The sequence below is a fragment of the Triticum urartu genome, chromosome 2A, assembly GCF_056163025.1.
Source record: "Triticum urartu cultivar PI428250 chromosome 2A, HENAU_Tu73, whole genome shotgun sequence".
In the NCBI taxonomy this organism is placed as follows: domain Eukaryota; kingdom Viridiplantae; phylum Streptophyta; class Magnoliopsida; order Poales; family Poaceae; genus Triticum; species Triticum urartu.
This window is the reverse complement of record NC_141874.1, coordinates 183945637-184017725: the sequence shown is the minus strand read 5'-3', so window position 1 is coordinate 184017725 and position 72089 is coordinate 183945637. Positions and strand designations below refer to the sequence as shown.

Sequence of the window (72089 nt, the reverse complement as noted above, 5' to 3'; positions counted from 1 at the left end):
TCACCCTCACTGATGACTTGAGTAGATATGGGTATGTCTACTTAATGAAACACAAGTCTGAGACCTTTGAAAAGTTCAAGGAATTTCAGAGTGAGGTTGAGAATCAACGTGACAGGAAAATCAAGTTCCTGCGATCAGATCGTGGAGGAGAATACTTGAGTCATAAGTTTGGCACACACTTAAGAAAATGTGGAATAGTTTCACAACTCACGCCACCTGGAACACCTCAGCGTAATGGTGTGTCCGAACATCGTAATCGCACTCTATTAGATATGGTGCGATCTATGATGTCTCTTACTGATTTACCGCTATCTTTTTGGGGCTATGCTTTAGAGACTGCCGCATTCACTTTAAATAGGGCTCCGTCAAAATCCATTGAGACGACACCGTATGAATTATGGTTTGGGAAGAAACCTAAGCTGTCGTTTCTAAAAGTTTGGGGATGCGATGCTTATGTCAAGAAACTTCAACCTGAAAAGCTCGAACCCAAGTCGGAAAAATGCGTCTTCATAGGATACCCTAAAGAAACTATTGGGTATACCTTCTACCTCAGATCCGAAGGCAAGATCTTTGTTGCCAAGAACGGATCCTTTCTAGAGAAGGAGTTTCTCTCGAAAGAAGTAAGTGGGAGGAAAGTAGAACTTGATGAAGTATTACCTCTTGAACCAGAAAATGGCACAACTCAAGAAAATGTTCCTGAGGTGCCTGCACCAACTAGAGAGGAAGTTAATGATGATGATCAAGATACTTCTGATCAAGCTCCTACTGAAATTCGAAGGTCCACAAGGACACGTTCCGCACCAGAGTGGTACGGCAACCCTGTCTTGTAAATCATGTTGTTAGACAACGGTGAACCTTCGAACTATGAAGAAGCGATGGCGGGCCCGGATTCCGACAAATGGCTGGAAGCCATGAAATCCGAGATAGGATCCATGTATGAAAACGAAGTATGGACTTTGACTGACTTGCCCGTAGAGCGGCGAGCCATAGAAAATAAATGGATCTTTAAGAAGAAGATAGACGCGGATGGTAATGTGACCATCTATAAAGCTCGGCTTGTCGCTAAGGGTTATCGACAAGTTCAAGGGGTTGACTACGATGAGACTTTCTCACCGGTAGCGAAGTTAAAGTCCGTCCGAATCATGTTAGCAATTGTCGCATTCTACGATTATGAGATATGGCAAATGGACGTCAAAACGGCATTCCTTAATGGTTTCCTTAAGGAAGAATTGTATATGATGCAGCCGGAAGGTTTTGTCGATCCTAAGAATGCTGACAAGGTGTGCAAGCTCCAACGCTCGATTTATGGGCTGGTGCAAGCATCTCGGGGTTGGAACATTCGCTTTGATGAGATGATCAAAGCGTTTGGGTTTACGCAGACTTATGGAGAAGCCTGTGTTTACAAGAAAGTGAGTGGGAGCTCTGTAGCATTTCTCATATTATATGTAGCTGACATACTTTTGATGGGAAATGATATAGAGCTTTTGGACAGCATTAAGGCCTACTTGAATAAGAGTTTTTCAATGAAGGACCTTGGAGAAGCTGCTTATATATTAGGCATCAAGATCTATAGAGACAGATCAAGACGCCTCATAGGTCTTTCACAAAGCACATACCTTGATAAGATATTGAAGAAGTTCAATATGGATCAGTCTAAGAAGGGGTTCTTGCCTGTGTTGCAAGGTGTGAAATTGAGCTCAGCTCAATGTCCGACCACGGCAGAAGATATAGAAGAGATGAGTGTCATCCCCTATGCCTCAGCCATAGGTTCTATTATGTATGCCATGCTGTGTACCAGACCTGATGTAAACCTTGCCGTAAGTGGGGGAAGGAGGGCCTCTCACAACACGCCTTTGGTGCCTCCCTCTCCCTCTCCAACACCTCCTCCTCCTCCATAGTGCTTGGCGAAGCCCTGCCGGAGTACTACAGCTCCATCACCACCACGCCGTCGTGCCGCTGCTGGAGCCATCTTCCTCAACCTCTCCTTCCCCCTTGCTGGATCAAGAAGGAGGAGACGTCACGCTGACCGTATGTGTGTTGAACACGGAGGTGCCGTCCGTTCGGCGCTAGGATCTCCGGTGATTTGGATCACGTCGAGTACGACTTCCTCATCTCCGTTCTTTGAACGCTTCCGCGCGTGATCTACAAAGGTATGTAGATGCAATCCAATCACTCGTTGCTAGATGAACTCCTAGATGGATCTTGGTGAAACCGTAGGAAAATTTTTGTTTTCTGCAACGTTCCCCAACAATATTTTGATCTAAAATGGAAATGACATTGATAAAAAGTGAAGCTTCAGAAATAAAAGATGTGCTTTATAGTGATGTAATTAGGAGATTTGTTGTCTTGTTCCTTAAATGGAGACGTAATTTGTAAGCCAAATATTTCATGCTCTTTAGTACAGTTAATATTTAGATCTAAAAAGGAAGTGGCATCTACAAAAAAGTAAAGCTTCAAAGAAAAAAATGTGCTTTATAGTGATGAAATTAGGAGATTGTCTTGTTTCCTGAATGTAGACGTAATTTGTAAGCCAATTACTTTAATGTTGATATTATGTAAAATTATACAGTCATCATCTTTTAATTCTTATCCTTTTAAAGCTTTTCCTATATCTTGGAATATGTTTTCTAACCAGCCCAGCCTAATTCTATATAAAGTAGGATATGTACTCAAACTCGTAATTATGATTCTCCAGCATTTCTATTATTACATTGTGCTAGAATTAATAGTTACTAGTAATAATGTACGTGCAATGCACGTTTATATTAGGTAGGATATTAGTAGCTTGTTATATTAGGTAAGGTATATCTGTTGTATGTTGGTATTTGGTAAGATATCAATTATTTTTTTCGCGGGAATGGTAGTATATTATTACATGGCAGATTTCATGGGATAGCGTTGAGTCAAAACGTGTTTATAATCAATGGCAGTGGTGGGTAATTAGAGCGTTAAACTTGTTTGGTGCTCAACATTGCAACGATTTGAACCGCTAAATAACATGATTTGACGGTCGAGATGGTTTGGATCTACCTCTTTGGGTCTTTTTATATTGGTATAGATATAGATGAGCGGACGTGCTTTGCTTTATGCTATAATTAGAATGTAAATCATACCATAAAGAAAGTGGTGGCATACCAAGAGCAAGGCATGCAGTAATTCCAAGCGTTCAAGTTTCCTTAAATGTTTATACAGTTTAAATATGTCTACCTTTTGTTTTTGAGATGGAGTTGAGAAGGATGGGTACTTTATGGATATATCATCCACTGAACCCAAACTGAAAGATGGCAAAGCTCTTTTACAGATTGCAATGAGCAGCAAAGACTAATCAAATTGCAACTCGAGTGTAAACTTATAGCAGCACATCTACACGGTCCAGGTGAGAAAATGAGCAGATCAAATCAGCCAGTCTAAAAAATATATAAAAATGGACGAATAATGAAGCATTTCGCCAGTACATCAAACTGAACAGATCATATCAAACAGCTACACATCAATGAAGCATTTCGCCAGGATACAGGATCAGAGTAGTTTCATCGAACGCATAATGGTATTACAGCCTACTGAACACAAACCCACGCCAAAGAAGTAAATCCAATCTACCATGGCACATATCACATCGACTGCCAACCGGCACAGCGCAGCACAACATCAAAGCATCTTTAGATCCTGATCCTTGTGTTGAGTGACAAAATAACTGCAGAAAAACTGTAGGAGCACTAACAACGGCCACGTACTCAGAATAACTGCGGGGGAAAAAAATCTGGATTCATTACCCACTGAACCCAAACTAAAACATGGCAAAGATCTCCCACAGTTTGTATTGAGTGAAAAAATACTTATAAAATTGCAATTCGTGTGTAAAATTCTGGCAGCACAGCTATACAATTTAAGTGATTCGCACTGATTGAAACGGATCAGATCAGCCAGTCTTAGAATAACGGTAACACGATTCAGCACTGAAGCATTTCGTCAGGATGGGGATCAGAGCAGTTTTATTGAACGCACACTGAACACAAACGCACGCCAGAGAAGTAAATCCCGTCGACCACGGCACATATCACACAAAAGAAACACGACCCCCACCAGCACAGCACAGCAGGAATCTAGACTCCGAAGCCGTAGAGGGTTCGGCCGTGGCGCTTGAGCGCGAAGACGACGTCCATGGCGGTGACGGTCTTGCGGCGGGCGTGCTGGGTGTAGGCGACGACGTCGCGGATGACTTCCTCGAGGAAGATATGGAGGACACCGCGGGTCTCCCCGTAGACGAGGCCGGCGATGCGCTTCACGCCGCCCCTCCTTGCCAGCCTCCGGATCGCCGGCTTGGTGATGCCCTCGATGTTGTCGCGGAGGATCTTCCGGTGGCGCTTGGCGCCGCCCTTGCCCAGCCCCTTAGCGCCCTTGCCGCGCCCAGACATCGCCGCTCCGGTCCGCTACGAGAGGGTGATTAGGAAGAAGAGGAACTGCTTTGGAGGGTGACGCTTGTGATGGGGTTGGGAGTTCAGGGTGAGGGTTAGTTTATATGGGAATGGGGAAGGATTTGGGAGGGAAGTCTCCAAACTGCTAGTCGGTTTGTTGTCAAAAAAAAAATGCTCGTTGGTTTTCAGCGAATCAGGCAACCAACGAGCCACCGATTTGGTGCGGCCCATCTAGCGGTAGCAACCCATCTGATCGTTTAAGGATAGCAGCCCATCTGATCAATTGGAGCCAGCCGAATCTGGCATTTTTTTTTGAGAGAGAGAGAGAATTCCTTATTTGGTCCTTTCTTAAAATTTATTCCTTTATTTGGCACAAAAAATATAGTTTCTTCCTTATTTGATACTGGATGTAAAATTTATTCCTTATGTGACACTTTCATCTATTTTGACCACTAACGGTGTTAAATGTGATTCCGCAAAATATAACGGTGTTAAATGTGATATGAAAAGATCATTTTGCCCCTGGTAATGTATTTAGTGATTTTTGCTAATTAAAGTAATACTCGGCTGATATATAATCTTTCCCTATAGTGTTACTATTCATCAACCAGGGTGCAGAATAAGTTATTCTTCACCCAAGTAATCTTACGATCATTTCATAATTAAATTACATTTCGAATTCAAATAGTTACATTCCTATTGATTCACTACGTAAAATTTGACATAAAAAAATAAAAATATAGGTCATAAGACAAAAAAATTTGCAGTTTATGTGTATTTTATACTATGTTTTTATGTTTGTAATTTTACATAACATAAACTATTTTTTACGGCGATTATATATTTTCTTACGGTCCCTTTTTGCGTCGGAAATAAGACAAAACTTATGGAACATAAATTTATGATGCATTGATGGTAAAATAGAGGGGGTGAAGAATAACTGTGTCTCACCCAGGGTGACGAATAGCATGACCATACACACACACACACACACTAGCAAAAAGGCTCGTGCGTTGCAACGGGAGAAAAAGAGACTTAACACCATAAGTAAGCATAACTCAAGGCCCCTTAGCAGACTTGCGCGTACTAAATATGCAATACTTGGCAGGAAGGTAATGTTGACAATTCCCTACTAACGCTGATAGTAAACTATAATATATGAATCCTAGAGGTCAAGGAAATGAGCAGTTATTTTCCCCCTGTTTATGTGCTCTGACCGTGGTACTGCCGTTGTTGAAGGCATACATGTGGGCCCCGCTGTCGACAACCGCTACGGTATAAGCTCTGGCCATGATGCAGACCCTGCCACTGTCGAAGCTCTCCACCGCTGACGGATCAATCTGCATGGCGCATCATTCATGTCCAATTCTGACACAAAGTGCGTGAAGTGAACAACACGAGAAATGAAATAGCTTCCCAAACTCACCAGAGTTCTCAGAGATATCTTCTTTTCCTTTTCAAGATCAAATTCAAAGAAGCCTTCATAGGCTGGTGTGTATAGTCCTGGTCTCAATGAAGAACTGTGCAAAGAAAAGAAAATAATTCTCTTTACTCTTCAGACATTTTTAGATATAAATAAAGCATTAAGGAAAAAACCATAAGCATTAACCTTCTTAGATCAGAGCACATGAGTATCATGTAGTTCTGCTCTGACTTGTAACCCAGAAGTGAACAGCAGTGTGCTCCTCCATGTTGTCAGAGGTTAGGACAATAAGTCCTAATGGCCGTATGCCGCCATGAACTGATGCACCCGCTTCCCGGCAGTGCTTCTCCACGTCCAAAAGTCAAGAAGGATCGAAAGGAACGGCGATGTCGATTGATGTCAGTTCAAAATCTATCTCGACATCAACCTGTTTCAAGAGAACGACGTGTCGGATTATTAGCATGCTCTGAAAAATATACAAAACACCTAAGCATGCCAGTCCTTTTGTTACCAAATATGTAAAATTTTATATAATTACTAACTTCAGAAGACCCTACATCTTTTGCTGGCCTGAAACTTTTTGAGGTAAATTTTTTGTTTGAGTGACCAAGGCAAGCCTGTTTATGTAAAGGAAAGTACCTGAAAACTGTCAGCTCCCTTAATCTCAAATAGACCTCCCTTCTTCACCTTACAAGAGCAGACAACTAAATAACCCATTTACATAATCTAAAAAACTTTAAGCTAGCAGTCCTGTGATCACAAGTCTATTATACGCACATAGATGTGGACCAAATTTCATCGGCTAGAAGCAATATATCATGTAAATGCAGAATAAAGTGATCGAAGGTCAGAGAACCATGATATCCATCTGCCGGGAGATTGAGAGCATACAGGCTGATGAACACATCAACATTTGGCGAATTAGCCTCACTCCTTTTCAGTTTTGACGACAAAATAAGAGGAAGAAAGGTCCCAGTCTGAATATATGAAACTTACAGTCTCCACGTCGGTATCATCCAGCATCATTGGTGCAAGGTCCGAGAGCCGAACCTCCTTGGCCTCCACCTGAGTTGGATTGGACGCCTTTGCCACCTGCACGCGCATACACAGAAGAGACATGAAAACCAGACCAAATCACTTTTTTATTTATTGCATGGATGGCAGGGCAATTCTGAATATGAAGTGACTCCAGACACTTAATTCTATTGAACCATGAAAAGAGATGCCACACTTTAGTTTCTACAAAAGGCCCCTAGTCAACATATTAACATCATGGGCAATGTTTCTGAATGGCTGAAACGTTACAGTTTGGCAAAGAATTCTGAATTATAGCTGCCTGAAACCGACATGTTTCGGTGAACATCTCAAACTTGCTGGACTTGATGCCTAAGATCGTTTATAAATTCAGGTTCAAAACTATCGCATCTTAAAAGCGTTTTCTGTAGGTTTTCACTGTGCAATTATTTAGTATATTGTCAACTGAAAATAGGTGCATGAAACAGACATGTTTCTGTTTTCAACACGAATTGGTTCATTCAGACGCCCTGCCCAATATCAGTGAATAACTAAAAAGAAAAAAAAATAAGCTCCTACATTAAGCAATATAAAGCTAGCATAGTTATGGCCTGCAGCCCATTAATGTTAGCCTGGCTAAATTACAGATTTATTTGAGTAATAAAAAGAAGAGCACAAAAAGGAATAACAAATTCACTTAAATTTGTTAGTCAAGTCAAAACCTGCGGGAACCTGAATTTTTTTTCAGTTACAAATATATTTAGGTGCATAAGAGATACTAAAATTGTGAATTGTATAGGGTAATCTGTCTTACGAATCACCCGGGAAAAAAGTCTTAAGATTACTTGCCAACACAAGAAATAACCCTTGTGGCTATGTCCTAGTACATCATAATTCAGATCACAAGAAAAGATGGACCAGGCCGTTCCCCTTAGAAACTCTAAACTGACTTGCATATAGCAATCACAGAGACTACTAAATCAGTCTACAAACTTGAGCTTACAAAAATTTGTTGGTGTACTAACCATCCTCCATCAGTTTTCTCATGCTTTATAAATTAAGTAGTTCCTTTATTTCAGTCTGGCTACAGAACAGAATCGGAGACAAGAGACAGGGGACAAACAGGGGATTTCATCCAGTGAATATGAAGGCGATACATTACCTCTGGTGTAGCCGAGGCATGCGAAATTGGACGGTTGGACAGATGGTCTTGTTCCTCCGGCGAACTCGGCACTTCCTCCTCCGGCGAACTCGACGGCGACATTGCACGTTGCGTCAAAAAAGGCAATTTGGACGGGCTTTGATGGAGCTTATGGTCCAAGGACGCAATCTGATGGAGATTTTGGCCGAGGACCGCTCCTTCTTATAGCAAACAACTCAAATCCGGGTTAGGCACTCCATTGCCTGGTGTTCGAGAAGGACACGACCTCCTATTGTCCATCCAAATCACGACACGGGAATAGCTCGTCCGAGATTGATAAGGATTCGGAGGAGGCCGGAGAGGATTGGCGGCGGCGGACAGGTCACACCGAAGCGCGCCCGCGGCCGGCGTACCCACCGAAAAATGTTTCTCGTTCTGTCCTCCATCAAGCACAGCAAGGATGGCCGTTCGGCGACAAGGGCACCGGCGATGAACCTCTCCTGCTCCACCACCCATGAACCTCTCCTGCTCCGCTGGAACCTCCCCTGAACCTCTCCTGCTCCGCCCGCCGCGCGGTGCCTGAACCTCTGCTGCTCCGCCTGTCGCACCGCGCCTGAACCTCTGCTGCTCCGCCCGCCGCGCCGCGCCTGAACATCTTCTCCGTTTCAAACCAGCTTGCTCTTCTCGTCCTCGCGCACCTGCTTGAATCCTGACGAGGAATGAGACGGACGGTGAGCGGCAAGCAGGCCACGAGAGAGGGGGCGGCGAGGAAGAGGGGTGTACTGAAGCTGGTGGCGGCTGCCGGCAGGAGGTGGCCGTGGCGGCGACGGAGGCTGGAGGACGCGAGCCTCGTCGCGGCCGCTCGCAGGGCCATGCCCTTCCTTCGTTGGCAGAGCGAGACGGGGGGAGAATGGGAGCATAGGAGCGTCCCCCTCCCTGGCGCTCCTTCTTCTCCTCCGCGGCTCACCGCCGCTGTGGGGCCTCCTGCCGGCGCCCCGACACGGGAGCGACTCTGCCACGCAGAGCGCTCACCTCCTTTATCTTGTGCGCCGAGGCCGTGCTCCTGTGCTTCTCTTTTTTCAGTCAACTGCTCGCCCGTGCGTCGAAGGATTGCTTGCTCGTCTATTTTCCTTTTTACCCAGGCCCAAGCGACCAAGCCCGTAAGCGAAAGAACCTTCTAATAAGGAATTTTGACAAAAATCTTTAATGCGTACCCCAAATTAGTACCACCTTGTTTATATTACGATTTTGTAAAAGTGTATTATGACATGAAAAGAAAACGTATTGTGACGGTGAACCCACGAAGTCAATCCGTGCTTTATTATTAACTAGGAAAATTGCCCGTGCGTTGCAACGGGTGATACCATGTTAAAATGTTGTCGGTTCTCAAAAAATAATGTTGTCAAAGTAGTGAAAAGGAAAAAGACAGGAACTATATGTGTTCTACTTCCTCAGTGTGTTCGGTTTCATGTCCTACATCGTGTACATCCACATGCAATGTGGGCTCGTTGCCTAATATCGAATCTGCCTCAACTCCACCAGGAAGTCCGGTTGTCCACCGTCACAATGAAGGCCCAACACGGTGGCAAGGTGCAGCAGCCTCGGTGAGGACGTGGCCTACAGGATGCCAAATAGGTCTCAAGGCACCGACCAGGCGCCGATGTCGCCCTCAGCCTCATACTCCTCGGTTGGAAATATGCCCTAGAGGCAATAATAAAAGGATTATTATTATATTTCCTTGTTCATGATAATTGTCTTTTATTCATGCTATAATTGTGTTATCCAGAAATCGTAATACATGTGTGAATACTTAGACACCAACATGTCCCTAGTAAGGCTCTAGTTGACTAGCTCGTTGATCAACAGATAGTCATGGTTTCCTGACTATGGACATTGGATGTCATTGATAACGAGATCACATCATTAGGAGAATGATGTGATGGACAAGACCCAATCCTAAACATAGCACAAGATCGTATAGTTCGTTTGCTAGAGTTTTCCAATGTCAAGTATCCTTTCCTTAGACCATGAGATCGTGTAACTCCCGGATACCGTAGGAGTGCTTTAGGTGTACCAAACGTCACAACGTAACTGGGTGACTATAAAGATATACTATGGGTATCTCCGAAAGTGTCTGTTGGGTTGACACGGATCAAGACTGGGATTTGTCACTCCGTATGACGGAGAGGTATCACTGGGCCCACTCGGTAATGCATCATCATAATGAGCTCAAAGTGACCAAGTGTCTGGTCACGGGATCATGCATTACGGTACGAGTAAAGTGACTTGCCGGTAACGAGATTGAACGAGGTATTGGGATACCGACGATCGAATCTCGGGCAAGTAACATACCGATTGACGAAGGGAATTGTATACGGGGTTGCTTGAATCCTCGACATCGTGGTTCATCCGATGAGATCATCGAGGAGCATGTGGGAGCCAACATGGGTATCCAGATCCCGCTGTTGGTTATTGACCGGAGAGCGATCTCGGTCATGTCTACATGTCTCCCGAACCCGTAGGGTCCACACACTTAAGGTTCGGTGACGCTAGGGTTGTAGGGATATGTATATGCAGTAACCCGAATGTTGTTCGAAGTCCCGGATGAGATCCTGGATGTCACGAGGAGTTCCGGAATGGTCCGGAGGTAAAGAATTATATATGGGAAGTCTTGTTTTGGTCGCTGGAAAAGTTTCGCGCATTATCGGTATTGTACCGGGAGTGCCGAAAGGGGTCCGGGGGTCCACCAAGGGGGTCCACCTGCCCCGGGGGGGCACATGGGCTGTAGGGGTGTGTGCCTTGGCCTATATGGGCCAAGGGCACCATCCCCAAGAGGCCCATGCGCCAAGAGATAAGGGAAAGGAAGAGTCCTAAAGGGGGAAGGCACCTCCTAGGTGCCTTGGGGAGGATGGACTCCTCCCTGGCCGCACCCTTCCTTGGAGGAAGGGCCAAGGCTGCGCCCCCCCCCTCTCCCTTGGCCCTATATATAGTGGGGGGAAGGAAGGGCAGCCAGACCTAAGCCCTGGCGCCTCCCTCTCCCTCTCCAACACCTCCTCCTCCTCCATAGAGCTTGGCGAAGACCTGCCGGAGTACTGCAGCTCCACCACCACCACGTCGTCGTGCTGCTGTTGGAGCCATCTTCCTCAACCTCTCCTTCCCCCTTGCTGGATCAAGAAGGAGGAGACGTTACGCTGACCGTACGTGTGTTGAACGCGGAGGTGCCGTCCGTTCGGCGCTAGGATCTCCGGTGATTTGGATCACGTCGAGTACGCCTTCCTCATCCCCGTTCTTTGGACGCTTCCGCGCGTGATCTACAAAGGTATGTAGATGCAATCCGATCACTCGTTGCTAGATGAACTCCTAGATGGATCTTGGTGAAACCGTAGGAAAATTTTTGTTTTCTGCAACGTTCCCCAACAGTGGCAATATGAGCTAGGTCTATCCGTAGTTCTCTTGCACGAGTAGAACACAATTTGTTGTGGGCGTTGATGTTGTCAACTTTCTTGCCGCTACTAGTCTTATCTTGCTTCAACGGTATTGTGGGATGAAGCGGCCCGGACCAACCTTACACGTACGCTTACATGAGACCGGTTCCACCGACTAACATGCACAAGTTGCATAAGGTGGCTGGCGGGTGTCTGTCTCTCCCACTTTAGTTGGAGCGGATTCGATGAAAAGGGTCCTTATGAAGGGTAAATAGAAGTTGACAAATCACGTTGTGGCTTTCACGTAGGTAAGAAAACGTTCTTGCTAGAACCCTTTTTTCAGCCACGTAAAACTTGCAACAACAATTAGAGGACGTCTAACTTGTTTTTGCAGCAAGTGCTTTGTGATATGATATGGCCAAAGTTGTGATGAATGATGAATGATATATATGTGATGTATGAGATGTTCATGCTATTGTAATAGGAATCGTGACTTGCATGTCGATGAGTATGACAACCGGCAGGAGCCATAGGAGTTGTCTTTATTTTTTTTGTATGACCTGCGTGTCATTGAGAAACGCCATGTAAATTACTTTACTTTATTGCTAAACGTGTTAGCCATAGTAGTAGAAGTAATAGTTGGCGAGCAACTTCATGGAGACACGATGATGGAGATCATGATGATGGAGATCATGGTGTCATGCCGGTGACAAGATGATCATGGAGCCCCAAGATGGAGATCAAAGGAGCTATGTGATATTGGCCATATCATGTCACTTTTATTATTTGATTGCATGTGATGTTTATCATGTTTTTGCATCTTGTTGACTTAGAACGACGGTAGTAAATAAGATGATCCCTCATAATAATTTCAAGAAAGTGTTCCCCCTAACTGTGCATCGTTGCGACAGTTCGTTGTTTCGAAGCACCACGTGATGATCGGGTGTGATAGATTCCAACGTTCACATACAACGGGTGCAAGACAGATTTACACATGCAAACACTTAGATTGACTTGACGAGCCTAGCATGTACAGACATGGCCTCGGAACACAGAAGACCGAAAGGTCGAGCATGAGTCGTATAGAAGATACGATCAACATGAAGGTGTTCACCGATGTTGACTAGTCCGTCTCACGTGATGATCGGACACGGCCTAGTTAACTCGGATCATGTTATACTTAGATTACAGGAGGGATGTCTATCTAAGTGGGAGTTCATTGAATAATTTGATTAGATGAACTTAATTATCATGAACTTAGTCTAAAAATTTTACAATATGTCTTGTAGATCAAATGGCCAACGTAGTCCTCAACTTCAATGCGTTCCTAGAGAAAACCAAGCTGAAAGACGATGGCAGCAACTACACGGACTGGGTCCGAAACCTGAGGATCATCCTCATAGCTGCCAAGAAAGATTATGTCCTACAAGCACCGCTGAGTGACGCACCTGTTCTCCCTGCAGAACAAGACGTTATGAACGCTTGGCAGGCACGTACCGATGACTACTCCCTCGTTCAGTGCGGCATGCTTTACAGCTTAGAGCCGGGGCGCCAACAGCGTTTTGAGAGACACGGAGCATATGAGATGTTCGAAGAGCTGAAAATGGTTTTCCAAGCTCATGCCCGGGTCGAGAGATATCAAGTCTCCGACAAGTTCTTCAGTTGTAAGATGGAGGAAAACAGTTCTGTCAGTGAGCACATACTCACTATGTCTGGGTTGCATAACCGCTTGACTCAGCTGGGAGTTAATCTCCCGGATGACGCGGTCATTGACATAATCCTTCAGTCGCTTCCACCGAGCTACAAGAGCTTTGTGATGAACTTCAATATGCAGGGGATGGAAAAGACCATTCCTGAAGTATTTGCAATGCTGAAATCAGCAGAGGTAGAAGTCAAAAAGGAACATCAAGTGTTGATGGTGAATAAAACCACTAAGTTCAAGAAAGGCAAGGGTAAGAAAACCTTCAAGAAGGACGGCATGGGAGTTGCCGCGCCCGGAAAGCAAGCTACCGGGAAGAAGCCAAAGAATGGACCCAAGCCCGAGACTGAGTGCTTTTATTGCAAGGAAAGTGGTCACTGGAAGCGGAACTGCCCCAAATACTTAGCGGACAAGAAGGCCGGCAAAACGAAAGGTATATGTGATATACATGTAATTGATGTGTACCTTACCAGTACTCATAGTAGCTCCTGGGTATTTGATACCGGTGCAGTTGCTCACATTTGTAACTCAAAGCAGGAGCTGCGGAATAAGCGGAGACTGGCGAAGGACGAGGTGACGATGCGCGTCGGGAATGGTACCAAGGTCGATGTGATCGCCGTCGGCACGCTACCTCTACATTTGTTGGAAATATGCCCTAGAGGCAATAATAAATTAGTTATTATTATATTTCCTTGTTCATGATAATCGTTTATTATCCATGGTAGAATTGTATTGATAGGAAACTCAGATACATGTGTGGATACATAGACAACACCATGTCCCTAGTAAGCCTCTAGTTGACTAGCTCGTTGATCAATAGATGGTTACGGTTTCCTGACCATGGACATTGGATGTCATTGATAACGGGATCACATCATTAGGAGAATAATGTGATGGACAAGACCCAATCCTAAGCCTAGCACAAGATCATGTAGTTCGTATGCTAAAGCTTCTCTAATGTCAAGTATCATTTCCTTAGACCATGAGATTGTGCAACTCCCGGATACCGTAGGAGTGCTTTGGGTGTGCCAAACGTCACAACGTAACTGGTGGCTATAAAGGTACATTACAGGTATCTCCGAAAGTGTCTGTTGGGTTGGCACGAATCGAGAGTGGGATTTGTCACTCCGTGTAAACGGAGAGGTATCTCTGGGCCCACTCGGTAGGACATCATCATAATGTGCACAATGTGATCAAGGAGTTGATCACGGGATGATGTGTTACGGAACGAGTAAAGAGACTTGCCGGTAACGAGATTGAACAAGGTATCGGGATACCGACGATCGAATCTCGGGCAAGTATCGTACCGATAGACAAAGGGAATTGTATACGGGATTGATTAAGTCCTCGACATCGTGGTTCATCCGATGAGATCATCGTGGAACATGTGGGAACCAACATGGGTATCCAGATCCCGCTGTTGGTTATTGACCGGAGAACGTCTCGGTCATGTCTGCATGGTTCCCGAACCCGTAGGGTCTACACACTTAAGGTTCGATGACGCTAGGGTTATAAAGGAAGTTTGTATGTGGTTACCGAATGTTGTTCGGAGTCCCGGATGAGATCCCAGACGTCACGAGGAGTTTCGGAATGGTCCGAAGGTAAAGATTTATATATGGGAAGTCCTGTTTTGGTCACCGGAAAAGTTTCGGGGTTTATCGGTAACGTACCGGGACCACCGGGAGGGTCCCGGGGGTCCACCAAGTGGGGCCACCAGCCCCGGAGGGCTGCATGGGCCAAGTGTGGGAGGGGACCAGCCCCAGGTGGGCTAGTGCGCCCCCCCACCAAGGCCCAAGGCACAAGGAAGAGGGGAAGGGGGCAAACCCTAGGGCAGATGGGCCCTAAGGCCCACCCTGGTGCGCCTCCCCCTCTCCCCTCCCCTTGGCCGCCCCTAGATGGGATCTAGGGGGCTGCCGCCACCCCTAGGTGGGGGCGCAGCCCCTCCCCTTCCCCTATATATAGTTGAGGTTTGGGCTGCCCAATACACACGGGTTTCTCTCCTTCTTGGCGCAGCCCTACCCCTCTCCCTCCTCGTCTCTTGCGGTGCTTGGCGAAGCCCTGCTGGAGTACCACGCTCCTCCACCACCACCACGCCGTCGTGCTGCTGCTGGATGGAGTCTTCCTCAACCTCTCCCTCTCTCCTTGCTGGATCAAGGCATGGGAGACGTCACCGGGTTGTACGTGTGTTGAACACGGAGGTGCCGTCCGTTCGGCACTAGGATCATCGGTGATTTGAATCACGACAAGTACGACTCCATCAACCCCGTTCACTTGAACGCTTCCGCGTAGCGATCTACAAGGGTATGTAGATGCACTCTCCTTCCCCTCGTTGCTGGTTTCTTCATAGATAGATCTTGGTGACACGTAGGAAAATTTTGAATTTCTGCTACGTTCCCCAACAACATTTACCTACGGGATTAGTTTTGAACCTCAATAATTGTTATTTAGTGCCAAGTTTGAGCATGAACATTGTATCAGGATCTCGTTTAATACGAGATGGCTACTCATTTAAATCCGAGAATAATGGTTGTTCTATTTATATGAGAGATATGTTTTATGGTCATGCTCCGATGGTGAATGGTTTATTCTTAATGAATCTCGAGCGTATTGCTACACATGTTCATAGTGTGAGTACCAAAAGATGTAAGGTTGATAATGATAGTCCCACATACTTGTGGCACTGCCGCCTTGGTCACATAGGTGTCAAACGCATGAAGAAGCTCCATGCTGATGGACTTTTAGAGTCTCTTGATTACGAATCATTTGACACATGCGAACCATGCCTCATGGGTAAAATGACCAAGACTCCGTTCTCAGGAACAATGGAGCGAGCAACCAACTTATTGGAAATCATACATACTGATGTGTGCGGTCCAATGAGTGTTGAGGCTCGCGGTGGCTATCGTTATGTTCTCACCCTCACTGATGACTTGAGTAGATATGGGTATGTCTACTTAATGAAACACAAGTCTGAGACCTTTGAAAAGTTCAAGGAATTTCAGAGTGAGGTTGAGAATCAACGTGACAGGAAAATCAAGTTCCTGCGATCAGATCGTGGAGGAGAATACTTGAGTCATAAGTTTGGCACACACTTAAGAAAATGTGGAATAGTTTCACAACTCACGCCGCCTGGAACACCTCAGCGTAATGGTGTGTCCGAACGTCGTAATCGCACTCTATTAGATATGGTGCGATCTATGATGTCTCTTATCGATTTACCGCTATCTTTTTGGGGCTATGCTTTAGAGACTGCCGCATTCACTTTAAATAGGGCTCCATCGAAATTCGTTGAGACGACACCGTATGAATTATGGTTCGGGAAGAAACCTAAGCTGTCGTTTCTAAAAGTTTGGGGATGCGATGCTTATGTCAAGAAACTTCAACCTGAAAAGCTCGAACCCAAGTCGGAAAAATGCGTCTTCATAGGATACCCTAAAGAAACTATTGGGTATACCTTCTACCTCAGATCCGAAGGCAAGATCTTTGTTGCCAAGAACGGATCCTTTCTAGAGAAGGAGTTTCTCTCGAAAGAAGTAAGTGGGAGGAAAGTAAAACTTGATGAAGTATTACCTCTTGAACCGGAAAATGGCACAACTCAAGAAAATGTTCCTGAGGTGCCTGCACCAACTAGAGAGGAAGTTAATGATGATGATCAAGATACTTCTGATCAAGCTCCTACTGAAATTCGAAGGTCCACAAGGACACGTTCCGCACCAGAGTGGTACGGCAACCCTGTCTTGTAAATCATGTTGTTAGACAACGGTGAACCTTCGAACTATGAAGAAGCGATGGCGGGCCCGGATTCCGACAAATGGCTGGAAGCCATGAAATCCGAGATAGGATCCATGTATGAAAACGAAGTATGGACTTTGACTGACTTGCCCATAGAGCGGCGAGCCATAGAAAATAAATGGATCTTTAAGAAGAAGATAGACGCGGATGGTAATGTGACCATCTATAAAGCTTGGCTTGTCGCTAAGGGTTATCGACAAGTTCAAGGGGTTGACTACGATGAGACTTTCTCACCGGTAGCGAAGCTAAAGTCCATCCGAATCATGTTAGCAATTGTCGCATTCTATGATTATGAAATATGGCAAATGGACATCAAAACGGCATTCCTTAATGGTTTCCTTAAGGAAGAATTGTATATGATGCAGCCGGAAGGTTTTGTCGATCCTAAGAATGCTGACAAGGTGTGCAAGCTCCAACGCTCGATTTATGGGCTGGTGCAAGCATCTCGGAGGTGGAACATTCGCTTTGATGAGATGATCAAAGCGTTTGGGTTTACGCAGACTTATGGAGAAGCCTGTGTTTACAAGAAAGTGAGTGGGAGCTCTGTAGCATTTCTCATATTATATATAGATGACATACTTTTGATGGGAAATGATATAGAACTCTTGGACAGCATTAAGGCCTACTTGAATAAGAGTTTTTCAATGAAGGACCTTGGAGAAGCTGCTTATATATTAGGCATCAAGATCTATAGAGATAGATCAAGACGCCTCATAGGTCTTTCACAAAGCACATACCTTGATAAGATATTGAAGAAATTCAATATGGATCAGTCTAAGAAGGGGTTCTTGCCTGTGTTACAAGGTGTGAAATTGAGCTCTGCTCAATGTCCGACCACGGCAGAAGATATAGAAGAGATGAGTGTCATCCCCTATGCCTCAGCCATAGGTTCTATTATGTATGCCATGCTGTGTACCAGACCTGATGTAAACCTTGCCGTAAGTTTGGTAGGAAGGTACCAAAGTAATCCCGGCAAGGAACACTGGACAGCGGTCAAGAATATCCTGAAGTACCTGAAAAGGACTAAGGAAATGTTTCTCGTTTATGGAGGTGACGAAGAGCTCGTCGTAAAAGGTTACGTCGACGCTAGCTTCGACACAGATCTGGATGACTCTAAGTCACAAACCGGATACGTGTATATTTTGAATGGTGGGGCAGTAAGCTGGTGCAGTTGCAAGCAGAGCGTCGTGGCGGGATCTACATGTGAAGCGGAGTACATGGCAGCCTCGGAGGCAGTGCATGAAGCAATTTGGGTGAAGGAGTTCATCACCGACCTAGGAGTCATACCCAATGCGTCGGGGCCGATCAAGCTCTTCTGTGACAACACTGGAGCTATTGCTCTTGCCAAGGAGCCCAGGTTTCACAAGAAGACAAGGCACATAAAGCGTCGCTTCAACTCCATTCGTGAAAATGTTCAAGATGGAGACATAGATATTTGTAAAGTACATACGGACCTGAATGTAGCAGATCCGTTGACTAAACCTCTCCCTAGAGCAAAACATGATCAACACCAGAATTCCATGGGTGTTCGATTCATCACAATGTAACTAGATTATTGACTCTAGTGCAAGTGGGAGACTGTTGGAAATATGCCCTAGAGGCAATAATAAAAGGATTATTATTATATTTCCTTGTTCATGATAATTGTCTTTTATTCATGCTATAATTGTGTTATCCGGAAATCGTAATACATGTGTGAATACTTAGACACCAACATGTCCCTAGTAAGGCTCTAGTTGACTAGCTCGTTGATCAACAGATAGTCATGGTTTCCTGACTATGGACATTGGATGTCATTGATAACGAGATCACATCATTAGGAGAATGATGTGATGGACAAGACCCAATCCTAAACATAGCACAAGATCGTATAGTTCGTTTGCTAGAGTTTTCCAATGTCAAGTATCCTTTCCTTAGACCATGAGATCGTGTAACTCCCGGATACCGTAGGAGTGCTTTGGGTGTACCAAACGTCACGACGTAACTGGGTGACTATAAAGGTATACTACGGGTATCTCCGAAAGTGTCTGTTGGGTTGACACGGATCAAGACTGGGATTTGTCACTCCATATGACGGAGAGGTATCACTGGGCCCACTCGGTAATGCATCATCATAATGAGCTCAAAGTGACCAAGTGTCTGGTCACGGGATCATGCATTACGGTACGAGTAAAGTGACTTGCCGGTAACGAGATTGAATGAGGTATTGGGATACCGACGATCGAATCTCGGGCAAGTAACATACCGATTGACGAAGGGAATTGTATACGGGGTTGCTTGAATCCTCGACATCGTGGTTCATCCGATGAGATCATCGAGGAGCATGTGGGAGCCAACATGGGTATCCAGATCCCGATGTTGGTTATTGACCGGAGAGCGATCTCGGTCATGTCTACATGTCTCCCGAACCCGTAGGGTCCACACACTTAAGGTTCGGTGACGCTAGGGTTGTAGGGATATGTATATGCAGTAACCGGAATGTTGTTCGGAGGCCCGGATGAGATCCCGGACGTCACGAGGAGTTCCGGAATGGTCCGGAGGTAAATAATTATATATGGGAAGTCTTGTTTTGGTCGCCGAAAATGTTTCGCGCATTATCGGTATTGTACCGGGAGTGCCGAAAGGGGTCCGGGGGTCCACCAAGGGGGTCCACCTGCCCCGGGGGGCCACATGGGCTGTAGGGGTGTGTGCCTTGGCCTATATGGGCCAAGGGCACCAGCCCCAAGAGACCCATGCGCCAAGAGATAAGGGAAAGGAAGAGTCCTAAAGGGGGAAGGCACCTCCTAGGTGCCTTGGGGAGGATGGACTCCTCCCTGGCCGCACCCTTCCTTGGAGGAAGGGCCAAGGCTGCGCCCCCCCTCTCCCTTGGCCCTATATATAGTGGGGGGAAGGGAGGGCAGCCAGACCTTAGCCCTGGCGCCTCCCTCTCCCTCTCCAACACCTCCTCCTCCTCCATAGAGCTTGGCGAAGCCCTGCCGGAGTACTGCAGCTCCACCACCACCACGCCGTCGTGCTACTGTTGGAGCCATCTTCCTCAACCTCTCCTTCCCCCTTGCTGGATCAAGAAGGAGGAGACGTTACGCTGACTGTACGTGTGTTGAACGCGGAGGTGCCGTCCGTTCGGCGCTAGGATCTCCGGTGATTTGGATCACATCGAGTACGCCTTCCTCATCCCCATTCTTTGAACGCTTCCGCGCGTGATCTACAAAGGTATGTAGATGCAATCCGATCACTCGTTGCTAGATGAATTCCTAGATGGATCTTGGTGAAACCGTAGGAAAATTTTTGTTTTCTGCAACGTTCCCCAACATCCTCCTCCACCCAACGATTGGCCTAGGGACCAGTCGAGCACGCATCGGAGTGAAGCGGGCATCCCAATTCTGCCTAGGAGGGTACATTTGCACACATTAGTGTGAGGCGGGCATCCTTAGCAAGGTGGTGTGTCTTGCTTCTCTACGTTAGGACCGGCGAGTCAACAGAGGTGGGCTTCTTCCCGATGGCATAGTCATTGGCAAACATACTGGTGCTTCGCCCACCCATGATTTCGTGCTTCGCTTGTAAAGACATAGATATATAGCTAGAGATTCTCTTTTTCTCAGAATCTGAAGGTACAATGCATAACTGACTGGTGTATGTAAGCTATTTACCACTTAATGTTTTTAATGTGTACGTGAGCTAGTGTAAGAGCTAAGATTTCATATCCTTAACAAATGAACACTACTTCAATGCGAGTTACTGAACTATGACATCAACTTGAATTGCACATCAGAAGAAAACGGATTAGTCCCAACTATCACAGAAAATTGTATTCCCCATCATTGATTTGAAGTTTGCCGACAAATGGAGCTGAGCATCATCAAAATACATGTTACAATTATGTTCAGAGGTCATGAATCTAAATAAAGTGCACATTAAAAATTGTACAAGTTCACTATTGCTATCATTGACATATATCATCGGCATACTATACGTGGAAGGCATATGAGTTCAGAGATAATATTATGATAGACTTCTAGCATTTACGTTTGACTCGTGTGTTAGCTGATCAAACTGAAATTTTCACAAGAGAGAGCCAATGATCATTGCTTTATTAGACCAGTAGCTAAGATGATATTTTGACCAGTGTCCACGCGGGTTGGGGCCGGGCTGGCGCTTTGAGGATATTACCTCCATGGCTGCAAGGCACGGGAGCCCGGGCAATGATGGGACACGCGGGTCAGGGCTGGTGTGTGCTCAAAGGACTGGGTCTCCATGTATTGGAGCACGATCAGAGATGTAGACGGCGATGCAGGGAGACAATAGCAATGGCAAAGCATGGGAGCAGGCCTGCGGCTAACATTTATCCTCCATCCAGATGCTCATCGGTCATCCAAACCCTTCCACCCATAAAACACATGAAACAGAAGATAAAGTGTACTACTAATTATGAATGGATCAATCATGAGACAAATTGAGAATCATAAAAATATAATGGTGCTGAGACAAACGGTGAATTAACAGCTGAGCGGTCGCTTGCCTTCAGGTCAATGCGGACGATGCCCAGCTGCCATCGCACTCATGTCACCTAGACATCACCGCCGTCTGACTGCTATCCCAGGTCACTCCTCTCTCGACCTTGATCTACCGAGCCGAGCCCCAAGACTTGAAAGCCTGCGGACAGTTTGGGTCAAAGCCAAATCTGAAAGCATCCATCGTTGGATCCTCTTCTCCAGTTCATAGACAAATAATTTGCTCTGATCCAAGTTGTAGATGAATCAGTCTTTTTCTTAAGAAAACAAAACAGGTACGCTGATTCAAGGGGATAGACGTGTGCGGAAGAGGCAGCAGGGGCCGGGAACTATTGCGAGACGTGGTGCAGCAGTGCAAGATTGGCTTGATGGCGAACGAACCTCCTCTTCTTCTGCTTCATGGCATGATTCAAATCCACCATAGTGCCGCTACGAACATAAGAAAACCAAAAGAAGATTATCAGATCCTATAACGTCGAGACGGGCGGCTAGCATGCTCGTACCCTGCGATGTTCATCCTATCCGCCGGCGGCTTCCTCACCCTCCTCCTTGGATCCGCAAATCACGTTGTGTGCTGGACGGCTCTGCTCCAGTTGGAGATGTAGACAGACAACTGAATTCGAATTAAATCAGTGGGGAAAACATGTATGTGTATACCTGCGCATGATTATCATGATCGGTTTAGATGAAGGGTGTCCTCACCGACCTTGCAGAGGAAGGCTTGGGTGGAGGAGCCGACTTCTGTGGACAGCACACACTTGGTCGATGGGGCAGTGCCTAGCCGGACCATCTCGAGAAGATGCAGGAAGATGGGAGCAGCAGCGGCGGGGCTGTTTTGCTGGATTTAGCGCTCTATGTGGGGCGTCGAGGAGAAGAGGGCCCCGGATCTTGAGCCGGTGGAGGGCCTGGGCAGGGGAGCCGGCACCCAGCCGGGCCATCTCAGGAGGAAGCAGGGAGGCGGGGCTGGTTTCCTGATCAGCTGCTCGGTGAGGGCGTCGTGGAGCAAATCCTCTTCACGGAGAGATGAATCGGTCGCATATTCAGTTGAGATGCCAGGATGCACATCCGTCCTTATTATCGCCGGCGTCGTCTAGAGGTCGGGTGCCCCGCCCAGGGATTTGGTAGCGGGAGGAGAGAACACATCCCCGTCGGCCTGTTCGCTATACTTCGTCCATCCCCTCCTGATTCCTAGATCTGTCCCACGCCTGGGGTGAGGTGGCCGGTGCTGGCGGCAGTGGCGGCGACGACGGACATACGAGGGAGGAAGGATTTGTGCGGGCCTGTTTCAAGAGGAGGGTAGGATTCGTTGGCATAAAAGACAATGGGGGGAAGGAGGAGTTGTGTTTGGACTTGAGACAGGCGTCGTATGAACGGCATGAGAAAACGTTTCTTTGTTAGTCCTGGACAGAAACATATTTTCTTAGGCAAAGCCAACTCGAAAAAAAAATAGATGATGGAGTCAACCTGACGGAGTCAATCAGAGGCCCAATCAGGTTTGTGAGACGGAGAGAAAAAAGGATGAACCGTTTTTTCACTACGTACGAAAATCCTGTAAGGACGTGTGGATCCCAAATTAGTACCACCTCGTTTATATTACGATTTTGTCTATACAAATCATAAAAGCGTATTATGTCATGAGAAGAAAGCGTATTGTGACGGTGAACCCACGGAGTCAATCCGTACTTTATTATTAGGGAAAGAAAATATAATGTATTATTGACTCCGTGGGTTCACCGTCACAATACGCTTTTTTCTGTGATTTTACGCTTTTAACTTGAATTTAAAACATATATGCGAGGTGGTACTAAAACCGTTTCGTTCACTGGTGACAATTGTTTCCGAGCGTAGTCGATGTTGGGCTGGAGCGAGGCGAGTCTGCTAGGTTAGATGGACCAACTCTGGCCCATCTCATCTATACGTTTTAGTTTTTTTTTCCTTTAGAAAGAAAAACAATCGCTGGTTGTTTGTATTTCGAGGTCGGTGGTTTTGTCTTCCGGCTCAAGTCTACGATTCCTATAGGGAGTTGGAAACCAGCGGCACTAGACATGTAGGCACACAATAACCCCTGGGAAAACCATATTAAAGGAAAACTTCTAGGCAATAGATACCTTATTTATAGAAACGGAAAAACCAACGGGCCACCCACACCGTTCCGATCCCGCCTTTTGTGATTTGCTCGAGATCGATTGCGATCTCGGGTTTAGGTCCGCTGCAACCAAGGCGAGTGCGCCCGTAATCGTCGGCAAGACTAGCCAAGTCATGGCCGTACGTGGAGATGGAATCGTCACGACCTGCCATGGCACGGCCGTACGTGGAGAGATGCACATGAAGCAGGATGAGGGCCATCGGATCGAGGCATCGGGGAGCAAGGCTGAACCTGCCGCCGTCATTGATGTCGATGATGGTAATGCAAAGGACGTAGATGCATGTGAGACTGGACGTGGAGAACATGCTCTGTGCTAGGATTAGCATCCAGCATGACGATGATGATGACATGTCGCTGGGCGTGAGTGTGGACAAGCAGAAGGCCATCAACAACGAACACACATAATTAGCACTTGTTATGAGCGGATCATCGTCATCTCAAGGCCAACTCACCAATCCTCTCTAACTACGCGCAGATGCATTCTGCGACGAGCAGCGCCAACTGTGCTTGATCATCAAGGATCTGTACTTGTTATGTCGAACTTGACGGGCTCATCATGGTGGACACGGTCCGGTCAGGGCACGACACGGCACAGGTTTGCACCGGCCGCGACCGGTTCGGTTCGAAGTGCCCAGTGGGCCTGTTTCCCTGAACCGGACCGGCAAGGCGAAAGCTCAGTCAGGACCGAGGGACCAAGCAATGGCTGGGGTGCACGAGCTGCGTGTGTCCCTTGCGCCTTCGAGCGTGCCCTGCGTCTGTGCCTAGCGTGCTTGCGTGTTTGTGTCGTGCCATGTCTTAAAGAGCAAAACCTCCGTTTGTTTGCTTTAGACAAAGAGGCAGTTCATCTATGGTAGCGTCTCATTCCGGTTCGCGGGGAACTCCGCCACCAGCCGGCACTGTCACAACATACTACGTACGTACATCGTCGCTTTCAATTTCATCAGATTACTAATCAACTTGTACTGCAATACTAACTGTATGTGCATCAATTGATTGCAAATTCATACATAGTATGTGGGAACGACCATGATGAGATCAACTTTGAGTTCCTGGGGAACAAGACGGAGAACACCAACGTGTGCATGTTCACTGAGGTGTTTGTCACCAACCAAGGTGCACTTGGAACGAACACATGCGGATGAAAGATTGCTCGAGGAAGAAGAAAGATAGTTGTTTTGCACCGCACAAACTAAATCTCTACTATTAAAGGAAGATTGAACGTCGTGATGGTTCGACCTCCTTTGATCCTCTCCTCCCTTCGAACGAAAAGCATCGCACGAGGGCCACACGCCCGCAGCAGCCCAAAAATCGCCAGCTCAGCCCACGTACGAGATACACATCGGCCCTTTCCTCCCCTCGTACGATAGCATGCACTAAAAAAAATCTGCCGAAAACCTCGCGCACCACACCGACGCAAAAACAGGGTAGAACCCACGTCCTCCACCTTCTCCCGACCAAATCTCCATCTCCAGAACCAGACCTCTCTCCCAATCCCGAACTACCTGTTGGCACCCCTCCCTGGCTCCCTCCCATGAGTCCGCGACCACCCAACGGCGGCCCATCTCTCCCGCAGCAACCACCGCACCGGCCACCCACCCATCTCCTCCTCCTCTCACTCACGCCGGCAAAGGGGGGCCAGCCGCCGCCACCCCAGAACGTTGTGTATGAGCAGGCACAGCACCGCCGCCTCCCTAGGTCGCGACATGTAGCGGTTCGGCTACCCCGACACAGCCGCCGGCTGGCCCAGCGAGGAGGACGCTTTGAATCTGGGACCTGCAGTATTGGATAGAGGAAAGTTACATCTACAGTTGGTCCGCGAGCATGGCGAGGTATGTGCATCTCATCCTCTTCTCTGCACACTCACGCTTTTCACATTTGAGTGCCTGATTGTATGTTAGCCTCTTGTGACAGCCGGCAGCGACGATGAAATAATGCATTGGCCCATTGCCTGATGAAGAAGATGAGACAAGTGAAGATTATGTACGATGAAATATTACAGATCAGGTACATGTAACCCTGTTCATTTTGATGGTATTTTAGTTCTTGTGATTTGGCGATTTTAACTCATACTAGACCAATGATGACAATTTCTTTTTGTTCATATAGAACATGGGAAACACTTCCCTTAAATATAGTTTATCCATATATCGCCTTACTTTTCAATAGTTATAAGATATGTCACATTGGTTGTTTCCTTCGTTTTGAGCAAACGTTAGTTCAAAATGATTAATCTAGACACTGGTTAACATGATTTAGGCTTGGCACCTTAGCATATATCCAAGGTCCAAACTCGGATGGTACACAAGGATTTCTGTATGCGGAGGTTAGCTTCAGCAGAACAATTATATTGATGACGACGATGATGAGCTGGAGAAGGTGAGTGGTGGTGGCCACCTCCTCCCTCCTAAGCACTATCGCTCATTGATGTCTATGTACATGGCGACCTTGTTGCTACATCATCGCTGGCCACACCCACCTCGATCTGTGTCTTCACTGGCCTCTCTACCTACAACGTTTCTTCTCATCACACTAAGTACTGTTTTCGGCTCGGATTGTGAGAATATGATTATGTCGTAATTGAACTATAGTGCCTCTGTATATGTTATTTGAAATTCCAGTTTAATCGATTCTGATTATGTCGTAATTGAACTATAGTGCCTCTGTATATGTTATTTGAAATTCCAGTTTAATCGATTCTGGTAGTTCATTGTTGCAATTTACACATTTAATCTTCATTACTGCAGTTTCTTTCTATAAACTGGTTCATATCTTATAGTCTAAAAAACTGGTTCATATCATTATCGGTACTGACTCAGCGAAAACTTTTCATGATCTGATATGGATCTCAATTCTGATTATTTGTGAAAAGTATTCTAGCTCTGATATGGATCCATGTTCTGATTTTGTGTGAAAAGTTTTCTTTCGTAACTTTTCTCTTTACTACTGAAATGGATATTTTGCTCTGTTTTGATGACCCCTAGAGATGTACAGCTCCATTTTGATGACTCCATCACCAGGGAGCTCTTGGTTGCACTGCAATCAGGGAGGCCTTGTCAACTCGCTGATGCCACTTAACCTCTATGGTCTCTCATTGCTCAAGATGGATAGTTTTGTGCAGGTTTGGCCTCAACCACTTCTTCCTGTCCTACTGCTACATTTGGACCATGACACTCAGTTCTAGCAAAACTATTGTAAAGTTGCAGGCCAGACCTGTGAAATCCGAGGCTTGTCACAGGATGGTGTTCATGGTCTATAAGCTTTTGAGATGTTGTCTTGGCTCCTCCTTTACAAACAACATTTATGATGATATGCCTCTAAGGGTTGTAGTTAAGAGTTGATGAGTGTTGTTTTCCATGCTATTCTTTGTCCCTTGTGCTGGTAGTTGAGAAGAGGGAGAAGGAGAGAGAGATGGAGGGACATCAAAGAGGAGTGTGGTAACCACATAGGAAGACACGGTTATGTTGCAGCCAGTACAGACGTGGTTTTGTGTGCAAGTCGACGCAAACCTGCCGTTGTGATGGTTGGGGAGCCGAGGTAGCAGCAAGCAGTGCCTTTACGCTGGATCATGCAGTCTGGTTGTGGATGGTCAGAGCTCATGGACCTGTCTTCCCCTTGGGTGTGGGCGAGTCACACACAACACCGGGTGTTTACTTTCCTTCAGTGAATTGAAAGCAAAAACAGAAAAACATGAGGAATGTTTGTTTGTCCATGTTGCGCGATCCTGATCATGTTAGTTTGTGAAGAAAAACAAAACACCATGTCACTGTAATGCTTTAAATGTTTTATATCTTTTAGTTGTTTATTTTAGAACAAACCTTAATTCAGCAGGGTGTTTCAAGGTGAGACACCCTTGATGATCGTTGTTTTCTTTAGATCATTATCACCCTATTTTAAGTGAATACATCAGAGTTGTGTTTAACTATGCTTTATTTTTTCTTTATGTGACCTATATTTTGTTCTGCTTGAATTTCTATCAAGGGACGGAGTTTGGTTTCATGCATCTTGAAACAAAGCTTCCAGTCGGGCGGCGTCCCACTTCACATTTTGCTAAGGTGCTTCCATGGTTTCTCCAGTCTCTCAAGCGCAGCATAGCCTGCTTGCATGACTTTTTCCTTGCTGCTCGCGCTGCCCCTATGTACAACAACACTGTTCTGATGATCTCTCCTGCTGACACTGATCTCCCATCTCCTCATCTTATGCGCCATCTCTGTGCTGGTTGATCAGTGGCACTAGACGTTGATGCTCACGCCGTTGTCAGAAACGCACTGAGCTACTCAACCTGTGAGTATTACTTTGCTCCTCCACTGATGGTATTAGAGTTTTCAATTAAACTGGTCGAATTAGATGCCTTGCAAATTTGTTGCTTCCATGAGATCTAGGTACATAGGTGGAAATTGTAGTGTTACTTATCTTTTGTCGATCATGAAAACCCATAGTAGTCAATGTTTCTGTGTTTTGTATGCATCTATTTGGTAATTTTCTACAGATTGGTACCATCTTTCTATGGACTGGCACGTATAAGAGAAGGTCTTGGTTTCTTGAAGCATTATATTTGTTGCTTCAGAAGATAATTATTCGATCTCGAGTGATCCGTGTACGAATGCGCTCTTGTTGATAGCAATCGAACCAAAACCATGGTTTCATCATTGATGGATTTTTTTTCTGCAAAAACTGTAATACTCCACTGTAGCTCCTTAATCTCCAAATTGCCATTGTCTGACTAAGCACTCCAACAATGACTTCATTTAATTGACAAACTAAAAAAAATTCTAAGAAAAACTAACTTTTCTTCATGAAATTTGATAAATTTGGACGTTAGTGTTTAGGCTCGCCATTTTATGCATTTGAGTAAAAAAATCATTTATTCTTTGTAGTTTCTCAAACATCATACAGAAGGCTTAGTTTCTTGTATTGATGATAATGAGGCTTGATTAAGCAGAAATGCTTTAATAAAGATTCACACTTCTATTGACAGGGTCTATTAATGAGTGGAAAAGCCAAGTTAGTGCATGTTCGAGTTCTCCACTTGCATTATTAAATGGGTGGCAGTTCAAGGTTTCAATTTCTATCACACTTTGTGACACTTCCTTCGGATTTCCTTTGATGAATTACCTTTTCACTCTTAGGTGTGACTGGTGAGTAGTTGTTTGACTTGGACATTTCATTCTCTAAAGCCGTAAGCACTTAACAGTTACTGTGTCCCTTTTAAAAAATCAAATGTTCATAGGGAGCTCTATGTTTTTGCTTTGTGTTTATTCCCTACACCAGATTTAGCTCAATCTAGGATATATTTCTTCTTGTATAATTAACTTTTGCATTCTAAGAATTCTACAGTTGTCCTTTAATTGGAATAGTTGTCTTTTCTCTTACATCCTTTCACATGTTTCAGCTTTTCTATTTCGGGTTATGTACTTTTGTTATGGAAAAAGTTATACTATATCCTTTCTTCCTCATTCCTGTACAAATAGTATTAATTGTGATTCATTTTTCTTGTGTCTGCAGGTCAGTCACTGTCAGGACCGACAAAGTGCATACTGAAGATGACGAGGGGATGGGCTAGACCAATGTGTTTTAGACGTCAGAATTAGAATCGTGTGGGAGTTGTACATGTGCTTGTGTGTGTGGGTGGGTGTGTGTGTGTGTGTGTGCGCGCGTGTGTGTGGGCGTGTGCGTGGGTTATTTAATGTGCTAGCGAGTCGTTCATACTGAAATATACTTCCTCCGTTCCTAAATATGTCTTTCTAGAGATTTCAATATAGACTACATACGGATGTATATATACGTATTTTAGAGTGTAGATTCATTCATTTTTCTTCGCATGTAGCCCATATTGAAATCTCTAAAAAGAATTATGTTTAGGAACGAAGAGAGTAATTTTCAATCCCACCCGCCCCTACTCGAAACTCTCCTGTTCTTCCCTATCTACTTCCAAATTTCTTGTCATCCTCGTGTGTTCTGATCCTTCCTAAACCTAAGTTAGCTCAACAGTTGGTATAATTAAAAGCTTTATTTTGGTCTGAATCATGCTTTCACTACACTTGATTGTACTGGTAAATTGATAAGTTCGCTAATCCTCTTTGGGTTCGATCAATGTTGGTTTGATTTATCGAAAGGCTGCGACCACTCCATTCAAACCCAATGCTCTGAATAGGATTCCAGTAGTACCCATGGAACTATGGATGGCATGGGGGAGTGGTTGGTGGCCATCATCATGGTGCTCACTGAAGGTGGTGATCATTGACCAGGCATGCAGATTGACGTGCAAACCCAGTGTTGTAACTCATTTCATCAATGGCCTTAAACAGGACGTCACGATCTCAGGGGAGCAGTTGAATCACAACTTCTTGATACAAATGTTTTGATCAAATCCGTGCCAAGTCAGTGTCAAACTTTATTTGCATTACTAAAATGGAAAATACGAACAATTAAATTATTGCTCTCTATTTATTCAATTGATTGCTCTCCAAAAATGATGTTAGAAGGATTTTGAGTCGATAAAAATAATATAATATGTTGAAAGAATAAGAACATAAAAACATAGATTAAACACGGTCCTGAGTATGAAGGTTGAGGGTCATTGCACAACAATAAAAGAGTGAAGGTTGAGAGGAAAGGGGTCTGAGGAAGATAGGAGTGGGAGAGAACACCAATTTGCCATTATAGGAATACGAAGCAAATGCCATTTTTGACACACATGTTTGAAATAGAACAATTGTTTGATCTTTATTTTATAATATTATTCCGTGGCAACGTTGAAGGAGAGCAAGGGGGTGATAAGGTGTTGGCGATGGCGGTGAGACAACTCGTGAGGTCGGATCTGTGTAGGCGGCCAGTAAGGATTGTGAGCAATAATCAAATTTGATGGTCCGTGGCAACGCACGGGCACTCAACTAGTAGCTTTTATGTATTTCTTTGCTACTTATTCAGCCTTATCGAACATAAAAGGGCTTTGTGGCTCCTGACTCTGCATCGTCGTGATCCACAACACTCTGACAAACCACAAGCAGACCGATGAGGCGCGAGAATCGCTCCAGGCAGTTAGACCCGCGAGCTAATCTAGCTAAAAGAGAGAAAGCGTTCGAGACTAACCCGACGAAAAACCAAAGTGCTAACTGAACTAACTGAAAACGTGACAGGGCTTGAGATTTATTCAACATTGTTCGCCGGCCTCGTGGGCGAGAAGAAGATGCAGTTCGTGCCCTGTGTTCTGCGTGCATTGGCCACACCGCTTCATTGCGTTAGCGAAGCCGGGGACGTGACGGCTGCGACAAATTTGATGGCGGCGGCCGGCGGCCATGGTCAGGGAAGAGAGACGCGTGCGTCGTGTAGGCAGCGTTCTGGACCAATTCATGACGCAGGAACGAAGATGGCGGTGCGGTGGTTCACTCGGGGATTGCCCGTGGCCGCGACGATGTGGAATGGCTGCCGTGGCTAGCCGTGGACGAGCGCCTCGCCGCCTTGACAAAATATGGATGCACAGGATTATGCTACTAACATTGTGGAGCGTGTGCTGTTGCGGTGCTATGACATCTACACTCTGTGGAAAAAGATTTGATTTACAGTTGATGCTAGAGATTTTTCTGGGATCTACTTTTGACGGGTCAATCTGGTTTGTTGGCTGCTAGGTGGCTACATAAGATGCTACAGTGCGCCACGGAGAGGTACACAGGTTCCCCACAGCTACATGTATGTATCATAAAGTTTCATCTTTCATTTTTGAAGTTCAGTATTGACTCCTTAATCCTGTTTCTTAGGGTTCATGATTGACAATTGATATTGGATTATGGAACTAAAATGTCTACTCTGTAACTAAATGTTCATGGATGTCTTAAAAGGAGGACAATTCGGACCATAAATGTACAGTATATTTGATGGATCCGTCTAATCTATACTTGAAATTACAGTGTGTAATTTATTTAGACACTATATATATGTTTGATGGAGCCTTCTACGTTGGACTGTTGGACTTGAAATTACAGTGTACAATTTCCTTCCGACTTGCTAATTCAAATTTGCTCATTTTAGACTCAATAATAATAATAATTCTAAACAACATAATAATCTAGAAAATATTTTTCGAAGGATGTTTCTTTACATCTTATATCATTATGATGTGAGATGGGTTACATGTCTCTAAATAATTTTAGCGGAGTTGTTATTTAACATCCGTAAGCCATTGTTGGCAAGGGTGAATTTTAAAGGATAGGATTCATATAGGATTTTTTCCTTTAGAGCCCTTTGGTTCATAGGAATGGATTCCTATTCCTATATAGGATTGGTTCCTATCCTTCACATTTCATAGGAAAATAAAAAAGAGTCTAGACTCAATAGAAAAATTCCTTTGGTGTCAACCAAATGACATCTTCCTACTCATAGGATTTGAGATACATGTCATCTCATTTCCTACAAGATTTCTATTCCTATAATAATCCTATCCTATGAATCAAAAGAGGCCTCAATGTGGTATTCCTATTTGAAATTGAGAGTGTGGGCTGGTGGAGAGGGTCCTTTTTTCGCGGGAAGGTGGAGAGGGTCCTTCAGCCATGCTTATTAGGGTAAATGTGTTCGATACTTTTTTTGGAAAAGATATTGCGCAAGCGTTCGTCGTAGTGTGCAGTCACACCAATGCCGCCTGATCTCGTCGAGGAGTGGAGATGTACAACCGAGTGCTTATGTGATGATGACATCATGGATCAGACGCCAATGTCTATGCTCGTTATGTCGAAGGGTTGTCCTATTCTTTCCCTCCCGTTGCAATGCACGGGCATTTGTGCTAGTAATAATAATAATAATAATAATAATCTATCCCTAATAATATATATAATATAATATATATATATTATATATATATATTTATAATAATAATAATAATAATAATAATAATAATAATAATATCTATCCCTAATAATAAAGTACGGATTGACTCCGTGGGTTCACTTTATTTTACGCTTCCATTTTGAATTTTAAAACTTATTTGAGGTGGTACTATTCATGTAGGTCAAAAACATTACGATCCTGCCGGTATGATTAAAACTTGGTCCTCTGTACGTTGGCCCAGCTTGCAACGCAGGGAGGAAAAAAGGCTCAGCTTGCAACTCAGGGAGGAAAAAACACTTGGGCCTTCTGGCTGTACGTTGGCCCATCTTCAGTGCAACGCAAGGAGGTAAAAAGTACATGCTTGCGATAGGATTTGAACTCACAACCTTCCACGCAATACCTCTTCGCTTGGTTATTTATCTTCGCTTGGTTTTCTTAACAACTAGTAAGCAGCCCGTGCAACAAAGGACCGGAGAGTATCCGTCACCTACTTTTTGTATGTCCAGTTGCGATTCAGGTTTGGAAACTGCTTGGAGTGTGGGATGTAATACAGAGGGGATTGGCGATGAATACTTGCGGGGAGGTTATGTTGGATTATCTTCTTAGCCTACCGGACGATCATATCCATGTGCTAGGATTGCCAAAATTGCGAGAAACGGTGGCTACATGCTGTTGGTACTTGTGATGGGAAAGGAGAAAAATTACACATGGAGGTGATCCACTAACGGCGCCACAGATCAATCTTGCTGTACGCTCCTTGGCAGAGAACTTTATAGCAGCGAATTCACCACGGCCAAGAGTTCATTTGGGAGGTTGGATGAGACCAAGGACCGGGTATGTCAAGCTAAATGTGGACGCGAGTTTTGATCAGGACTTATTTGAAGGTTCAGTAGGTGCTGTCATTAGAGACCACAAGGGCAAGTTTATAGCTGCAGCAAATGAAAAACTTGGAGTCTGTTATGATGCTTTTACTGCTGAGGCAATTGCAATCAGATTCGGCCTAAATCTTGCTCGCACAACTGGATGTAGCAAAGTTAAGGTGAATTCAGATAATTCGGACATGGTTGAAGCGCTCGTTATTTCATGTCTTTAGAATTCAGTCATATTGTTTATGAGCATTGTTTTAGAGAGAATAATAAGGTAGCACATGAATTAGCTAGTCTAACTAGATTCAATCCTCCTGATGTATGGTTGGATGATCCCCCGTCGGCTATCATCCCCTTAATTGTATCAGATGCTACTATTGTAGCCAATTAATAAAGGAGGTGTTTATCAAAAAAAAGCAGCCCGTGCAACGCACGGCTCAATCGAAGCAGCCTATTAAATTCATGTGAGTATTGAATTCTGAATTCATATTCACAAATTTTAGAAAAGTAATAGGACATCTATAGTGTGTGATGATCGCTGCCTCTCCAAAGGTCAAGTTTAAAGCAAAGCCCAATGAGTTGTCTCAAGCAGACCAAAAAGAAATCCCAATCCATGAAGAAATAACAATCCTATAGTAAAGATTTCAGGATGTCTAATTTCTTGTGTGAACTTGAAAGGACTTATAATAGGTGTAGGCATTGTCCAACTGAACATGGCAAAGATGTGAACTTCAAATAAGAATATACGAAAAGTAGAAGATAGCAATCAGAACCTAAATAGTTCAGTTCTGAAAAAAATAAACTATGTAATCTGAAATATGTAAACTATGTAATATAAAAAATGTTTTAGTTCCACGGAGTGGTCCAAATGGCGGCAGCACGCGCGTCCTCACCGGCTTAGACGGGGCTCCCATGTCCCCGCCTACCGCAGGTGCGTAGCGGAACCGAGACTCCCACGTCCTCGAAAGTGGCGGGAAACTCGCGCTTCTCCCCATACATAATCCTGTTGTTTGAACCAACCATCAAGAAACATAATATCAAGTGAATAAACAGTTAACTTTTATCCAAATCTATTCACATTACAAGTTTTTACCTAAGCCTTTTGAGGATGTCTATATGATTGGGTTTGGTGCTTTTTCACCTATTAATCTCATTGCCAATCCTCCTCCTTATGGTTAGTGGTCTCCTAATTTCCATGCCTTGCTCTAAACCCCTCAGTTTGCAATTCTATCTTGTTTGAGGCCAAACTTCTTTACATTCACATGAGTAGTTAAGAGGTATAATTAAACTGTGAAAGAAATGACAAAATCATAGAAAGGATATATTTCGGAATACATATCAAGCTAGTCCTTTGTAATGACCATAGCAATTACTATATTTAGTTAACAACTGAGGTATAAGAGGACGATATAGGGGAAAATATCGTGAACTGCAAACACTAAATACTCGAGTTTCTAGTGATTCATCCCATGTGTAATGAAACTTCAGAGGTGTTCTTTAGAAAGAAAATTATTAGGTGTAGACCTCAAATAAAGATACTGAATAGTCAAGTTACCTGGCATCATAGTAATCAAATTCACATAATGAAAATCATGGAAGAAAGTTAAAGAAAAGTGCTTCCATTAAGTACTGTAATATGATATAGTTGTGCATGCCTGCTGTATTTGGCTGCTGAACTATAGCTCCTCCTCCATCCATTTTAGAGTCCTCATTCCTAAAAATAAAAGACGAACATGGTTATTCTTTATGCATGAAAATCCGATTGTTCTCCAAGGGGGATTGGAAATCACAGATTAATTCAGGAGCTATTATTGATATAAAATACTAAGAAAAGAGAGAATATTGCAACTATTAACAAAAGTATTGTTAGGCCACAAATTAAATCTGTTTAAATTTTTAACACGTATGGACACACACCCCAACCGCAAAAGACAAAAAAAGTTGCTGCAGCTGATTTTCGCATTGCCATCTATGCATAGAACAGGGGACAAATTTAATTAGCGCACTTACTACTCATTTCTCCTCAAACTGAATAAAAGTGCACTGATGATGGGCATATCTTTCCCTGTTTGACAGGTTCAAATTGTTGTAAAAAAAAGAAGAGAAAATAGACTCACCTGAGCCATGCATGCATGATTTGTCCAGTTACGACAGGTGTAGGAACTTATTCTGAATTTATGAAACTCAAAGGCCAAGCTAAAAAAAATTCCTTCCGATCCAGAAAGACCGACCTGTCTGAAAATAATTAAAAGAAAAAAACATATGTATCAGTACAGAGGGAGTTCTGTTTACAACTACCCATGGAAAACCTTTTGTTCTTTTGAATTCACCATTCAGTGATCATCATATTCATTTGCTCTCTTGAAGCTAATCTCTTAAAGCCAAGAATAGAGCACACTTTCTTGATGAGGCACTACTGAATGATCTCGAACCTGAAACACCGCCACACAGTCTCCCTTAGTATCATAGCCACACCACCTCCGATGAAACAAAAAAATCGCAGGAATCATGGAACAGAACAACAAACAACATTGATCCTGCACCAAATAGAACAACAAACAACATTGATTCTGCACCGAATTGGAAAGTGCTAACATCTTGAGGAGTTAAGAAAAACCTACGAGCATGGCCTTCAGTACATTGGCACCTAGGCACATTGATATGCCTGGCAGAAAGAAGCCAGATGAGAAGCCAGGGAGCAGCAGATGTATGTCTGACTCTAATTATCAAGACAAAGATCAATGCTAATCTAACCTCGGGCATGTTGCTGCTTGTGGAAGTTGTGTCCAATTCACTCATATATCTCTTTAAAAGTTTCATATGACCCTGTTAAAAGAGAATAACTATATATCTTGAATAAATTGGCAGTTGTCTTCAGAATAAGAAAAAAATGGTAACAGAAACCTTTAGCCAAGTTGTAGCTCATAATCATCCAGCTCGTCAGACCATCTAGTTGACTCTTTAATCCGTTTTAAAACTTCCTTGGGGTTACTATTCCAATGCAAAATGTTCAAACTGAATACAACAAGTTCAATCCAGGAAAGCACAAATGATAAAACTGACATGTACCTTGATAAAGTCAAGTTGCAGAAGGCCTTTGCGGTGTGCATAATATCTTCGAACACCATCCAATGTTTTTAGAAATACATCTTTGTCCTGTAAAAACGATATTTGAAAGACGAGACAATTGGAACACAACGCAGATTCTTAGAATATCACAGATTCATATTTATAATCTAATCTCTCCACGAGCAAAAAAGGTGAGACATGCAAAGTTAATTCCACAAGAAATTAAAAACTAAATGTACCAAAACATTTGAATGATCCAGAACTGAAACACTAATCACCTGCAAAAGAAATGGTTCATCACAATAAAAGGATGCGGGCGGCTGCTCATGCTCGCGGCGGCGGAGAAGAGGACCGGCTGGCAGCGGCGGCGGCAGAGGACCGGCGGGCGGCGGGAGGAAGGCGAGTATGGGCGGGAGGCGGGAGAGGATGGGCGGGCGGCTACTCACGCTCGCGGCGGCTCCAGCGGGAGGAAGGCGAGGATGGGCGGGAGGCGGGAGAGGATGGGTGGGTGGCTAGTCACGCTCGCGGCGGCTCCGGCTCTCCCGCGGCGAAGGGCACGACGGACGGCGACCTGCGGCGGCTCCCGCAGCGAAGGGCGGCTCCCGCGGCGCGCGACGGGCGGCGGCTCCGGCTGCTGGAGGAACAGCAGGCGGCGAACGGCGCAGGAGGAGGAGGAGGAGGAGGAGGAGGGGGCAGGTCGTGCGGACGGGACAAGAGATCGTGTGTACGGTTTTGTTTTAAGAGAGGGGCGGGTTAGCGATCGATTAAGACGGAGGATGTGGTTGGTAGCGTTAAACACATAAAGATTAATGATCATTAGATTTTATTAATGGATGGATCTGATTGTTTGGATCTGCCTCTCTTTTTTTTATAAGGGTAGTAGATGGCATGGTGGGTAATTAAAGCGTAAAACGCGTTTAGTATGCTGGAGGGATGTAGACCATCAGATTGTAGGTTTCGATGGATAGGATGATCTGGTTCTCCACCCTCTTTTTCTTTTATAGTGATAGTAGATTAGTACCACCTCATGTTAACTGTTTTTTAACACACGACCAACACCTTTGGGGTTGCAATCTCTAGCCACAGGGCCAAACCACTGATGTGTTTTATTAAAGAGGAAATATATATATATATACACATATGCGAGATACCATAAAAAAAGTAAATGATCCCACCTCGTCCACATATATTGAATCACTTCTGTTTAAATATGTCCGCAAGTGGTCTAGGTAACAAGCTGGCTCAGGAGCAATATGAGGCGTATGGAAACACATAATTACCTTCCAGGAAAGAATTAGTCAGGAACGGAAGGCCTTGATTCGTGGGCTAATTAAACGAGATTTAAGGAAGGGAGGCCACAAAATGAGTCAGGAAGGAATTAATGCATGAGGAGGAGTGTTGGGGGGCGCCCTGCCATTGGCTAATTCAACGAGATTTAATCCAAGCACGGAAGGAAATAATTATCCATGAGCAGGAACGAATGTGATGAATTTGGATTTAAAGAGGCGTGAGGCCACGTAATAAAAGAGCAAGGAAGGAAATAATTATCCAGGAACGAAGGTGGTGAATTTGGGGTAGGTGGTGTGAAGTCTGAAGGAAGATGGAAGTCCATTGGATTCAGGTTGTCACCTATGCGGAAAATTTACCTAATATTTTAGGTCAATTAAAAAGATTCTCTATTTTTTGAATTGCTATTTTGCTTTTGATCCAAACGATGTTCCATATATTTTTTTGATATCATAACCATATTTATTCATATTCATGTACAAAATGTGTCATGCAACTGACTAGAGATCAACTATAAAGTTAAAAAAGATTTACCTAATGTTTATTCTAAAATTTGTACTCTGAATTAAAATTGATTCAAATGATGTTCCATATTTTGTTTTGATATCATAAACATATGTTTAGTCAGATACAAAATTATTTTGAGACAATTAATTCACACTTGCTAGATTTCTTTGAGATGCTTCATGAAATGTCTGAACCTGAACTTATTCATAAACTTACATTTAATGTTAGACCACATTATCCTTAAATTTGATGCTAACTGTGTACCGGGGCAGTTCCTTGACCAGACCAATTGTGGATCATATGAACCAGTGTTTTCACCGTTGCAAAACACATGCGTTGTGCTAGGGAGCATAGGTGTGGTGATGGTGCATGCACCAAGTGCAGTTGAGAAAATAACTCACCATCATTACAAGTTCGCAAAATTACAAGTCGACATGGGAAGGGGCTGTTGAAACATCATGTTCGAGTATGATGATCAAGCTCATCGCCTTGGGATTGATCATGTTTGTTATGAATATGCGCACAACAAGACCATCATGAACAATGATGGCGAAGGGAAAGAAGTGGTAAGGGCATCTCCAATGGTTGTAAGATAGTTGTTGGTAGACTTTGTCACATAGGATTTTTGATGATGTGTCATACAATAAATGAAGAAAGAGAGGAAGGTTGTATGTACATGAACCAACACCCATTGCACAAGCTCTAATGTAGAATGAGAGAGCACCCCATTTATTATCTCACATCCTATTGGACAAACTAGATACAACCCATTGGAGTTGTTGTATGTTAAGGTGTTGGTTGATGACATGGCATATTTTACCAACAAGCTAACATACAAACTATTGAAGATGCCTTAATGCAGATGGGTCAGTAGGGAAGTGTAAGGATTTGTTTCTTTCGTTGCAATGCACGGACATTTTTGCTAATAATAATAATAATAATAATAATAATAATCTATCCCTAATAATATATATATAATATAATATAATATATATTATATATATTTATATTTATAATAATAATAATAATATCTTTTCCTAATAATAAAGCACGGATTGACTCCATGGATTCATCTTCACAATACACTTCTTCCCGTGAATTTACACTTTCACTTTGAATTTAAATATATACACCTCACTAAAAAATCGCTTGGTTCGTCCGTCCGTTTTCCCCTTCTTTTCTCTTTGGTAGGCGTTGGGTCACCCGTCGCCCACCTGGGCCACAACCCGTAGAATCCAGATGAGACATGATGGGAGCCGGCCTAGTCAATCAAGAGAGGAGGCAAAAACTTTCGCTGATCGTACTCCCTACTTCTGTTAGGTCCTCGATGGCATCGAACAGAGCTAGCCCATTATTGTGTATAGAAAACTGATTTGAACTGCTATCAAAAGTACCACCTCGCTTTGTTATGTCCCATCATACCAATTTATATACGTCATTGAATTAAAATTCGTAAAAAGCCTCGAGCGTACATGGATCAACAAGAGATACATCTTTGAGATGAAAAGCTGATGCAAACGACCTGGCTAGGGTACTCGTCATCCTCACAACACCAGCATCCGCCGTCACCCCGCCCGCCGGTCGCCGTCAATAGCATCAGATGCTTCCGGTGAGCGGCCTTGCATCGGATGCTTCCGGCGAGCAACCCCGCGTGGCTGGCGCTCCCGCCGGCGACCAGCCTTGCTTTTGCAGCCGCCCCATTGTTGCTACCCCCCATACGAGAGAGTCGCGCGAGAACGCTCGCCGCTGCTGCAACTTCTCGCCGCCGTCAGCTAATTGCCGTCAAACACACCATGGCTGGATTTGTGCTTGCAGAGAGAGCATGGTTGTTGCTGGATATGGTGCGAGCTTGCACAAGCCTTGGCGGTGGCTCTTGCTTGCGCATCAGTGGGGTTCCAGAGATAAGGGGAGAGAAGGGAGGAAGGAAACTGGGGATGACGGGGACAAGAAGGGACGGCTATGAAGATAAGGTCGATGAGGGACAGCGGTGCGTGCGCCAAACGATACGCGTCACCCGCGCGAGACGACTGGTGGGACAAGCCTATGGCCGCTTTTCTCGCAAAAAAAGTGTACGGCCGCTTGAAAACAAGCAATTCCCGTAGGATAGGATTAGATTTAGCTAGATTTGGTAATACTCATATATAACTAGGTAACCTCATGTAAACTTTCAACTAGATCAAATCGTCGTGCATGCATTTTTACATAATTGCCGGGTTTGGTACGGCATTCTTTTTTAAGTTGGATTTGCATATGTTTGTGTTTTTTATGTACTCATACTTTTTTTATGTACTCATACTAACTACACAGGTCACGACACATACGGCACAAACATATATGTCTAGACGTCCAATGAAATAAATACATAAATTATCTTCGAGGGCTGCTGATCTCGATGTCAAAACATAGGCATTTACGTGTTATGGCCACGACTGATCTCGATTTATACGAGTGCATAATAAATCATCAATGTCAAAACATAGGCATTTACATGTTATGGCCACGGAGTGTTTAGTTGTTCTCAATAAAGTTAAAGCTGTTGTTCCGAATCAGAAAGAAGATACAATGTTTGATGTCCCTGAAGATGGTCACGTTGAAGGTGTGGTATGGAGGAACATGGCAACCACCTTAAACATCCTTTTGACCCAAAATTGATGCTATGGAGAAAAAAGAACAATTGCATCCAGATAAAATTATTTTGAAAGTGTTGTATATATATGATATTTTTATTGTCTAATGTCAATACAATACTTAATCTGCTGGTGTGGTATATGCTTTGTCACTAGGCATTAACAGACTGATCTACAACATCGTACTGAAATTTGTCGGACAAAAGCCATGGTGTATATAGCAATGCTCTTACTTTAATATCATTTTTCCGCTTTCTAAATTACTTCAAAAAACATGATACTCTAGCACGCAAACAACACATATATTATTATACTTATGTCTAGCGTAATTAAATTTATTTATAAGTCGCTACATATGCTCTATTTATGATGCAAAATTTATATTAGCTTTTAATCAACACCAGATTCATACAGTATACATGCAGGCAAGCAATTTTGATGGCAATCTTGAGTCATGGATGCTAAGAAACAAAAAAGGAAAAGAGATAGAGAGCAGTATGCACAGATGACCAATGAAGATAAATAGGAAAAACTGAAAAAACGTCGTAAAGCCTATCATTTCAAAAAAGAATTAAATATTGGCCCCAGTTGCAAAAAATACACACAAGCGACGAAGAAATATTCAAACATGAAGTCAACACATAAGATAAAAAGGTGCGCACGGGAAAGGCAGAAATAGACAAATATGCAACCAGAATAAAAAAAGAAAGCTAGAATAGAACAAATTACAGCTAACCGTGAATTGAGACGCAACACACTAAACAAAAATTCAAGTGTGATGGAGAATCTGCATATAAACCACATGACAGAATAGTACATGAATTAGGACTTCACGATTAGCATGCACATACACAACATGGTTGGACGTTAAGCGAAGTATACACCATTTTTACTATATGATATCAGTAACTCAACATAATTGTCGTGTGTATGATTTTTTTATTATCAGTACAATGCTTCATTTACTTGTGAGAAAACGTCATATTGAAGTCAGATGAAAGACATCATGTGTTCTTTTACTTCAAAATCATTTGAATTAGTAACTGAACTCTTGAAGAATGTGCTTTAAAGTCAAGAAAAATGCACCCGGTGGAAGTACTCCGTGCACCCCTCTCTCTCCAACCACTGGCCATCCAACCCGTAGCAACGCACGGGCATGTTTTCTAGTGTGTGTGTCTCTCTCTCTCTCTCTCTCTCTCTATATATATATATATATATATATATATATATATATATATAAAGCACGGATTGACTCCGTGGGTTCACCGTCACAATACGCTTCTTCACGTGAATTTACGCTTTCAGTTTTTTTGTCCGTCCGTCTCATCTATCTTTTTCTATCTGACAAGGTGGTATTAATCTTACTGCGTCCCCAACTAGCTCTGGTGTTTGAATCGTTATCCCTACTACGTCGCCCAGCTAGGCCTAAATCCACGTGATATGGGCCTATTTTTTAAATAAAGTTATATGGGCCAGCTGGTCCTGTGGGGGTAGTGGTTAGCTTAAAATAAAAATAGGTTTCATATACGTCAACAGCTAGCTAGCGCTTCTTTGTACGTACGTCGTCGATCGGTCCCGGGTAATTTTCGTACGTCTGTCGTCAAGCTGGGCCTCGCCAGTGTGCTATGGGCCAACTGGTCCTGATGTGCTGATGTAACAACTTTTAAGAATGCCACTAACTGAGCTATTTGTCTTTGTGCAAAAAAGTATAAGGCCAGTATTGTAAGTCATAGTCCCACATTGCTTTTTGATATCAAATCACACCTATTTATATACACATGAGTTGCCACAATCAACAAGCCATGACATCAATAAATAAACAGAGGGTTCGCTTAAGAGAAACGAGGAAATTAACTAAGCCTCGGAAAGAAGCATGGGGTGCTTGCCGGGCATGGACATGCATGTCCAATCAAAATGCGACGCTGCCGGAAAGATGACTAAATCTTTGAGAATAAACTTGGTCACCTGCGTGTAACCTGATCACACTCGAAATCCAATTAATATGAGTGACACATTTAAAATGTGTTTATATGCCTATTGAAAATGTTATATAATTTTTAAAAATCGTTCATGCATTTAAAATTGTTAGTGTGGTTTTAAGAAAAGTTTTCACGTATTAAAATAATGTTCATATAAATTGAAAAACGTTCACCCTTTCTCAAAAAATGTTCATGTAATTCTAAAAAGTGTTCACATACATACAAATATCTGTAATTTAAAAAATATTTATGCTCTTTAAAAAGGTCCATGTGATTTAAAAAGTCTTTTTGTGTTTCAAATGGAAGGTTGATGCATTTTGAAAAACATTATGTACAATTTAAAAGTGAGTGGGTATATGAGGGACGAGCGTATGGACTAAGTGTAAGCCGTAGAACGGAAAGGGCGACTGTCACGTCCAACTTGAGGAGATTAGTTTTAAAAGTACTCCTTTCGGTCCTTTTTAGTTCGCATATAAAATTTGACTGAAGTCAAGCCTCGTAAAGTTTGACCAACTTTACAGAAAAAGTACCAATATTCACAATCTGAAATCAATATCAATAAATGTGTCATGACTTAAAGTTTCATATTATATAACTTTAGCACGGCAGATGTTGATATTTTTTCATATAAATACGGTCAAACTTTGTAAAGTTTGACTTCAGAGAATTCTAATATGCAGAGTAAAAATGACCAGAGGGAGTATTAGACATTCACTTGTGATGGCATGGTTCAATGTCAGCTGCGAGCGGAGTAGTCGAGATCATCATCATGGGATCAACCACGTTGAAGGCATTGCGTTCTAACAGATTAAAATACTCTTCAAAATATTTAACTATCAGACACTAACTCAAAATATAACATGTTATATATGAAAAATTCCTGACAAAAAATGTGTATAAATTTTAAATATATATATATATACATGCATACCTGAAAAATTCTTTCAACGGACTATTTTTTTACGTTGCATTCATTCGAGTAAGGCACTCCGAGTAAAACAGATCGAGGCTCCAGTCATTAAGATGGTACTTAAAGTAGCCCTTGACCTCCACCTCTCATTTCTAACTGGCATTTGCTCAGTATGATGATGAAAACCACAAGCTCGTGTACGTAATAAAACTTGCAAAAGGGCGAAAGGATGAATAGGTCGATGACAATGAGGGGACGGAGCAATTGTGATAACTGGTGAAATATAATTTTTGTTACCCCGTTGCAACGTACGGGCTCTTTTGCTAGTAATAATAATAATTATATATATCTTTCCCTAATTTATTTTTCTCTCCCTAATAATAAAGCACGGATTGACTCCGTGGGTTCACCGTCACAATACGCTTTCTTCTCATGTCATAATACGCTTTTACGATTTGTATAGACAAAATCATAATATAAACAAGGTGGTACTAATTTGGGGAACCGTTTGTAGTTTTGTCCGTCGTTAAAATTTCTGTAGTTCGGCACATCGCTGCTTTGGGCCGGCCCACGCCGGGTTCTCCGCACGCACACGGCACACAGGTCTTACAATTCCTCTACAACTTGATCCTAAAAAAATATACAATTCGTCTACAACTGGGACACCCCCGAGCAAAGTAAAAAGGGGATCGATGGAGTTTAGGTCGCGTCCTCCCCCGCCCAGATCGCTGCTCCCACCGATTTCGCAACCTACCGGCGGCCCCTCCACCACCCGTTCCCATGATCCCCAACTCTCGCAGCCGTCGCCACCACATCTTCCAACGGCCCCTTCGATCTCAGATACGGTCGACGGGGAACACGCGCGGCCACTGAAGGCTAGACGCGCGGCGGTGTTGTGGCTAGAGTTCCAGGCGCTCAACTGGGACTGGTAGGCGTTGTGTGTGGTGGCGTCAGCCAGTCGGCTGCCTGCACGCCATGGCAGAGAGCGGTGAGGCCGAGCACCCGCCCTTCGTTTCGATTTCAGGGTTCCTTGATTTATTTTCAGCAGCAGCTTCATTACGTACCTCCTGTCCTTCCTCCACTATCAGTAGAATCTGAACTCGAGCTTTCAGCTGCAGCTTTTAGTATCCTGAGGCACTCATCAACTTCAGAATTACCACTGGGGTGACTTTTCTCAAGAAGTCTGGAAAGAAGCGAGGATTCCCAAGTAATAAGATAAGTGTGCTTACAAAAAATTGCCTACTGCAAAGTAGATGATGCATTCTTCTTCTGCATGGAAATTCGCAAATTGATTATCTGCATACTATTTGTCCGTACTTCTCCAAGATCTGAGCATACCATCTTAGGAACTTCTGAAACTTCCTGGTGGGACATAAGTTCAGGAGTGTAATTTATCATTGTAAAAGTGCGTACTGAACCTTAATAACAAGGGGATTCTGTTATTTCTTACTCAATTTACTTGCATCTTCAGAAATCTGGTGTATAGAGCAGCATGAAGGAAATATGCCCTAGAGGCAATAATAAAGTTATTATTTATTTCCTTATATCATGATAAATGTTTATTATTCATGCTAGAATTGTATTAACCGGAAACATAATACATGTGTGAATACATAGACAAACAGAGTGTCACTAGTATGCCTCTACTAGACTAGCTCGTTAATCGAAGATGGTTATGTTTCCTAACCATGAACAAAAGAGTTGTTATTTGATTAACGGGATCACATCATTAGAAGAATGATGTGATTGACTTGACCCATTCCGTTAGCTTAGCACTCAATCGTTTAGTATGTTGCTATTGCTTTCTTCATGACTTATACATATTCCTATGACTATGAGATTATGCAACTCCCGTTTACCGGAGGAACACTTTGTGTGCTACCAAACGTCACAACGTAACTGGGTGATTATAAAGGATCTCTACAGGTGTCTCCAAAGGTGAATGTTGGGTTGGCGTATTTCGAGATTAGGATTTGTCACTCTGATTGTCGGAGAGGTATCTCTGGGCCCTCTCGGTAATGCACATCACATAAGCCTTGCAAGCATTACAACTAATAAGTTAGTTGCAAGATGATGTATTATGAAACGAGTAAAGAGACTTGCCGATAACGAGATTGAACTAGGTATTAAGATACCGACGATCGAATCCCGGGCAAGTAACATACCGAAGGGAACAACGTATGTTGTTATGCGGTCTGACCGATAAAGATCTTCGTAGAATATGTGGGAGCCAATATGAGCATCCAGGTTCCGCTATTGTTTATTGACCGGAGACGTGTCTTGGTCATGTCTACATTGTTCTCGAACCCGTAGGGTCCGCACGCTTAAGGTTTCGATGACAGTTATATTATGAGTTTATGAGTTTTGATGTACCGAAGGAGTTCGGAGTCCCGGATAGGATCGGGGACATGACGAGGAGTCTCGAAATGGTCGAGACATAAAGATTGATATATTGGAAGCCTATATTTGGATATCGGAAGTTTTCCGGGTGAAATCGGGATTTTACCGGAGTACCGGGAGGTTACCGGAACCCCCCGGGAGGTATATGGGCCTTAGTGGGCTTTAGTGGAAGAGAGGAGAGGTGGCCAGGGCTGGGCCGCGCGCCCCTCCCCCCTAGTCCGAATAGGACAAGGAGAAGGGGGCGGCGCCCCCCCTTCCTTCTCTCTCTCCTCTTTCCCCCCTCCCGAATCCTATTCCAACTAGGAAAGGGGGGAATCCTACTCCCGGTGGGAGTAGGACTCCTCCTGGCGTGCCCTCCTCCTGGCCGGCCGCACCCCCCCTTTGATCCTTTATATACGGAGGCAGGGGGCACCCCTAGACACACAAGTTGATCCACGTGATCATATTCTTAGCCGTGTGCGGTGCCCCCTTCCACCATAATCCTTGATAATATTGTAGCGGTGCTTAGGCGAAGCCCTGCGATGGTAGAACATCAAGATCGTCACCACGCCGTCGTGCTGACGGAACTCTTCCCCGACACTTTGCTGGATCGGAGTCCGGGGATCGTCATCGAGCTGAACGTGTGCTAAAACTCGGAGGTGCCGTAGTTTCGGTACTTGATCGGTCGGGCCGTGAAGACGTACGACTACATCAACCGCGTTGTGCTAACGCTTCCGCTGTCGGTCTACAAGGGTACGTAGATCACACTCTCCCCTCTCGTTGCTATGCATCACCATGATCTTGCCTGTGCGTAGGAATTTTTTTGAAATTACTACGTTCCCCAACAGTGGTATCAGAGCCTAGGTTTTATGTGTTGATGTTATTTGCACGAGTAGAACACAAGTGAGTTGTGGGCGATATAAGTCATACTGCTTACCAGCATGTCATACTTTGGTTCGGCGGTATTGTTGGACGAAGCGGCCCGGACCGATATTACGCGTACGCTTACGCGAGACCGGTTCTCCCGACGTGCTTTGCACAAAGGTGGCTAGCGGGTGACAGTTTCTCCAACTTTAGTTGAACCGAGTGTGGCTACGCCCGGTCCTTGCGAAGGTTAAAACAGCACCAACTTGACAAACTATCGTTGTGGTTTTGATGCGTAGGTAAGATTGGTTCTTGCTTAAGCCCGTAGCAGCCACGTAAAACTTGCAACAACAAAGTAGAGGACGTCTAACTTGTTTTTGCAGGGCATGTTGTGATGTGATATGGTCAAGACATGATGCTAAATTTTATTGTATGAGATGATCATGTTTTGTAACCGAGTTATCGGCAACTGGCAGGAGCCATATGGTTGTCGCTTTATTGTATGCAATGCAATCGCATTGTAATGCTTTACTTTATCACTAAGCGGTAGCGATAGTCGTGGAAGCATAAGATTGGCGAGACGACAACGATGCTACGATGGAGATCAAGGTGTCGCGCCGGTGACGATGGTGATCATGACGGTGCTTCGAAGATGGAGATCACAAGCACAAGATGATGATGGCCATATCATATCACTTATATTGATTGCATGTGATGTTTATCTTTTATGCATCTTATCTTGCTTTGATTGACGGTAGCATTTTAAGATGATCTCTCAATAATTATCAAGAAGTGTTCTCCCTGAGTATGCACCATTGCGAAAGTTCTTCGTGCTGAGACACCACGTGATGATCGGGTTTGATAGGCTCTATGTTCAAATACAACGGGTGCAAAACAGTTGCACATGCGGAATACTCAGGTTATACTTGACGAGCCAAGCATATACAGATATGGCCTCGGAACACGGAGACCGAAAGGTCGAGCGTGAATCATATAGTAGATATGATCAACATAGTGATGTTCACCAATGAAACTACTCCATCTCACATGATGATCGGACATGGTTTAGTTGATTTGGATCACGTAATCACTTAGAAGATTAGAGAGATGTCTATCTAAGTGGGAGTTCTGAAGTAATATGATTAATTGAACTTCAATTTATCATGAACTTAGTCCTGGTAGTATTTTGCAAATTATGTTGTAGATCAATAGCTCGCGTTGTTGCTTCCCTGTGTTTATTTTGATATGTTCCTAGAGAAAATTGTGTTGAAAGATGTTAGTAGCAATGATGCGGATTGGATCCGTGATCTGAGGTTTATCCTCATTGCTGCACAGAAGAATTATGTCCTTGATGCACCGCTAGGTGACAGACCTGTTACAGGAGCAGATGCAGACGTTATGAACGTTTGGATAGCTCAATATGATGACTACTTGATAGTTTAGTGCACCATGCTTAATGGCTTAGAATCGGGACTTCAAGGACGTTTTGAACGTCATGGACCATATGAGATGTTCCAGGAGTTGAAGTTAATATTTCAAGCAAATACCCGAGTTGAGAGATATGAAGTCTCCAACAAGTTCTATAGCTAAAAGATGGAGGAGAATCGCTCAACTAGTGAGCATGTGCTCAGATTGTCTGGGTACTACAATCGCTTGAATCAAGTGGGAGTTAATCTTCCAGATAAGATAGTGATTGACAGAATTCTCCAGTCACTATCACCAAGTTAGTAGAACTTCGTGTTGAACTATAGTATGCAAGGGATGACGAAAACGAATCCCGAGCTTTTCATGATGATGAAATCGATGAAGGTAGAAATCAAGAAATAGCATCAAGTGTTGATGGATGACAAGATCACTAGTTTCAAGAAAAGTGCAAAGGAAAAAAAGGGGAACTTCAAGAAAAACAGCAAGCAAGTTGCTGCTCAAGTGAAGAAGCCCAAGTCTGGTCCTAAGCCTGAGACTAAGTGTTTCTACTGCAAAGGGACTGGTCACTGGAAGCGGAACTACCCCAAGTGATTGGCAGATAAGAAGGATGGCAAAGTGAACATAAGTATATTTGATATACATGTTATTGATGTGTACTTTACTAGTGTTTATAGCAACCCCTCAGTATTTGATACTAGTTCAGTTGCTAAGATTAGTAACTCGAAACGGGAGTTGCAGAATAAACAGAGACTAGTTAAGGGTGAAGTGACGATGTGTATTAGAAGTGGTTCCAAGATTGATATGATCATCATCGCACACTCCCTATACTTTCGGGATTAGTGTTGAACCTGAATAAGTGTTATTTGGTGTTTGCGTTGAGCATGAATATGATTTGATCATGTTTATTGTAATACGGTTATTCATTTAAGTAAGAGAATAAATTGTTGTTCTGTTTACATGAATAAAACCTTATATGGTTACACACCCAATGAAAATAGTTCGTTGGATCTCGATCGCAGTGATACACATAATCATAATATTGAAACCAAAAGATGCAAAGTTAATAATGATAGTGCAACTTATTTGTGGCACTGCCGTTTAGGTCATATTGGTGTAAAGCGCATGAAGAAACTCCATGCTAATGGGTTTTTGGAATCACTTGATTATGAATCAGTTGATGCTTGCGAACCATGCCTCATGGGCAAGATGACTAAAACGCCGTTCTCCGGAACTATGGAGCGAGCAACTGACTTATTGGAAATAATACATACTGATGTATGAGATCCGATGAGTGTTAAGGCTCGTGGCGGGTATCATTATTTTCTGACCTTCACGGATGATTTGAGCAGATATGGGTATATCTACTTAATGAAACACAAGTCTGAAATATTTGAAAAGTTTAAAGAATTTCAGAGTGAAGTGGAGAATCATCGTAACAAGAAAATAAAAGTTTCTACGATATGATCGCAGAGGTAAAATATTTGAGTTACGAGTCTGGCCTTCAGTTAAAACAATGTGAAATAGTTTCACTACTCACGCCACCTGGAACACCACAGCATAATGGTGTGTCCGAACATCATAACCGTACTTTATTAGATATGGTGCGATCTATGATGTCTCTTATCGATCTACCACTATCGTTTTGGGGTTATGCATTAAAGACAGCTGCATTCACGTTTAAAAGGGCACCATCTAAGTCCGTTGAGACGACACAATCTGAACTGTGGTTTGGCAAGAAACCAAAGTTGTCATTTCTTAAAGTTTGGGATTGTGATGCTTATATGAAAAAGTTTCATCCTGATAAGCTCAAACCCAAATCGGAGAAATATGTCTTCATAGGATACCCAAAGGAGACTATTGGGTACACCTTCTATACAGATCCGAAGGCAAGACATTCGTTGCTAAGAATGGATCCTTTCTAGAGAAGGAGTTTCTCTTGAAAGAAGTGAGTGGGAGGAAAGTAGAACTTGATAAGGTAATTGTGTTGGAAATATGCCCTAGAGGCAATAATAAAAGGATTATTATTATATTTCCTTGTTCATGATAATTGTCTTTTATTCATGCTATAATTGTGTTATCTGGAAATCGTAATACATGTGTGAATACTTAGACACCAACATGTCCCTAGTAAGCCTCTAGTTGACTAGCTCGTTGATCAACAGATAGTCATGGTTTCCTGACTATGGACATTGGATGTCATTGATAACGAGATCACATCATTAGGAGAATGATGTGATGGACAAGACCCAATCCTAAACTTAGCACAAGATCGTATAGTTCGTTTGCTAGAGTTTTCCAATGTCAAGTATCTTTTCCTTAGACCATGAGATCGTGTAACTCCCGGATACCATAGGAGTGCTTTGGGTGTACCAAACGTCACAACATAACTGGGTGACTATAAAGGTATACTACGGGTATCTCCGAAAGTGTCTGTTGGGTTGACACAGATCAAGACTGGGATTTGTCACTCCGTATGACGGAGAGGTATCTCTTGGGCCCACTCGGTAATGCATCATCACAATGAGCTCAAAGCGACCAAGTGTCTGGTCACGGGATCATGCATTACGGTACGAGTAAAGTGACTTGCTGGTAACGAGATTGAACGAGGTATTGGGATACCGACGATCGAATCTCGGGCAAGTAACATACCGATTGACGAAGGGAATTGTATACGGGGTTGCTTGAATCCTCGACGTCGTGGTTCATCCGATGAGATCATTGAGGAGCATGTGGGAGCTAACATGGGTATCCAGATCCCGCTGTTGGTTATTGACCGAAGAGCAATCTCGGTCATGTCTACACGTCTCCCGAACCCGTAGGGTCTACACACTTAAGGTTCAGTGACGCTAGGGTTGTAGGGATATGTATATGCAGTAACCCGAATGTTGTTCAGTGTCCCGTATAAGATCTCGGACGTCATGAGGAGTTTGGGAATGGTCCGGAGGTAAATAATTATATATAGGAAGTGCTATTTCGGCCATCGGGACAAGTTTCGGGGTCACCGGTATTGTAGCGGGACCACCGGAAGGGTCCCGGGGGTCCACCGGGTGGGGCCACCTATCCCGGAGGGCCCCATGGGCTGAAGTGGGAAGGGATCCAGCCCAAAGTGGGCTGGGGCGCCACTTCCCCCTAGGGCCCATGCGCCTAGGGTGGGGGAAACCCTAAAGGGGGCGCGCCCCTTGCTTGGGGGGCAAGCCCCCCACCCCTTGGCCGCCGCCCCCCTAGGAGATTGCATCTCCTAGGGCCTGCGCCCCCCCTAGGCCCCCTATATATAGTGGGGGGGAGGGAGGGTCTCTCACCCACGCCTTTGGTGCCTCCCTCTCCCTCTCCAACACCTCCTCCTCCTCCATAGAGCTTGGCGAAGCCCTGACGGAGTACTGCAGCTCCACCACCACCACGCTGTCGTGCTGCTGCTGGAGCCATCTTCCTCAACCTCCCCTTCCCCCTTGCTGGATCAAGAAGGAGGAGACGTCATGCTGACTGTACGTGTGTTGAACGCGGAGGTGCCGTCCGTTCGGCGCTAGGATCTCCGGTGATTTGGATCACGTCGAGTACAGCTTCCTCATCCCCGTTCTTTGAACGCTTCCGCGCGTGATCTACAAAGGTATGTAGATGCAATCCGATCACTCGTTGCTAGATGAACTCCTAGATGGATCTTGGTGAAACCCTAGGAAAATTTTTGTTTTCTGCAACGTTCCCCAACAAATTGTACCTTCTCCCTTACTGAAAAGTAGTTCATCACAAGAAATCTGTTCCTGTGACTACTACACCAATTAGTGAGGAAGACTAATGATGATGATCATGTAACTTCAGATCAAGTTAATACCGAATCTCGTAGGTAAACCAGAGTGAAATCCGCACCAAAGTGGTACGGTAATCCTATTCTGGAAGTCATGTTACTAGATCGTGACGAACTTGCGAACTATGAGGAAGCGATAATGAGCCTAGATTCCGCGAAATGGCTTGAGGCCATGAAATCTGAGATAGATCCATGTATGAGAACAAAGTATGGACTTTGATTGACTTGCCCAATGATCGGCAAGCCATTAAGATTAAATGGATTTTCAAGAGGAAGACGGACGCTGATAGTAGTGTTAGTATCTACAAAGCTAAATTACCGCAAAAAGGTTTTTGACAAGTTCAAGGTGTTGACTATGATGAGAGTTTCTCACTCGTATCTATGCTTAAGTCTGTCTGAATCATGTTAGCAATTGCCACATTTTATGAAATCCAGCAAATGGATGTCAAAACTGCATTCCTGAATGGATTTCTGGAAGAAGAGTTGTATATGATGCAGCCGGAAGGTTTTGTCGATCCAAAAGGAGCTAACAAAGTGTGCAAGCTCCAGCGATCCATTTATGGACTGGTGCAAGCCTCTCGGAGTTGGAATAAACGCTTTGATAGTATGATCAAAGCATATAGTTTTATACAGACTTGCGGTGAAGCCTGTATTTACAAGAAAGTGGGTGGGAGCACTACAGCATTTCTGATAAGTATATGTGAATGACATATTGTTGATCGGAAATAATGTAGAATTATTCTGCAAAGCATAAATGAGTGTTTTTAAAGAAGTTTTTCAAAGAAAGACCTCGGTGAAGCTGCTTACATATTAAGCATCAAAATCTATAGAGATAGATCAAGATGCTTGATAGGTTTTTTCAATGAGTACATACCTTGACAATATTTTGAAGTAGTTCAAAAATGGAACAGTCAAAGAAAGAGTTCTTGGCTGTGTTACAAGGTATGAAATTGAGTAAGACTCAAAGCCCGACCACGGCAGAAGATAGAAAGAGAGTGAAAGTCATTCCCTATGCCTCAGCCATAGGTTCTATAAAGTATGCCATGATGTGTACCAGATCTATTGTATACCCTACACTGTGTTAAGCAAGGGAGTACAATAGTGATCTAAGAGTAGATCACTGGACATTGATCAAAATTATCCTTAGTGGAATAAGAAAATATTTCTCGATTATGGAGGTGACAAAAGGTTCGTCGTAAAAAGTTACGTCGATGCAAATTTTGACACAGATTTGGATGACTCTAAGTCTCGATCTAGATACATATTGAAAGTGGGAGCAATTAGCTAGAGTAGCTCCGTGCAGAGCATTATAGACATAGAATTCGCAAAATACTTACGGATCTGTATGTGACAGACCCGTTGATTAAAATTATCTCACAAGCAAAACATGATCACACCTTAGTACTCTTTGGGTGTTAATCACATGGCGATGTGAACTAGATTATTGACTCTAGTAAACCCTTTGGGTGTTGGTCACATAGTGATGTGAACTATATATTGGTGTTAAATCACATGGTGATGTGAACCAGATTATTGACTCTAGTGCAAGTGGGAGACTGAAGGAAATATGCCCTAGAGGCAATAATAAAGTTATTATTTATTTCCTTATATCATGATAAATGTTTATTATTCATGCTAGAATTGTATTAACCGGAAACATAATACATGTGTGAATACATAGACAAACAGAGTGTCACTAGTATGCCTCTACTAGACTAGCTCGTTAATCGAAGATGGTTATGTTTCCTAACCATGAACAAAAGAGCTCGTTAATCTATGATGTCTCTTACCGATCTACCACTATCGTTTTGGGGTTATGCATTAGAGACAGCTGCATTCACGTTAAAAGGGCACCATCTAAATCTGTTGAGACAACACCATATGAACTATGGTTTGGCAAGAAACCAAAGTTGTCGTTTCTTAAAGTTTGGGGTTGCGATGCTTATATGAAAAAGTTTCATCCTGATAAGCTCAAACTCAAATCGGAGAAGTGTGTCTTCATAGGATACCCAAAAGAAAATATTGGGCACACCTTCTATCACAGATCCGAAGGCAAGATATTCGTTGCTGAGAATGGATCCTTTCCAGAGAAGGAGTTTCTCTCGAAAGAAGTGAGTGGGAGGAAAGTAGAACTTGATGAGGTAACTATACCTACTCCCTTATTGGAAAGTAGTTCATCACATAAATCTGTTCCTGTGACTACTAGACCGATTAGTGAGGAAGCTAATGATGATGATCATGTAACTTCAGATCAAGTTACTACCGAACCTCGTAGGTAAACCAGAGTGACATCCGCACCAAAGTGGTATGGTAATCCAGTTCTGGAGGTCATGTTACTTGACCATGACGAGCCTACGAACTATGAGGAAGCGATGATGAGCCCAGATTCCGCGAAATGGCTTGAGGCCATGAAATCTGAGATATGATCCATGTATGAGAACAAAGTATGGACTTTGATGGATTTGCCCGATGATCGGCAAGCCATAGAAAAATAAATGGATCTTCAAGAGGAAGACGAACGCTGATAGTAGTGTTACTATCTACAAAGCTCGACTTGTCGCACAAGGTTTTCGGCAAGTTCAAGGGATTGACTACGATGAGACCTTCTCACCCGTAGCGATGCTTAAGTCTGTCCGAATCATGTTAGCAATTGCCGCATTTTATGAAATCCATCAAATGGATGTCAAAACTACATTCCTGAATGGATTTCTGGAAGAAGAGTTGTATATGATGCAGCCAGAAGGTTTTGTCGATCCAAAAGGAGCTAACAAAGTGTGCAAGCTCCAGCGATCCATTTATGGACTGGTGCAAGCCTCTCGGAGTTGGAATAAACGCTTTGATAGTATGATCAAAACATATAGTTTTATACAGACTTGCGGTGAAGTCTGTATTTACAAGAAAGTGAGTGGGAGCACTACAGCATTTCTGATAAGTATATGTGAATGACATATTGTTGATCGGAAATGTAGAATTATTCTGCAAAGCATAAAGGAGTGTTTTTAAAGAAGTTTTTCAAAGAAAGACCTCGGTGAAGCTGCTTACATATTAAGCATCAAAATCTATAGAGATAGATCAAGACGCTTGATAAGTTTTTTCAATGAGTACATACCTTGACAATATTTTGAAGTAGTTCAAAAATGAACAGTCAAAGAAAGAGTTCTTGGCTGTGTTACAAGGTATGAAATTGAGTAAGACTCAAAGCCCGACCATGGCAGAAGATAGAAAGAGAATGAAAGTCATTCCCTATGCCTCAGCCATAGGTTCTATAGAGTATGCCATGATGTGTACCAGATCTATTGTATATCCTACACTGTGTTAAGCAAGGGAGTACAATAGTGATCTAAGAGTAGATCACTGGACATTGGTCAAAATTATCCTTAGTGGAACAAGGAAATATTTCTCGATTATGGAGGTGACAAAAGGTTCGTCGTAAAAAGTTACGTCGATGCAAGTTTTGACACAGATCTGGATGACTCTAAGTCTCGATCTAGATACATATTGAAAGTGGGAGCAATTAGCTAGAGTAGCTCCGTGCAGAGCATTGTAGACATAGAATTCGCAAAATACTTATGGATCTGTATGTGACAGACCCGTTGACTAAAATTATCTCACAAGCAAAACATGATCACACCTTAGTACTCTTTGGGTGTTAATCACATAAATGATGTGAACTAGATTATTGACTCTAGTAAACCCTTTGGGTATAGGTCACATGACGATGTGAACTATGGGTGTTAATCACATGGTGATGTGAACTCTTAGTGTTGAATCACATGGCGATGTGAACTAGATTATTGACTCTAGTGCAGGTGGGAGACTGAAGGAAATATGCCCTAGAGGCAATAATAAAGTTATTATTTATTTCCTTATATCATGATAAATGTTTATTATTCATGCTAGAATTGTATTAACCGGAAACATAATACATGTGTGAATACATAGACAAACAGAGTGTCACTAGTATGCCTCTACTAGACTAGCTCATTAATCGAAGATGGTTATGTTTCCTAACCATGAACAAAAGAGTTGTTATTTGATTAACGGGATCACATCATTAGAAGAATGATGTGATTGACTTGACCCATTCCGTTAGCTTAGCACTCGATCGTTTAGTATGTTGCTATTGCTTTCTTCATGACTTATACATGTTCCTATGAGATTATGCAACTCCCGTTTACCGGAGGAACACTTTGTGTGCTACCAAACGTCACAACGTAACTGGGTGATTATAAAGGATCTCTACAGGTGTCTCCAAAGGTGAATGTTGGGTTGGCGTATTTCGAGATTAGGATTTGTCACTCTGATTGTCGGAGAGGTATCTCTGGGCCCTCTTGGTAATGCACATCACATAAGCCTTGCAAGCATTACAACTAATAAGTTAGTTGCAAGATGATGTATTATGAAACGAGTAAAGAGACTTGCCGATAACGAGATTGAACTAGGTATTAAGATACCGACGATCGAATCTCGGGCAAGTAACATACCGATGACAAAGGGAACAACGTATGTTGTTATGCGGTCTGACCAATAAAGATCTTCGTAGAATATGTGGGAGCCAATATGAGCATCCAGGTTCCGCTATTGGTTATTGATCGGAGACGTGTCTCGGTCATGTCTACATTGTTCTCGAACCCGTAGGGTCCGCACGCTTAAGGTTTCGATGACAGTTATATTATGAGTTTATGAGTTTTGATGTACCGAAGGAGTTCGGAGTCCCGGATAGGATCGAGGACATGACGAGGAGTCTCGAAATGGTCGAGACATAAAGTTGATATATTGGAAGCCTATATTTGGATATTGGAAGTTTTCCGGGTGAAATCGGGATTTTACCGGAGTACCGGGAGGTTACCGGAACCCCCCGGGAGGTATATGGGCCTTAGTGGGCTTTAGTGGAAGAGAGGAGAGCTGGCCAGGGCTGGGCCGCACGCCCCTCCCCCTAGTCCGAATAGGACAAGGAGAAGGGGGCGGCGCCCCCCCCCTTCCTTCTCTCTCTCCTCTTTCCCCCCTCCCGAATCCTATTCCAACTAGGAAAGGGGGGAATCCTACTCCCGGTGGGAGTAGGACTCCTCCTGGCATGCCCTCCTCCTAGCCGGCCGCACCCCCCCTTTGATCCTTTATATACGGAGGCAGGGGGCACCCCTAGACACACAAGTTGATCCACGTGATCATATTCTTAGCCGTGTGCGGTGCCCCCTTCCACCATAATCCTCGATAATATTGTAGCGGTGCTTAGGCGAAGCCCTGCGACGGTAGAACATCAAGATCGTCACCACGCCGTCGTGCTGACGGAACTCTTCCCCGATACTTTGCTGGATCAGAGTCCGGGGATCGTCATCGAGCTGAACGTGTGCTAAAACTCGGAGGTGCCGTAGTTTCGGTGCTTGATCGGTCGGGCCGTGAAGACGTATGACTACATCAACCGCGTTGTGCTAACGCTTCCGCTGTCAGTCTACAAGGGTACGTAGATCACACTCTCCCCTCTCGTTGCTATGCATCACCATGATCTTGCGTGTGCGTAGGAATTTTTTTGAAATTACTACGTTCCCCAACACAGCAATGTTCAGTCTGTGTGGTCATATTATTCTGAATTTCAAGGAACAAAAATGATGTATATTTGAAGACGTACGGGTTGAGGAACAAAATAATGTGATTTCGAGGAACAACATTAAATAGGCAGGAGGACAATGGATATTTTTGGGTCAGTATTTTCCAATTAGATACATATTTCAACTTGCAATTAGGAGGTTCTGAACCTCTCTTTTCTTGATGGGGAGCATGCAATGAAGAAACCACCACCACTGGTTTGTCGCAGCCAGAGGTAAGTGCATGGTTGTTTGGGTGATAGCCTTATAACTGCCTTGATGGTCTACATCCATGGTATGGCTGCGTAACGTTTATGTTTTCTCTCATATTAGTCATTCACCATGTTCCTCTTACCATCGCCTTGACTGGAACGAAGGTGCTTACCATCGCTGAACATTTGTTTAGCAATCTATTGCCGCTCGATATTGGCATGTTCCTTCCGCCATGGAGCATGATTTGCAAAGAATGGTGGAGTTGCTTGGTTATTTCTATGAATTGGTGGAGGATGTAGAGGCTCATCTGCATTCCATGTCTAGGTCCATACCTTGCATCAAATTCCAGCCTTTACGGCCACTCGGAGCGCTTTTCACTGTACAAACAGCATGCGGAGAAGCTAATGGAGTCTTGTTCAGGTTATCACTGCTTTTGCTCCAGCAAGGTATCTTTCTCCCTCTTTATTGACCTTTACGTTTGCCTGATTAGTGAAACATGAGTCACGTGATTCTAGTTACGCATGCATATAACATAGGCTTTTTTGTTGGCTCATATTAACATGGGAACTGAGTAGATTTCTCAAAATGTATTCTTTTGGTTGCTTTGAGTAAAATGCTTGGTATTTTGTATTTTGTGTTCATATTAACACTGCCACAAGTCATTACATGCCTTTTAATATTTTAGAAAGTACAACGAGTCTTGCGAAGGGTCCTCGAGGAAGCTCAACAGATGACTATTCTCAGTGGAGATGATACCAGAGATGTTATTCTGAAGTAAGCTCCTGCACACCATTCTTTTGTACTTCCTTCAGAAGAAATGATTCCATTCTTGTACTTGATACTGAAGAGTGGTTGCTGCTCATTCGTCTTAATTTAATATAGAATATATGCCATGAGAGAAAGATATACTTGAAACCCGCTGAGGTCAATGATGCGTGAGATTACATCAAACTAACAAGGTTTAACCTAAATGCTGCTGGTTTGAATGGCTTTCGCTCAGACTTACTTTCTTTATTATGCATTTATCCTTTTTAGATGTTAAACTCTGATGATCACACTACTTGATTATCCTATTCCAGGATCCGTTAAGGAAGCCATTACAAAATTAAGGGAGAACAAAGGCTTTTCGTGTTTGATTTGCGGATTAACAGACTTTTACCTGCAGAATTCGGGGTGGCTTTTCACCTAATGTTCTTGAAAATTTTAAATCGTGAAATGGTTGTTTTGATGCGGCGCTAAACTTTTTCCTGAAGAGATTGAGATTACCAGGATTCAGATTGGATCCCTGCTGTGTCAGCGTAGGAGAACTGCTCGAACACGTAGGCACGACGTGACCGACGCTTTATATTTACTAAAAGATAAACTTCTAATAGTAAAATGCTTTTTTTTCTTGAGAAAAATTGTAATGGCCATACATTTCCTTTATGTTCCATTGTTATTTATCAGTTTTTGATAATCTTAATTCTTACTTTTCATTGTTTATCTCTAGATATGCAAAGAAGTTGGTTTTGCCACAAGTTTATTTGAGAGATTGGTTATGCTTAAATTTAATATACATTTGCATATACATTTGCTGAACATACAATATCACATGAATCCTTCTTCAGGTTATTTCCAAATGTCCAGTTTTATGAGAGGAAGATTAGCAGGGCGGCCAAGTTCAAGGTGCACTTCCACGCTGGCGGGTCGAGCTCGACGGCAATCCGACGCAGGCGGCGTCCACCAACAGCTGCTCCGCCACGGACGAGGTGGGCCACGCGCAAGAGGCCTACATACAGATTTGCTGTTTCATGTCATTTATTTGCTTATTTCCTGTTTGGTCTTAATTCCTGTTTTTTGTTTGTAATAGTTGTTCATGGGATGAAATTTCTAAATCACCTTGGTTTGTTTGCATACCCAAATTGTAATGATTAAATTTTATTACTTTCCATTGTGGATAGAAATGTATTTGTCCACATTTTGCTCTTGAACCACGGAATTTGTTTACATGTATATATATATATAGAAATTCGCGTGAAGAATTGGTGCTGTAGGTGTCATTGGCAGGGGCATAATTCTGCAAAATGCAATGTGGAGTTGTCTATCGATCCCTCTTGGACTAGACCCATGTAGTTATTTTTCATTTGGCTTCGATCATATGGCATATGTCCTTGCATGCTATGTAACGATTAGTCACAAGTGGGTATTATCATCATTTAATGTAGAATCATGCTATTTGAGTGGCATAAATAAAAAAAAGTTATATCTTTTTAAGCACATTAATAGTCTTTTATATGTTGCAATGTAGCCCGTTAGATATTTTCCTAGCGCATATAATGTTTTCTTTCTTCCGTTGCAACGCACGGACCATATTGCTAGTTTTAATAATAAAGCATGGATTGTCTCCGTGGGTTCACCATCACAATACGCTTCTTCCCGTGAATTTATGCTTTCAATTCAAATTTAAAACATATACGTGAGGTGGTACTAAATTTCGTCCGTCTGGACCCTGGGCGCCGCACGCACACGGCTGGCCATCGCCCGTGGCATCACCCAGCCTCTTTGGTATGTGACGATACCGTGGAACATGAGTTGGAGTCAAACTTCACCTTCCTCGCCGCCTTTGCTACCCTCCAATAAATATCGGTTCCCAGAAGAGGGGAGTAGAGGAGAAGCGGACGAGGATGCATATGCTGAGATCGACCCTGGTGTAAATTTTATCAACGTCGGTGCCCCTCCTTCCTAGCAGAGGTCTGAGCCGAGCACGCCGTGCGTGATGGCCTCCTTCTTCTCGACCGTCTCGGCACCTCTCTCGACTGCACTGCCGCCCCGGCTACTCGAGCGCCCGTTGCCGCTTGCTCCTGCACGCCACCGTCAGGCCCGCATGCGCGCCACCACATCTTCTTCGACAGCAACGGGACGCGTCCTTCTGGCACACGGGCACGCATCTCCCTCCGGCCATGAGCATGTCGCATTTGCCATGTCCATCGTCAACTGCAAACCACATCTACCGGTGCCTCTTTTGCCTTTTCTCGCCAATATTTTGCGGCATGAAGACGCGTCCTCCGGACCGGCCGCCGGCGGCCTAGACCGGACCGGACCGAGCAACTTCGCGCTCCTGTTTTTAGGGACCAGACATGCGGCGTCAAAGCTCGGTCCGGACGGAGAGGACCAACCATGGCGAGGTGGCAGTAACCATGGCGTCAGCTACAGATCCTAAGCAGAGGGGGAAACAAAGGTTAAAGCTACGAGGACTCACGATGAACCCGACGGCGAGGTCGGTGAGGCCGGGGAAGCAGCAACGGCAAGGTAATCGACGACGAACGAGGATACTCGGACTTGGAGTTGGAGGATGATGGCGAGGGCTTCAAGGTGAATTCGGCCGAGTCCTTGCGCGGGGAAGGAGATCCCAAGGTTGTGGACCTCTTGGACAAGGTTGTTCGTTGCGGGGAAGCCGGTGGCCGTGTGTGCTGTGCGCCGGTGGCCATGCATGCTCTGCTTGTGCCTGCCCGCGCCCAGCCGTGCGTGCGCTGGTTCTCCCATGGGCTACAATTTGCACCATGACTCGCTGAGCTTGACCCGTCGGTCCTAGCTCCAGCTGCACCGTGGCCCGTGGAGTTCAGCGCCACCGCATCAGCCATCACGGAGCTGCTACTGCTGCTCTTGTGCTCTAATTTTCTTGGATGCTTAAGCAAAACTAATGAGAAGAGAGAGAGAGAGAATCGGTGGTTACAGGAGCATAGGAATCAGAGGATAGGATAGGCACGTGTGTGGTGGAAAGAAATCAAAGACTTTTACTGTAAAATATAATTGCTTTCCTATTGCAGCACGGCGCTGGAGCATGGCAGGAGCGGCGCGGCATGGCGCGATGCTGGAGACGGGCTCGGGACGGGGAGAGAGATGAGAGAGATACATTTTTTTGTGACAAATAGCTGTTCATGCAGCTCTGGTGTAGTCAGATGGAGACACAGAGAGAGATGAGATGATATTCTTTTGTACTATGCAGTTGTTCGATGAGATGAGATGTAGCAGGTTGTTTGATGCTGCTTATAAGATGGATCAATGGGGTTGAGAGAGAGAGATCAGAGTGAGAAGATAGAGTTGTGGTGATTTTTTTAATTTTATGACGATCTTCGGTGTTAGTGCTACTACTATTGGAGCTGAACCAGAGACGCACTATATTGAGTACTTTGCAGATGAAAAAGAGAGAGGAAGATCGTGTTGCATAGTGCTTGCTTATGATGTTTTTCTGACGGTAAATTTGTTGATTTGTTTGTTACAACATATGCAAATAAACGGATTTACTAAGTGATTGTAACATAGTTCCAATGTAATTTAATAAGACTATTAATATATTTTTGTGTTACCACAAAAGTGAACCGATGATATAGTGTGGATGTACTCAAGATGAGGTATGCACCAAATATTAACCCAGATTAGCCTTTTGATCCCGATGCTCATATAAAGTGTTGTTAAGTATTGGCTTGAATCCTTTCTTTTGACGAAGACCCTCAATTCAAGTAATTTAAACCTTCTTAATTCATAACATTTGATGCATGAATTCTTGTTCATACTTTAATTTTGTTTTACTATTTTTAGGGTAATTGCTACTTTATTTATTCTTTAGTTCATGACCATTTCGTTCAAAATACGTCATGGATAAAAAATGGGGATACATTAAACCAAGTTTTTCATAACTTATTAACACAATCTTCGCTCACAAGAATACCAGTCGCTTTGTTCGCCGGTCGCCTCGACCAGATCACCCGGTGCTCATTCACACCAGCAAGCAACTCCTTGATCTCTTCTATAAGAGGGCTAAACCTCGAACGGTCTTGATCTCTTGATTCGAAAGCAGGTGCCCCACCTTGATTGTTTGTCTTGAGACAAAGTTTTTCAATACCCAATTCCATCGCCAACTGAACACCTGTTGTAACATTTGAGTGGTAATAAATTACTTTTTTGTTTTCTAAACATTATGTTTCACCCGCTGCAACGCACGGCCATATGTGCTAGTCTTTCCCTAATAATAAAGCACGGATTGACTCCGTGGGTTCACCGTCACAATACGCTTCTTCCCATGAATTTACGCTTTCAGTTTTTTTTCAACATGTCCATATTTTTTCCAAAATCCAAGGTGCATCGCGTCCTCTTTTTTTTACGGTCGCTTCTTTAAAAAATGGCCACACATAAAAAGTTAGTATTTTGAGGATTCGAACGCGGGTCACCAGAAAAGTGCATAGAGCGAGCGACCAACTCAGCTAGCCCATTGTATGTTCAGAAAGACAAGGATTACCCACTTAGTCTATCATGCCAGGAGGATTTTCGGCCGCCTCATTATTCCAGCCCACCTTGCCAAGAGAAGCCACACAACCGAACGAGCAAAGCTGGCCCAAAGCCTGGTGCAGAAAAGTACTCGATGGTGGGCTGAATCAGACTCTAAACCCTTTTAAATAGTCCCATAGTGCTACCTTAAACCCAATCTTTGCAATTTATATACATCTTCGAGTTTCCACTGTATTAAGGAGCCATCCCGGGAACCAATAAAGAAGGAAATAAGTCCTTCCATAATAAAGAAGGAAAGAGAGAAAAAAAGAAGGAAAGAGGAGGGATTTCATATATCTCTTGATAGAATAATGAAGAAAAGAAAGAAAAATAAAGAAGGAAAGAGGAGGGCGATTTCATGGCTTATATGGCAGAATAAAGAAGGAAAGAGGGCTGGGATTTCATGTCTAGACGGAGAAAAAAATGAAAAGTGGAAGCTGTCCTAAGGAAGGAAAATACAAAAAACTAAAAAAAGGAAAGAGAGCGTCTCCAAATGGGATATAATGTCACTAATAAACGTCTCCATGCATGGAATGTCAATAGTAGCAACCACTAAAAACAAAATAAATCTTTGCTATTATTTTTCTGCTAAACCCACTAGCGCCCGTCACAAACTCTTACGATGCTCCTAATAAAAAAAATGTTGGTCACCAAAGCACAAGCAGTTGGACTCTGCTATGTGCGACACAAACTCCGCACTTTACTTTATTATATTAGCCACCGATGGAGGATTTTTGTACAACACTCCTAATATCAATGCCCCGCAAAGAATGCTTATGATACCATTACCCCGCAAAAAATGCTTCTAATATCGTTGGACACAAATAGTGCTATGCTACCCCTAAACCTACCCAACACTGGTTCATGGAAATCTTTGTTGCCTCTGTAGTGAAGCAAGAATGTTGTAGTGTGACTTCACCATTTTCATTATAGTGCGATATTTTGGGGCATCACTAAGCAACGTCAACAAATATGTGAAGAGATACTCGCGACCAGGTGGATATTTCTATGATTTAAATTGCACACACCTACAGTACACTTACAAATTCCTTTCACGATTATGTTTTTGCACAACACATCTTTTCATGTTGTTTCTCATGCGGCAGTGTGGAAGATTTCAAAGAGTTTACTGATGTCACCATGTCTGACAGTCGGTCGTGGGAGGAGGAGGGGGAACGGTCTTAGCTATTGGGTTCATAAAGTAATTATGTATTTTAAAAAGTACATTGTATATTAAAAAATGTAATAATAATAATAATAATAATAATCTTTCCCTAATAATAAAGCACGGATTGACTCCGTGGGTTCACCGTCACAATAAGCTTTCTTCTCATGTCATAATACGCTTTTACGATTTGTATAGATAAAATCGTAATATAAACGAGGTGGTACTAATTTTATGGAATTTTCATCCATCGTCTAAGAAAATTTAGTCCGAAGGCCGCTACGCGCACAACAGGCTGGGCCTCGACCTGAAGTTCCGCATGCTACCTGGGCCACATCGTCAAGATGGAAAAATGATTCCTAATGGCCGGCTCCTGCCACTGTTAGGGTGGAAAAAGAATGAAAACTAATCCAATCCAATTGTGAATCAAACTCCCAACCTCGGCTTCCATCTATGGGGAAGTACCAAGCCGCACGGTACTATGATAGCATGAGATTCGATTTTTATTAGTCCCATATATCGCTTCTTTAAATAAAGTCAGCCAAAAAAGACCCGATAAATCCCATTCAAAAAGAAAGAAAAGATAACATAGAGGAAAGGAGGGGACAATCCAGACGCGGCGGGTGGCGGGATTCAACGGTCGGCGGGGTGCTCGTGCTGCCGGCCATGAACACACCACATAGAGGCAGGCAGGAAGGGGCCGGGGCGGTGATCGAGGTAGACTATGTCGGCGGCGGCTACACATCGGGACCGGAGATCGGGAGGGTGCGGTGGCTTGTGTTGATGGGGACGACAGATCCAGAGTGGAGGCCAGCTCCGGACGCGGCGGATGGCGGGGTTCGTCGGTCGGCGGGGTGTTGGACGCTGGTGCTGCTAGCGGCGAACACAACACAGAGCAGAGGAACTCAGGTACCAGGAGCACAGTCCGCCACCAGCTTCTCTCTTTCCATGTCGCGGACAGCCGCAGACTTTGCGGTTGGGCATGTACTGAGGACTGGAGGAGCGCACGCACGCTGCGGTCATTTAGGACCCCACACCGACACGTTGCTGGGACACTTGCGGAGCTGGCCGGCAAAGGCGCAGTACTGTGCGAGCATAGCCGTGCAGCCCTTCTCGATGGCGGTGGAGCCGGCGTCGGCGAAGGCGTACATGGTGGCCATCTGAATCTGGTAGTGGTATGTGATCCTGTTGAGGATGCACAGAGGATGTACTGACGCCTGACAAGACATCGATGACCAATGTTGTATACGGGTCTAACTCCATGCAATCAAATTGAATCATTGAATCGGTGACGAAGAGTTTGCTTGGTAGCTGCTTGTGGATTCTCCCGATCAGAGAGAGTAGGCTGGTAGTACGAGTTACTCTGTATTTTCATTGGATGCAGCATACGCGGGATGTTGCGACGCCCAGCGGACAATGCGGGGTGTCCGCTTGAACCCGTTTGTGATGATGCAGTCAGCCCAGAGGCAACTTTGCGGGTTTTTGTTTGACGGCGGAGCGGCGGGATGACCTGTCCATCTTGCAACCTGACGCAAGGGCGCGGCAGGCGCTGCTGGTCGGCGGCGCGGGATGCGGGAGGAGCTATGGCATGCGGTCGCTGCGCTGCGGAGACATGGAGGTGGATTGGATTGGGTCTTCCCTGACAAAGACAATCTTCATGGTACATGATGAAGACGGCAGCTATAGCTGCATGAGCGCGACCCAAAAAAAAATGTAGATGTACATTTTTTTTGCGGGAACAAAAAATGTAGATGTACATGTACGCACAGGACGCTCTTGCTCTTAATGAAAAAACTAACTACGCACATGAGTCTTTGTTTTGCCACAAAGATAATCCTATTTCGGGTACAATGACCAACCAAGATCATGTAAAAAATAGACTTTGTGTCGGAAAATTAAATAAACTCACAATGACAAAATAAATTTTCAATATCTCTAAGAAAAAAAATGAATTTGAGGTACCCTAAAATAATTATTAGCCTCCTTAGATTTCCTCGGTTTAAAATTGTACCAGCATAATAAGGTTTGAAAATGCAGATAATTTGTTGGAAATGTCATCAATGAGATTTTGTATAGTAAAAAACTCTCTTATTTTGTGCACAAAGACTACAACTAACATGCTAAAAAATCGACACTAGCAGTAGATACTCTATAGCTATAAATCTATGTATGAAATAATGCGTGTCTTAGTAACTATTTTTGGCACTATTAAAGTTGAATTGTAAATTAAGCTTTCACTGCTTATGCAATTATTGAAATGATGGGCATGTACCCGTGGAGTGTCTTAAACAATTACTATTACGCCAAGGATTTTATTTCTCTCGTTGCAACGCACATGCATGTTGCGGTACAGCTCAAGGCAGATCGTAGATTACATGGCTAAGCAGCACACCTGTGTTTTGTAATTGTTTGTTGTGTTATTTAAATTAAATTGGTTTATGTATTCTGCTGGAGTAGTCACATGTCATACTAATTTCAGAAGAACAATTTCTAATTTAATAGTTAATGTATTGTTGGTCTAAAATGAAAATCCCAAACAAAAACAGAGTCACAATTTGTATTTATGCGACGAATAATGAAAGTTTCAAATGCTAAATTTAAAGTAAGATTTTTGGAAGAAACTATTGTCTCTAAAGCTTGTCTCATGTAAGCCATCAACTAAATGTATTATATTAGCATGAATAATTGTTAAGTGCAACCAGTGGTCAGTTTTATTTGATTTTGAATAAACAAGGTGGGCTATACATTATATGATCTCAGTAGCTTGATTTGAACCCCGTTGCAACGCACGGGCCCTTTTGCTACTCTATCCCTAATTTTTTAATAATAAAGGACGGATTGACTCCGTGGGTTCACCGTCACAATACGCTTCTTTCCGCGATTTTACGCTTTCAGTTTGAATTTGAAACATATTCGAGGTGGTACTAATATTTTCATCTGTACACCTAAGACGTGTTTTCGTTCATCGTTCGCTGCGTCCTACCGACTTCAGCCTGTTCGCTGCGTCCTAACGACTTGGGCCTGCAGGCTGGGCCTGTTCGCTGCGTCCTACCGACTTGGGCCTGTTCGCTGCATCCTAACGACTTGGGCCAGCAGGCTGGGTCGTCGGCCCAGCTTTAGTGCAACGCGAGAAGAAGAAAAAAAATACACGCGTGCATGAGGAATCAAACTCACAACCTACCATCTCGTAAAATAGACACCAGCCAGCTGAACTATGCCAACCTATGTTAATTCGTAGCGGTTTGTTTTTTTATCAAAAGTACCATCTCGCCTTTCTAAAAGCAACCATTAATTTATATACCTGTTCAAATTACCTATCATTAATCACCTTAATATACGCCTCGGAAATTGGTGATCGGAGGATGAGGAGTTGGTGGATTCTTGAAAAAAAGAGGAAAGGAAGGATTGTGTAAGGCAGAAATAATCGAATGGGGCAAAAAGGAATCAATACTATTGTGGGATAATTAATTAAGGAATTGAGAAATATTATTGCATGCATGATAAAAGGATTCTTAAAAAATATGGTGGGCAATTAAACTGGAGAAATTAAGAGAGATTCCTCATACATCGCTGCATATAATAAAAAGGTGAGTCCTATATGGGTTATTTAAGAAAGGGATCCAATGCCTGCGTACTTGCATTGCACCTTGTACATGGGCGCCTTTTGCAACAAGGAACTTGCTAAAACGTGCATCCATCAGTAAACGGGGAAATTATCTTATGAAAATAGTCAATTTGGTTAATCACCATGTTAATTTCCTAATGCATCCATCATACTTTTTTTATGATTTTTTTTCTGCATCCATCATACTTGCATTGCTAAGTAAACGGGATTCAGGCTAACTGGCGGCCAATTAAAAAGGAAACCTACGAGACACACTACATGCTTGCTGCATAATTAATATCCAAAAAAAAGAAACAAGTGACTTGCTGCTAGGCTATTGATGTTGTTTGCTAGCTGATTACAGGTATTACCTTAATGCATGCCTTCTATTTGATGTTACTAAAACATACTCTCAATCTCTTTCTCCACACCATCTTATGCATGCAATGACCACGACAACTATGTGCTCTCCTTTTGTTTTCAGCTCCGCATGCTCGAGAATGGTCACAAACGCAAATCCCGCTTTTTATGGGTCCAAAAATTCTTTCGCAAAACAATTCATCTTTTTCTGTTTATTGGTTATCCCGTCTGAGCATGTAACATACATGATGAAACATCACATTTCAATGGAAGGCTGCATTAATTAATGCGAATAAGCTCACTACCTAAGGTACACATAATGGTTCACTAAAGGCGGGAAGGAGGACAGTGGGGCTTAGGAGATGTTGATAACCGACATGGACAAGGAGATGAGGATGGAAATAGGTCGAGGGATGAGATAGGTAACAATGTCTCCCGTTGCAACGCACAGGCCCTTTTGCTAGTAATAATAAAGCACGGATTGTCCCCGTGGGTTCACCGTCACAATAAGCTTCTTCCCGTGATTTTGAACTCACAACCTTCTAGCCGATTCCTTTAGCATTAGCCAACTGAACTAGGTCAGCCTATGTTGCTTTAATATGCTTTGTTTTACTTAAAAAATAGTACCACCTCGCCCTTTTACAAGGACAACCATCAACTTATATACATGTTCAAGTGATCTGTCATCAATCATCCTAATAAGCCGGCTCCGAAATTGGTAATCAAAGGATGATGAGGGTGCCCAAAAATGAAAGTATTGAAGGAAGGAGGGAAGCAAGGAAAGATTCTTGAGAAATAAGGAAGGAACAATATAGTGCTATGTGGAATAATAAAAAAGGGATTCCTAATATGCATGATTGAGAAATATGGTGGGCAATTGCTGCAAGGATTCCTGATGCATGCTTGTGAATTATGGTGGGCAAGTAAACACAATCTTGCTGCATAATATAATAGGAGGCTATCGAGAGAGATTCCTAAGACACGTTGTGTATGCTGCACAAATAATAAAGGTGTGTCCTACGTGGGAAAATTAAGAACGGGATTCATGCATACCTGCATTGCATGTTGTAGATGGGGTACCCTTTACAACAAGGAACTTGCTTAATATGTGGTGTGGGCTAAGGAAATAGGATTCAGGATAATTAAGTGGCCGGCAGATTTTTTGTGCTAGCCGATTACAATTATTACTTCAATGAATGGCTTCTATTTGACGTTAATAAAACATACTCTCAATTTCTTGGCTTCTTTCCGTGATTGTACGCTTTCAGATTAAATTTGAAACATATACACGAGGTTGTAAACCGTTTCATTCGCTGGTGACAATTGTTTCCGAGCATAGTCGTTGGTGGGTTGGAGCCAGGCGAGTCTGCTCAGTCAGATGGGCCAACTATGGCCCATAGCTCGTCGGCCCCACACAAGCCATTTGGGCACGAACGACAAAACTTCACGTAGAGTCGCTACCAAATTACATAATCCCACCTCGCATTTTTATAGCAAATTCTACCAGTTTTTATATGTCCACGAGTTGCCTCATAGCAGTAGAGAGCGACACAGATCTCAGCCAGAGAGACGCAAGAGAGGGAGGTGACCATCACGCCGAGTAGCCAGCGAGGGAGCTCTCCGGAGCAGAGGTGGATGAAAATACGTGCGACTGAAAAATAAAAAAAAATACTTTTTAAAAGAAATGATATTTGGGGCTCTCTTGTGGACTAGCTGACCGTCAATATATTCTTCCACTCTATATATTATCAGTGCCGTTGATGTGAGATACAGAGGAGGGTGGGAGGGATAGAGAGTTGAAAGAGTACGATGGCGGTGCATCTTGCTTGAACTGGGTAAAGGAGGGGCCACGTCTTCTTCGCTCCACACATCGGCTATGGAGAGAGAATCATGTGATCATGTCTAGGATGACCATGTCCTTAGCCCTTCCATACCCCACTTTCATGTGGCTACTCCCCTCTGTCGTACCATCTCTCCCCCGGCTTTGCATGCCCCAATACTGGTCCTCCTTGAGGCTGTGATGTTGGTGTCAAGGAAAACATGGCTGCGTTGATGCAGTCGGTTTGCTCCTACCGTTGACGACAATGTTAACAAAAGAACATTGTAAACTCTTTATTTTGTAACCGGACATCTTATCTTTGAAGTGGGCAAGTATAAAATATGAATTCATATTAAGACAATGAAGAATTTAACGGACTGAGAGATATAGCTCAATATTTCACCACGACAGATAAACTCCTCAATATCACGTGAACTTTGAAATTTCTTTATACCCGTTGCAACGCACGGGCTCTTTTGCTAGTATATTATATATATATATATATATATATATATATATATATATATATATATAATATCTATCTATCCCTAATAATAAAGCACGGATTGACTCCGTGGGTTCACCGTCACAATACGCTTTCTTCTTGTGAATTTACGTTTTCAATTCAAATTTAAAACATATACGCGAGGTGGTACTAATTCTGCTAAAAAAACGACTCAATCGCTGCTTTGTGCTACGTCGTACCTCCAACTTCGCACGCTAGCCATATATTGGGCTGATATATGCTGATGAGCCTCCTCCCAGACTTCATTGGATTACGATCCAAAAATCAGCAGCGTGGGAATGTAGTCTCCACGCCCCGAACCAGCTCACCCAAGTTCTTTGTCTTTCCCCAAAAAAAACCCAGGTTATTTGTCTAAAAAAACTAACCCTGGTAATGATTGCAACTTCTGGCGTACGATGATATGCGTGGCATGCTCGGTAGCTCTTTTTTTCATGCACGTCCTTCTTTAAGTACTGCAAGCATTTGGTTTGGAGCTGCAAACGTAAATCTTTTCATTTCTCGACATTTTTCCTGCTATAATTTTCTTTTTTGAAAATATACCTGCTTGATCTACGTGCAACTTCGCTTAAATTCCGCTGCTTCAAACGGCAAACACTACACTGCAAGCGGCACGCGTCGCTGTAAGGTCGAGTGCCCACTGCGTCTAGCTAGAAACATGTCAATGTAACATCAGTCTCCGCTGTCCTTTTTTCTATTGGCAATTCGGACCAAAGTGCTGCAAAATTATTACATGGACGCTGGAAGGACGGTCGTTTGTCCTACCAGTTGGATGAAAACCACTGCAAAGGCGACCACGTGGAAGTTGCAAGGATGACTGGCGATGCTACAGGTCGGACGCATGTCATTGCAAGGTCGTTTCATGATTATACATTTCTTCTAGATATGGACATGGACCTTCTTGTAGCTACTAGCTGGCAGCGTCTGAATGCTATCATGATGTTTTGATGGACATGCTATTTTTTTTGATCTTCTTGCAATGCACGGCATATGCGCTATAATAATAATAATAATTATTATTATTAAAGTCATCAATTGCTTTCAAACTTATAAAATACTATCCACCAATGCCATTTATAAGTTGACAAAAAACATTTCACACTGGGGAATCCCCTGCCTGGGCCATCCCAAGCAGTAGTGATCTCCTATACTGCGCTCTGCACGCAACGAGAAGACACAGCGCTCCAATTAGGGCCGGCCCATGTGCGGGCGATCCGTTTTTAAATTTCGTTTTCTTATTTTTATTTTTTTATTTTCCATTATCATTTTTTCTCCTTTAAATAATTTGGTACTTAAAAAAACCACCAAAAATTTTAAAAAGAACTTTTAAGTAAATTTTTGAATAAAGCACAAAATGATTGTGTCGCATATTCAAAACATGTTTGCAATTTTTAAAACAAATGTTTGGGAAATCAAAAAATATTCAT

At 43.4% G+C, this 72089-nt stretch overlaps 1 protein-coding gene, 3 long non-coding RNA genes and 1 pseudogene across 14 annotated transcripts; 2 read left to right on the top strand and 3 right to left on the bottom strand.

The window, feature by feature from the left end:
* Nucleotides 1–3927: 3927 nt before the first annotated feature.
* LOC125541363 (histone H4-like) lies at nt 3928–4995 on the bottom strand. The gene has a single exon (XM_048704796.2). It carries the CDS (start codon nt 4413–4415, stop codon nt 4104–4106), a length of 312 nt encoding a protein of 103 aa, XP_048560753.1. The 5' UTR covers nt 4416–4995; the 3' UTR covers nt 3928–4103.
* Nucleotides 4996–5450: 455 nt separating this feature from the next.
* On the bottom strand, nt 5451–9086 carry LOC125536614 (beta-fructofuranosidase, insoluble isoenzyme 4-like; annotated as a pseudogene). Its single transcript, XR_015616033.1, has 7 exons — nt 8777–9086; nt 8015–8702; nt 6835–6930; nt 6478–6519; nt 6025–6265; nt 5842–5935; nt 5451–5755 (listed from the first exon to the last, which is right to left on the bottom strand). The product of XR_015616033.1 is annotated as a beta-fructofuranosidase, insoluble isoenzyme 4-like (transcript).
* Nucleotides 9087–25120: 16034 nt separating this feature from the next.
* Nucleotides 25121–27839, top strand: LOC147984465 (uncharacterized). Its single transcript, XR_015615053.1, has 5 exons — nt 25121–25392; nt 25475–25567; nt 25820–25939; nt 26545–26681; nt 27542–27839. It is a non-coding gene; the product is annotated as an uncharacterized LOC147984465 (long non-coding RNA).
* Nucleotides 27840–33971: 6132 nt separating this feature from the next.
* Nucleotides 33972–37051, bottom strand: LOC125532391 (uncharacterized). 9 transcript variants are annotated; one of them, XR_015616032.1, is made up of 10 exons: nt 36594–37051; nt 36316–36402; nt 36151–36237; nt 36001–36072; nt 35868–35911; nt 35577–35783; nt 35364–35481; nt 34902–34960; nt 34340–34496; nt 33972–34249 (listed from the first exon to the last, which is right to left on the bottom strand). It is a non-coding gene; the product is annotated as an uncharacterized LOC125532391 (long non-coding RNA). The 9 variants fall into 9 exon arrangements; XR_015616028.1 differs by having other exon boundaries at nt 35577–35911; nt 36001–36089; nt 36310–36402; XR_015616025.1 differs by having other exon boundaries at nt 35577–35911; nt 36310–36402.
* Nucleotides 37052–57649: 20598 nt separating this feature from the next.
* Nucleotides 57650–59846, top strand: LOC147984464 (uncharacterized). Of its 2 annotated transcripts, XR_015615052.1 has the most exons (4): nt 57650–58143; nt 58212–58333; nt 58573–58661; nt 59514–59846. It is a non-coding gene; the product is annotated as an uncharacterized LOC147984464 (long non-coding RNA). The 2 variants fall into 2 exon arrangements; XR_015615051.1 differs by having other exon boundaries at nt 57650–58333.
* Nucleotides 59847–72089: the final 12243 nt, after the last annotated feature.

Bases quoted from the DNA above. Each gene is read 5' to 3' on its own strand.
- LOC125541363 (XM_048704796.2), bottom strand. From the start codon at position 4,415: ATGTCTGGGCGCGGCAAGGGCGCTAAGGGGCTGGGCAAGGGCGGCGCC.